The 72,089-nt window shown below is 42.0% G+C and overlaps 3 protein-coding genes across 3 annotated transcripts; all 3 read left to right on the forward strand.

Moving 5' to 3' along the window:
* The first annotated feature begins 14,880 nt into the window (after positions 1 to 14,880).
* On the forward strand, positions 14,881 to 24,347 carry LOC121832867. The gene is made up of 6 exons (XM_002403649.5): positions 14,881 to 15,149; positions 17,990 to 18,057; positions 20,002 to 20,124; positions 22,694 to 22,738; positions 23,308 to 23,358; positions 24,193 to 24,347. Exons 1-6 carry the CDS (start codon positions 15,068 to 15,070, stop codon positions 24,238 to 24,240), a joined length of 417 nt encoding a protein of 138 aa, XP_002403693.3. The 5' UTR covers positions 14,881 to 15,067; the 3' UTR covers positions 24,241 to 24,347.
* Positions 24,348 to 25,264: 917 nt separating this feature from the next.
* On the forward strand, positions 25,265 to 35,594 carry LOC8023955. Its single transcript, XM_002403650.5, has 6 exons — positions 25,265 to 25,575; positions 27,425 to 27,492; positions 31,983 to 32,096; positions 34,234 to 34,278; positions 35,102 to 35,152; positions 35,543 to 35,594. The coding sequence occupies exons 1-6, from the start codon at positions 25,503 to 25,505 to the stop codon at positions 35,576 to 35,578; spliced, it is 387 nt and encodes a 128-aa protein (XP_002403694.3). The 5' UTR covers positions 25,265 to 25,502; the 3' UTR covers positions 35,579 to 35,594.
* Positions 35,595 to 62,085: 26,491 nt separating this feature from the next.
* Positions 62,086 to 65,608, forward strand: LOC8023953. The gene is made up of 2 exons (XM_042288758.1): positions 62,086 to 62,711; positions 64,848 to 65,608. Exons 1-2 carry the CDS (start codon positions 62,624 to 62,626, stop codon positions 65,105 to 65,107), a joined length of 348 nt encoding a protein of 115 aa, XP_042144692.1. The 5' UTR covers positions 62,086 to 62,623; the 3' UTR covers positions 65,108 to 65,608.
* The last annotated feature ends 6,481 nt before the right edge of the window (positions 65,609 to 72,089 follow it).

The raw sequence follows: 72,089 nt of genomic DNA on the forward strand, positions 1-72,089 counted from the left end.
CGAAGACAGTGCTCACAACCAGGCACCTCGAATTGCGTTCACCGCCGCGCAGACGGGCAAAGTCTCTCGCGGATTGTTTCTCGGTACTGTACTTTTGTATTTTAGTTGCTTTGCTAAAACGAAGAGCGGTGATTGGCGCTAAGAAACTCATTGCTGATTGGATAGATTACGAGCCCTGAAAATGCTGCTAGTCTTAATAAAAAGGCGTGGACTGGCGGGAAAAAGTGTGGTTCGTCTTTGGAGTTAGGAGTGCCCGGAGTTGGCCGGGACTCCGCTCGTCATTGCCTTGTTTGTGAGTCGCGATTGTATTTTCTGTACGTGCTGTGACCCTAGTTTGCCTGCGGGCCTGAGCTTTATTTTAGCCTCCGGGCGTGTTTGCACTGCGGTGCGTGTGCGTGCGCGTGTAATGCGTCGGGTCGTCCCTGCAAGCAGCGTGAAGATTCCGGACTCCGTGACGACTCCTCTTCATCGACCAGGGACTCCAAGACAGGCTTCGGCAGCGTTTGAACTACAGATAAGACTTTTATTTTATGTTGTGATTGGCTAGGGCCAACGTGTTCGATCAATTTTAAGTTTGTCTTATCGAGGGTTGTTCGGGAATGTTTTTAGCGTTACTAACCGGGATGTTAGTGCATGTACTCCCGAGGGTTTTTGGATAGTTCGCTAAGTGATTTCTATGTTGTTCATACTTTGTCGAGCGCGCTGCCGACTGCTTGGTGTTAAGTCTTATTAAATTTGTGTTTTGTTTTTGACCACCTATGTGTCGTCGCCTCCTTACCTGACATTACACCGGGCGTGGACCTATCGCCTGCCATCGGTCCAGCCTAGCACTTCTATTCTTTTTTTTTAAAGTAATTTTTGTTGGCCTTGGAGTGGGCTATTATTTTCATTTATTGAAGATTTTCCCCACTTTCGTGACAACAACGCAGAAAATATATGCTCAATTTAGCTGTTCAAACAGATTCGAACCGGTCCTTTTGCTTTCCTGAACTGAACCGGAACTGAACCGAAAGCCGCGAACCCGAACCCGAACCGATACAAATTTTGGTTTGACACTCTGGGACTCAAAAGCACTCCAACATCGCAGTCAAAAAGGCAGAGCACGCTAGCATGGAGTCGAGCACAACGTGTTCGGGCATGCTGTTCCATGAATCAACAGCAATTGAAAAATCGAAAATTTGATTCAGTTATTTTTAGGCTAAAATTCTTCAAATAATTTCCAGCGGTTTGTTCTGATCGTTCACCTTTCGTCCGGGCGGGCGGGCGGGCAGGCGGGCGGGTTTGTCACATATTTAGCAAAGGCAAAAAAACAATCAAGTTTGACTACAGAAATTAATATTATATATGAAAAGAAATAAGACGTATTAATAATTACTTGATCGGTTAAAGGGTGGCGATTAATTTGGTTAAAAGTTTAATCGACGCCCAGCCCCAGTGACGACGCTGTAGATGACACCTATCCGGTACACGAACCAAAGGGTAAGGCAAAAACCCTGGCCAGTTTGCATAATCTACTTGAGAGCAAAGCCTTACTGGTTCGCAATATTAATCAGCGTGTCAGTACTTTAAACTTTATCAAATTCAAAAAGACAACTATCGTTTTCGTACAAAAAAGACAACCATTCCAAATCTCCATCTCACAGCACCCATTAATTATCTCCTCTTGCGACACGCACTACAATGTGTGGTGCATTGTGTTTTTCGTTTATTAAGCTTAGCAAGGCAAGAGGTATCACTTTCTGGGTTCCAACCAACATGCAGTCTCAGGAAGAAGAAAATGGTAGACGCATTCTTGCCACAAGAAAATTGAAATTTTCAGAAAATTACTTATAACTTCTGATTCAGGTATCGGATCGGGCTGAAACTTTGGCATCTCGTTGTGACCTCTAGCGCTACCTTTGGGTGGAAAATAAGCGTTCGGCGATGCCTAGTTTATTTTTGCGGTAAAAAAAAAACTGCAATTTTTGTGTGTGACACTTAGTACCTTGTTTCAGCATACATCCAGACGCAACCGACGCTACGAGCAAATGGAACCAATCGAGTGGCATTAAATGCGCAAGTCACTCAGCCTTTTCCGTTTATTCCTGGTTTAGCGACGGTAGAACACGCCTACAAAAACATGACGAACGCCATAACGGTGCGCACTCGACTCCGTCTGATTAGTTCCATCATCTCGTAACGTCGACCGCGCCTCGACTAAAGGCGCGTTCACACTCTTGCAACCGAGTACGACCGAGAAAGACTTCTTGGGACCGGATGCGCTGAGCGGAGCTGGTCCTAAGAGATCGCAAGAGGCTTAAAAACCGGTTTGGTCTCTCTCGGTCGTACTCGGTTGCAAGAGTGTGAACGGACCTTTAAGCTGAAGGGAAGTGTACAGTCATTGACATCTTAAGCAAAGCAGGGAGTGGCGTCATGTGTTCGCGCTTCTCGAGTCGTTCACTCTTTCTTCGACGTTTTCATCGCCCCAATCTTATCGCGTGCGCAGCGGTAATCAAACGCTCGGGACGCGCCAAGCCGTGCCATTTTTGAATAGGTCAGGAACCACACGTCACTCGCAGCTTAAAGACCGACCGAACAGTTCGCGTTTTCCACTTTTCACTCGCTTCCTCCTCTCCCCCTTCTACACTGCCCACCATTGTCTGTTTCCTCCTCCCCGTGGTTTTTAAGGATCTTCTGCCTTGCAGAATCTCCAGTCTGGTCGATGGCCTTTAAGAAGCGCAAGGAGCGGCTTATTACACTCTAAAAAGAGCCCGTGCCTCTGCTTTCACGCACAACACTCGGAGAGCTAATCACTGCAACTTACGGAGGCAGTTCAGAGAATGACAATGCCGAAACATATGTTTAGACCAAAAAACGCAGTCTGAGTTGTGACATTAAGCAGTGCAAGCGTGACATTTTGCATTGCTTAATGTCACAACTCGGACTGCGTTTTTTGGTCTAAACATATGTTTCGGCATCGTCATTCGCTGAGCTGCCTCCGTAAGTTGCGGTGATTGGCTCTCTGAGTGTTGTGAGGAAAAGCAGAGGCACGGGCTTTTCCTAGAGTGTATCTTTCCAATTCTTACCTCGTCATTCGAAAACTCCGGCGTTCTTCTCGGCTAAATGCCGCATCCTCAATGGTTCCGGGTCCATAATGAGATCCTTTGCAGACGCGACGTCCTACGTTCATATTTTAAGCTGTGGGGAAGTATGTATATACCGAAAGAAAATGAGGGATAGGAAGACCCAGCTGCAAGCGGAGACGTCAAAGTGCCCATCTCTGATTGGTAGGCTACCTGCCTTTGTCTTCGCTCACTGTTCGGACGCATTCGAACGCCGAAGGTCGGCGTCCGGCGTTCGATATCAAGACGCTGTACGAGGAGCAGACGACGCTCTCGCTCGTTCGCTCTGATTGGAGGGAGACAGCGGGTCTACGGACTTATCCTTCCAATCAGAGCTCGGCGCTCTGATGACGTCACCGCAGGCTCTCATCTCCTCCTCTCCCCGAACTTCTCTCCGTATAGTCATATTTATTTTTATTAACGTGAGGCGAAGTCAAATTTGCGTCGAGTCGTTTTCTTTTATTCCAGGCACTTTTGGGGCCCTCATTTTACCGCGGTGGGGACGCGTACGCTAACCAGGCTCACCGAAATAAGGGCACACACATGTCCACGCACTCAGCCTCGGTTGGGTAATGGTTGCCTGAACCGTGGCAATTCTGGGTCGTAAATTTCCTGCATTGTCTTCCGTCAAAGGACCAGGCGGTGTGCAGAGGATTGTAGCAGCCGATCAACGAAAATTTGGGCACACAATAATGGTTGTAATCTGAAAAGAAAAAAAATAATTCTAGGTGCGTTTTGATTGACCACAAACTGTGTACCAATTTAAGTGAAAGCTTCAGCTTGTACCAGCGCGTAGTAATGAATAAATCTCAAGTTTGTGTGTGTGTTTTTTTTTGTTTTTTTTTTTTAAACGTCGTTTTTATTGCAAAATCTGCTGCATGCTTTGTTTTTGTTATTTTCCTTTTTGCGACGATTTTAGATTCGGTTCTTGGATAGTTCTTGGAAAAAATACAAAAAAAAATAAAAGGAGGACTGAACTCCAGTTCTCGCGCAAAGTGCAGACGACGCTCCTGCTAGCTGTAGTTGGAGGATGGAAGCGAATAGAGAAAAAAGCAGCTAGCGTTTGCGTGAACCAACTATCCTTCCAATCAGAGCTCTGCATCTTGATGCCCTCACACGCTTTTATCTCCTCCTCTCTTTCAGTTTCTCCCCCTACTAAAGTATACTGGGTCATTATCGAGACAATCAAAAACCCTCTTTCTTGGGCCGTATGAATCGAAATCTACGCATCCAGAAAGCTGACACTCCGCGTCAATGTGATGCCAGCGGTGTTAATAAAGTGCGAAGGCATGACAACGGGACGTTGTATGCGCTCATCAATACAAAATAGAAGCCATTTTGTCTGAGCCGAGGCCTGATATTCGTCCAACCAACAGCTGGCAGTGCAAGCGTCTCTGACATTGGCTGCAGTGAAAACAACTTGACAAAAAGAAAGAAAAACAAGATTGTCTTTCTTGCTCAGACGTTCTGGTAATAGGTGAAGCAGCACACACTAACGCGGTATGAAGTGTTATCGAATGTACCAAAATGTATCGTACATTTGGAATAATGTTGACGTTGATGACAAAACTTTGGCACCATTGCTAAAGCCGATATTCCTGTCGCGTCAGGGTGCATGAATAGTAGGTAATCAATCTCATCTGCACATTCAAGATAACTAGGCGACTACATTTTTTTACAATGGTGTTAAGTGTTTGTTTGTTTGTTTGTTTGTTTTTTGTTGCTTTTTTTTTATGTAAATGTGTTAAATGCAATTTTGATAAATGTAGCCTTACATTTTTTAAGTCATACTTTCTGATCATATATTTTGGGTAAGCTTGTTGCCGGCTTATTTCCCGCTTTCAACGTTTACTCCTTAGGTTTAGTTTACTTGTTTGATTATTAACAGTCACATATTTACTCCAACCAAGGGTCCTCTGACAATAAACTGTAGTAACAAATCGCCAGTTAATACAGCATGCATACTACGACAGCCAGCACGCTACACAAGCACGCAGATTAAGAAAGGCAAGTCGTAGTTCATTGTGCTCAGATTTTTTTTTTATTATGTAACAGGATATTCAGCGTTCTCATTGGTCAATGCCACAGTCTCAGTAGATGCAGAGCGACGATAAGAAGTTCGCTACTCGGTAAGCCCCAATTTCTTAAAATGTCGGTGACGAAAGTGAACCCAAATATTCGTTATAGTGTAATCCATTATACTGTATCGAATGTAATTTCAATGTTTGCCTGGAAATCAAACAATTGCATTAAAGATCGCCTTACTTTCCAAAGTTTCTTACGAGCCTTCCCCAAATCTAGGATGTTGTGAAGATTTTTAATGACATAAGTCGCGTTGATTTTGAAAGATTTTTTCTTGTGTTTTTTAACAATAAGAATAGGTTTGTAGCTGCAATTTTTGAGATACGGATCTAGCGCTACACCGTAAGTCAGCAACTGTGCTTTTTAGGTTAAATATTTTCAAACACAAAAAGGCATTTAAGCTGTTGGTAAGCGTGAGAAAAAATAAACATTTAAATAAATTTAATTGAACTCAATTTACTCCACAATAAGTTCAATTTAGCGGAAATAACTCTACTAACGCGTCGTTTAGAAAACGTTTTGTTTTGAAGTCAGAGCTAGACTACACGTGAAGGGATACTCACCGTGTATGCGCCAACCAGACGCCATAGCAATCGCCATCAGAAGTAGGACAATGCAAGAGATTGCCTTCATAGTTGGCTTCCCTAGACTCAGACTTGTGATAACTGAAAGCATCCTCAGTTTCTGCACAGATCATAAAATTCCGGGGTCTGTTAATGGAGTACGCAAGTTATTGTACCTGGCCTCGTCAATTCCTCCGAGCCGCTATTCCAGAAGTACATTTTCAAAAGATTTCGTGCGGAAGTAGTAAAGTGTATATCTATTTCGGTATGGTTTTGGGAGAGCTAACGTAGCAGAACATAGATCGGCTTTCTTTTAAGCCAATTCTTGTGTGTATTTTAACTAGGTCTGTAAGTAGAATGGCGCGTTTGAAATATTATAAACTCAACTACATCACAGAGAGCCCCCCCCCCCCCCCCCCCCCCCCCCAGAACGAATCTGTCCTAAATAAAAAGGAAGATAGCGTGCGGCCGTGCTAGTGAAAGTTTACCATTAAATAATTATATACAATAGAATCCGACGAAAGTAGATCCTTGTTTTGTGCATTTCCAAGCAATCAGCACATGTGCACATATACACACAAAGTTTAATGTTCACAGTTTGCAGAAAGTCGTTGGTAAAAAAAGACAAAACCGGGTCAAAATAATATGAGACTGGTATAAAGTGATTGATGGTTGTGCTCCTTGACGGCTTTTTAAACGATTCAAAAGAAACCGTCATAACTACTATATGACAAGTATATCATGTTACAAATGTGTCGAAATAGCCTTTCTAAATCACTGATCTCAAGTGCAGTATAGCATAGCTATCATCCTTGTGTATGTAGCATGAAAAAGGTCGTTGAATTTCAATGTAGTTTCAATGTCGTTCGACGGAGCGTCTAGATATTTTTCGGCGAAAGTAGCGCCCCTCGCTTTGGCGCAGTCTCTCTGCGTGCAAGTGCCAGGTGCGCCATCTTTTGGCCAGGTTCAAATCACAAAACACGGAGTCTGCATTAAACGAGCCAAACCCTGCATTTCCTGAGCCGTCATCTACTTGAGGGGAACACACTGCACCCTATGAAAATTTGATGACCTCGGCACGGACGAGTTTTGCGTAGTTGAAACGGCTGGATGCGCCGCAGCGTCGCGATTTTTTTCCTTTGAATTCGGAAGGGTGGCTGCCGCCATCTATCGTCGTGTACACACAAAGGCCAGTCGAAACGGTCGTTTCTGCTGTGTCGGCAAACACAACATCTCGGTGCGCCGGCGGCAGCTTTCTGCCTTGGCGCCGCGCTTCATGAACAGAGCAACGTATATATGCTCTGTTCATGAAGCACGGGCCCAGACTTTCTTCGCCACTACGGGAGGACTTGGCACACTAGGTGCGCCGTGTCATGCAAATGAGCTGAATGGAGCTAATTTTTTGTCGGAATCTTTAATCTCGATACTGAAAAAGATACTTTAAAATAAATTACAAATAACAAGAAGCCGATAAACAAGCGTCTGAAACTCGGCAATAAAATTTTATTTTATACAATGCTTTTATACCTCTCTCCCCAGGTCGCCCACAGCGTTAAAAAACTGTTTTTATAGTGACAAGGAAAACGATTTTTTTTTTAATTGTGGTTATTTGGGGGGGGGGGGGGTATAAAAACGTTGTATGAAATAAATTTTGTTTGCTGAATTTGAGACGCTTGTCTCTCACCTTCTTCATGTCCCTTCTAATTCCAGCAGCCCGCGAGGCAAGTTTCCTCCCCATCTCAGGGTTTACACATCATGATTAATACGCAACAGCTTGCCTTCATGTTCACCATTTTTTGTCACGTATTCTCTCTATCATCACTATACACCATTCGAATATTTACAGATCCTCAGCCCAGCACGCGTATGTTCGTCAGTTCAGAAAGCCAGCAAATCACGCCCAATACGCACGAACACTGAAAGTGGAACCGGCCAGGAGCCCTCTTTTGGAAAGGTCTATGCTCCGTTTCACCTCATTTTTGTACCGCAGCGAAGGCTAGAAACGCGAGCTCATCACGTTGGCAGCTGCTTGTAAAGCCCGAGAGCTTGTGCCGCCGAGATGTGCCCAAGTGTGAGGAGCTCGCGCTTGTAGCCTTTCCTGCGGTACACCATAAGGTGAAATATAGTCAAGGTGAACAGGGCAAGGTCGAGATTCGGTTGCCCTGCTTTTGTCCGTGAGCTTTCTACTTCCCTACGAAGCTTCGACGTTTCGTGCACATCGTGCACGAGCGCAGCGAAAGCACAAGGAACGCATGTAGCGCGTGCGGGAGGACGGACGTTAGAAAGACCGTCATTGCCCTTCTCATTCTGTCAGTGACCATAGTCAAATACTTCGTTGATCTACCGATCTATTTCTTCCTTTGCCTCTCTCATTCTTTCTTGGTTACCAAAATACAGATGACCACTCTTGCCAAAACAACAGCTTCAAGATCGGGCACATGTCCCATCTTCTACTACAGCTGCTCTAGCAGCCCGCCCTTTGTATGACGCAAACCCAAAAGACTATGGAAAAAAAACGCTGGCTTTCGTTCGCTACGAACTTAAACGGGCCACCTGCAATAAGTCACGTTTGCTTAACGGTGTTGAAGCCACAGAGTGGCCGTGTTCAGATTTAAGTTGGGTCTTGAATGTTATAACTGATGTCTAAATCGTTTGAACTGCCGCGGCTGTTTCTGGCGTTGGCTGTCCTGGGTTTTGTATGTGCTAGTGAGTAGTCGATAATATTTTTTTCTGCGTTAATTTTGTCTTGTCACACTATCCCGTAGACCATTTCTTTCTTGATTTAAGCCCTGCGTTACTTATTTAATATAATGCACAACGTTTCACTTTTCACATTCGAGTTATTCTGCATCGCATGTCTTAGTTTATGAAGCCTTTAGTTATCTAATTTGAGAATGATATGGTCTATACAATAGGAGGCTACACTTGGTGTATCGGCACTGCAGTCTCCAATTATCTTATAGGAGCCGCCATTTTGACGCTTGGTGCAGAGTGCTCGCCATGGGCGATAGTTACAATACGAAAATACGGCATTTTGTGTTTTAGCAGCGGTGTCATGAAGCTTGGACGATTTTGGACTGCTTTGTTATGATGCAGCTTTCGCTGCCTTGTCAGCCTTTTGGGAACGGAGTTCACCTAGACTCTTTCTCTTAAATACAATATTTTATTTTTACAATGACTACTATAATGCGGGCATAGACAATTGAAAATTAGTGTTGCAGAACATTTTTGAAAACATCAAAATTGTTTCTGTTGTTTCCTTGATCAGTCTACAGAAAAGTCGTGTGAAGATAATTCGTAACGTAACGAGTGAAGTAATCAATTACTATTCAACAAAAGTAATTTCCAACGATAATTTATGACATTTGAGACTCCTTTATTCGTAATTGTAATCCATTCAACTTTTGAAGTAAAGGGCACAGGTCTCACGGCAATATATGGCCAACGTGTCTATGCCTAACCCCTCTCACCGAAGCACTTGTTCACGCATAGTTTATAAACTGAATTTATATTTTGCAGAAAAACAATGTCTTGAAACTCAGCCTCAAAGCCAGTGCGGGAAAAATAAACCCAGAAAGTTCTGGCATTACATGAGGCCTCTACAGGAGTGCGTGCCGGTCCAAGCGTGTGGCTTGATCAAAGACCGCTACAAGAGCAAAAAGGAGTGCGAGAATGACTGCGGACCACGTAAGTTCCCCCAATATTTGTGGGCTATCGATCGAATGAATCGGCTACTTTAACGAACCCAAGAAATCGGCATCAGTATGTCCTTGGAAGGCAAAAACGTGTTGGTCAACAACTTACACATAGAAAAAAAAAAACGAAATGCGCTATAGTCGGTTACAAATCAAGAAGGAAACAGAAGCTCCTCCCACAAGCGTGATGCGCCCGTTTCAAGTCCCTCCGCAGTCGAAAGAATAGTTCAGTGGAAACGCCCCTTCTTCCGCTTCAATGGATAGATATTGGCTTCAGAGTGATGCGAACTCGTCTCTGACCCTCACTTTTTAAGAAAGAGATTTGTATTCACCGGAGAGAGAACCGAGCCCCTGAAAGCAGCCTTTGTATCCATCTGAGGGAAAACCTAACCCCCGAAAGTTGTATTTGTTTCCATCAGAGGCGGAAAACTCTAATCTCCCTCTCGTGACTTCCACAACGCTAATTGAAAGTCGAAAGATAAGGGAAATATTTACAGGAAGGCAAGACCCTCCTCCCGCGCTGGCCGCGACGTCACGGAAACGATGAGACGCTATTGAATGCGGAGGTGGCGGAGGGATATATGAATCCCTTTGAGGGGCGTTGGCCGCTACCTCCTTGACCTGTCACTTATCATAGACAACTTTTTTTTCTCGCCAATGTGAAGGTATATTAGCACAGCCTTGTTTATACTGGAATCATGACGTCAGTAATTTGGCGTCTACAAGAGCCGGCGTAATCAGAACATCGCAGTGCATGAGAGGCATCCATGTAAAGTCGATTATTATTTTCTCTGCGAAAATTATATACAAACCTATATATATATATATATATATATATATATACACACAAGTGGTTTGTTCAGCTGCCATGCTTGGGAGTTTATGCAGAAGCAAATTGCAGGGCAAGTTGTCCCGCTGTTGTGTTGGTAGATGGATCGTTCTTGGTTTAGCGCTAGTAACCTCCAGGCATTTCTTCTCGACCTGTGCCTCCAGGTGTCTCCACTCCTCTCCTGATTCCACCCCTTTGACTTTCCCCGGCGGGTCGGCCTGTATCCACACGGTATGAGGAATGACGAGTTGAGGCCGATCACGTGTCAATTTTGCCGCTACTCTTTGAGGGTAAACTGAATCTATCTGTAGGCCCTATAACGTCAGCTTTCCCGCAAAATATAGCGGGGGAAACCGAATTTGAGACTTGGTCACATGACATCATGTCACGTGATGTTAATCTTCCGCTAAATTTAGCGGAGAAACTGATCTGGCGTTGAAGTCACGTGGCATCAATTTTCCCAATAAAAATCTAGCGGGGAAACTGAATTGCTGTAAAGGTCACGTGACAACAAGTCATGGGACGTAATTTTTCTCGCTAAATTTAGCGGGAAACCTCCTCGCTTCAATCCTCACCCGTGCCCGTTTCCATCTGGATGAGCATCGTAACCGCGTGAGGTCGCGTGCGTTTGGCGTCTTTAACATACGTGATGCACGTTAAAGACGCCAGGGCAGCAGACGTTCTGCAACGAATTTCTTTTTTGAAGCCGTGAAAGGTACTCTAATGGGTCGGCGCAAGTGAGCTATACGGGCAGGGGGACATATTTTAGAAGGCTAATCATCTAGAAATTTTATATAATTAAATACGCATTGGCTAGAAAAAAATAAACATATGATTTCACTAAGAAACTTGTTCAGCTAACTAAAAACAACTAAATAACTAAATTGTTCAGAGATTTCAAGCACGGTGAGAATCAGGATAGCGCGCTAAAGTTATCTCTGGTGCAACAGGCACAAGGCTAGGGGGGAGAAAACGGGGATGATAATAAGCTTGTCCTCCAAGCTGGCACCTCGCCAGCTTTACACCTGGTGCAAGGAACTATAGCGCAAAAATAATAATCCGGAGTTGTGCGGATATTTATACACCGTGTAGTTGGTCAGCCATTTCAAAGCTGCGACGAGTCTCCCAGCTGTAGATGAGAAATTTAGCCTGTGCAGTACAGCCGCTAGGCTGAAATCTTTAACGTGCACCACGCGGTAGTGATACATGACCGCACGCCGGTACGGTGCTCATCCAGATCGAAACAGGCAGGGGTGGGGATTGAGCTCAGGATCCCTGGGTTCTCCGGCCCGAGCTTCCGCTCCAGGTGCTCCGAGCTGGTGTGCGCTAGCCCACTCGGCCGCCGATCCCCCTTAACTTGAGCGCACCCACACATTTCTCACGTCTTTTAAATCTTTTTAAAAACTGACTCATTTTGTTATTCTTTATGACTCTCAGCAATTAAAGTGTGTTTATTTTCACTAATTAGAAAGTAAATTAACAAATGTTAGACAAACATTTAACTATTCAAAACTATTAACCCTCTATATAAGTGTCCCCCCTCCCATATATAACTGACCTGCGCAGAGGGCATTGGTTAGCCTTTCACGTTCTTATCTTTCTTTCTTTTTTTTCCATAAATACGTTTTAATTAAAATCAAACACCCTATATATTATTTTAAGAAATCCTGGTTAAGTAAGGTAACCCAGTGAAACATAAACCTCGAAAAGCGGACGAATTGCAACGATAGCTTTTCTTTCTTATTATTTCAGCGGCCTTCTGCTTCCACAAATTTTGGAATAAATACTGCAATAAAACTTCCAAGATATTCTGGTACTACGACGCTGTGCTAAGAACCTGCATCAAGACGAGAAATGGCATTTGTGAACCCACGAAAAACGACTTCAAAACTTGGACACAGTGCTGGACAACTTGCCGACTTCCCTAACTCCGAAGCGCCGTCGACGTAGCTTTGCCGCCTTTTGATCCTTGATCGGATGCGACGCATATATGACGCACCGGCGTCTCCTCAATAAATATTATTTACATGTATCTATCGCGAAGCTGAAACACTAAAACAAGATGAGAAGATTGTATTGTAATTTCTTTTTTATTAGTTAGTTTGTTTTTAGAGCGCAGCTCTTAGGCGCCCGTTTCCGGCTTGAGCGGCGTCGCCGTCGGCGTAACTGAGCGGTGCATTATTGGACGCGTGACGTCACTGGTGACGTCACTGATGACGTCATCAGTGACGATGACGACGCCGTCATCAGTGACGATGACGTCATAAGTCATTGTCACGTGACCCCTGAGGTCACGTGATCCTCGTGAGGTCACGAGGCCCTCGTCAGGCGACGGTGACGCCGCTCAGAGGGAGGAGTAGCAGACAGGATGAGGGGCTGAGGAGGAGGGAAGAGGGGTATACCCTCCCCTCAGTACCCTTCCCTCCTCCTCCTCAAGAGCTGCGCTCTAATTCGGCGTTACAGGGAGTTGTAAACGGCTTTCATTTTTTTTTGTACTAGAATAAAAAAAATATTTTTGGAAATGGTAGTGCGGTTAAAGGTACTAGCGACGTACGCGACTAAAAGCGCTTGCTGTGGTCGAAGTTCGCGAATGGCTAGACCATAGCTCCCTGTGTACTAATAATGCCTGCACAATCGCCGGTTCACGGCGAGGCACATCCTGCCAGTCGCGGCGAGACACATCCTGGTCGTCACGTCACGAACGGAACCCACAAGAGGGCGCCAACAAAACATCTCGGCGCTAATTTTGAACGCTGGGATGCTAGGCGGTTACCATTTAGTATAGACCCAATGGTAACGATGGTAAAACCACGATAAATTCTATCTGAGCCTCTGCTAAGGAAAGGGAAAACATCAAACAGTTGGAGGCAAAAAAAATGGACAAGGCGGAGTCTCAAGAATTTAACCACGATGATTTATGAAATGATTCTTGATGGTTAACTTTCACCAGCTCGACGCATGTTTATTATTTTTAACGATGGTAGGGTTAAGGACAACTTGAACAACGCGGAGTGTGGTTCATTATCACCACGCTCCATACATCATGATTTGTTCTCCGGAAAGTGATAATACGATGCTCGAGATTCGCCATGGGCTGGATTTCTTGAACTGTCACTGACTACGGTAAGATATTATTAAAGAAGGTTTGCAAAAAGTGGTTGTGGGTTGTGTTCTCTGCATTCTTGACCACGGTCCCTCAGTATCGTCAGTCGGACGCTCGCATCGCCTCCTGCCTGAAGGCAACGGTTCAGCCTTTCTCTGTCTGTCCACTAGTGGAGCTATTTCTGTTAGAGCCCCTTTGGGAAGGAGAAAAGAGGCGTCCGTCTGATATTTCGTACATCTCACTGAAGGCGAATTGTACCGTTCAAATGGAAATTTACATCTAAACGTAATTATTATTTTCATTCAAAGAATTTCAGTTTTTTCTCATTTTCACCAATCGCGGGAAGCACAGAATGTCTCGTGTCGTACGCGTATTATGTGCGCGGTATGATTTGCTACGTTTGGTAGCGGGGAGAAGCTTTGGGTGGCTTCGGATGAAATAAAAACACCACACCTTTGGTTTCTCGAGGTTTATCAAAAACATCGAGACAAATCTAAATTTATTCCCGTGTTAAGTGTGACACGAGCATGTTTAATGAGACACTTCTCGCATGTTCTGATCCTTTTGTTTGTGCGTTACGGCCTTCGTTTTGACAAGACTTGAGCCCGATCTAATGTTTTTGTATAAATGCGTTCATGCTCGCATTGATTGTTCAACCCACACATTAGCTATTAATATATATGTACCGCGAGCGCTTTTAAGGGTAAATCCAACTTTCTCAGTTTAAAAATGAACTTTTCCAGTCCTATGAACCGCATCCAACATGATTGAAATGCAAGTATGACTAAGTATTACTCAGTATGCTAAGTATGACTCAGTATGCTCGACTAGGTGCGACTTCCCGCCAACTGTCGCCCGCTGACTAATCTTTCTGGACTAAGTAGGACTCGCCGCCGACAGTCTCTTACGGACAAAGCACGTTTGACTAAGTATGACTCAACGCTGACAGTTGCGTGCTACCGCAAGCGCCCGTTTGGCGTTAAGTCACAAGACACGGCGCGTTCTGTCCCGTTTTGGTCTATGTCCTTATGTTTCTCTCGGCACTTTTTTTGGGGGGAAACGACGAATTACTTGGCCCGCACAACTTCTTTCTTGTCTACTAGCACGGCAGCTGTCGAAAAGATGTCTTTTTCGTAGATGGGAAAATTTTCTCTTTCAAGAAACTAAGTAACCTTTCGATTCGGCAGCTAACCTAAAGTGATTATGTTGCGAGGTCTTCCACAATCCAAAGTCACCTCCGAGAGGAATCAAAAATGTTTCTTCCACGTTGAAGACTCGCCTCTCGTAGATCAAGGTGTCCACCGCCTCCAGCCCCACTGCCCAGATTCGAAAAGACGCGGCGGTAGCGTCACCCTAAGAGACAGCACCCTACGACACGTTGTCCTTGACTCTCCGACGTCAGTGCACCGGCAAGGATTTCCTCTCTTTAGAAACCAGTTGTTGTCTGAGCGAACCGATGACGCCGTTCAGAGTCGGTCTAATGCGTTCACGCGTGCCAAGGAAAAATGTTCGTTTTTCGTAACGACGCCGGCCAATGGGACAGGGCGGCCTTGGTACGAGCGCTCGGCGGAACCCGCAAGGCAGGAGCATCCAGTTCGTCTTGAGCCGGGTCCAGTGCCGCATTGCCGAGAACAGCGCCTGTGGAAAGTGACCTCAGGTTCTCGTGGGAAGGATAGCCGTACTCTAGCGTCAACATGAGCCAATTCTGGGTTCTCCTGGCTCTGGCTTCTCTGGTGGCCATCGTCGGCGCGCAAGAGATCTTATGTCCACAGCACAGTAAGTTTGACAACCATGAGTTGTTTTTTCTTCTATTAATTTTATATGACAAATTACAAGAAGCGGGAGCACTTGCGGAGCTAAAGGACATGCAATTTGATCAAAATATTCTGTAAACATTAGACAAGTACAAAAAAAGATAGCAGCAAGCTGTCTAAGACCAACTGCACTGAACTTTGTCCTGTTTAAATGCTATTGTTCACAGTTACATCTCTGCAGTTCATTTATGCTGACTTGGAATAATCACAGGTTATGTAAGCTGCTGTAGGGTGCTGTTCGTTCAATAAAAAATCACTGGTAAACTCGATAAGTCAATTGCTACTTTGCATTCAACATAATATCAATACTAACTTATAAAAAAGATAAATTTTCAGATAAAAGTGGTTCAAAATGTATTATCGTTTATTCTTTAGACTAAGTCTGGAAAAAAACTTCTGACTGAATATATAATATTTGAATCATGACGGTGTCATCAAGGCGATCATTTGGATGATTTGTATGGTGATGACATGTTAAATTTTGAAGATTCTTACCTCATATATTTAAGACTTCTGTGTCGTATCAAAAAGTCAAAGTAAAACACGGGAGGTTTTTGTTTATGTTACTCCTTGTCAGAAATTTTGTCCCCGAGTTTAGTCCTCCTTTATTTCTGTGTTTTCTATACCAATATGCGGTATGAGTTCCATAAGTCTTTGTGCTTTTTCCAATATTATTTATAAAGGAATACTGTCTTCTTGCTACTTCCTAATCGTCAAAAGGATCAAAAACAGATAAAAGCTCCTCCGGTGTTAAGGGGAGCGCAAATAGAAACGTAAGGTACTGAGGAGCACTATCCCTTTGCGTCACTGTCACTGAAATAATGAAATTATTGTGAGCGTTCTCTCGTAACAATAATATATATATATATATATATATACATATATATATATATATATATATATATATATATATATATATATATATTAATAATTTTGTCAAAACAAGCGGAACATCGAGTATCAGAGTTTCGGTTGTTGAAATATACCGCCGAAGATGAGTGGCGGATTGTAAAGAAAATCGTATCAACTTAGACGGAAATGTAAAGCCACTGACATCCTCTCTATATTAATTAATTAAACTGGTGAGATATGTTTTCGACCGCAGCAGACTTTCTGCCTGCCTACAGATGTCACTGATATAAGTTGTGTTTCCACAAAAACCGACACTAAGCTCACAGCAACATGTTGTTAAAAATACGGTTCGTACAAACGAACAAACAAACAAAGAAGACCAAGGACGGTCACGTACGAAAATCCAAAAACCTGTGGCCATCAGCGCCGCCGAGATTAACTGCCTACCTTTTGCTAATTTCTTGCCTGTGTTGTATTTAATAAATTAAAAAACTTACACAGTCTTGTTCTATGCTACCAACAAAAAGGGTATTAACCTTTGACAACACAATTCCCAAGCGAAAATTAAGACCTAATCAGTAGATGTGTATGACAAAATTTATATAAGGTGGCCCACATTTGCCAAGCTCAAATCAAGTTGTGATATGCACTTAGAATATGATCATGTACGCTTTGTAGGCCTTGTCAGTATTTACTGGTTTGATCAAGTGCTTTCATCATTTATTTCCCCTATTTTATTCTTTCTTTCATTCTGAGAGTTCTAAAGCCAAACTGAGTATTGAGACAGCGATTGACACTATTACTCCGATTCTTAGTTTCCTGGCTATTGTACTAAAATCTTCTTTCGCTCAAACCGGAGTCCGGGCACCATATAATAGGCGCACTTTTGCTTTTCCCAGTTTGCTATAAAGGTGTCATGAGTAGCCCGTGTCGTCAAAGTTCACAAGTCTCGTTATTTTCATTGTTACCATCGCTATTGTTCGTCTAATAACGTGCATTCAAAAGCACCGAACAATCGGTCATTGTCGGGAATGGTGTTGTTGCTGTCGTAGCTTCAGTTGTTGGCATGCGACCAAATGGGCAGCTTGCCAAGTGAAGGAGCGATATAAACATGCACATCATTTAAATCATTGCGACAACGTCCCCTGTCTTGGGACATCACAAAATGAAGGAAACGGGTGCCAAATTACATGGTGTAAGCGTTGAAAGAAAGAATATTACCAGCGTCCCCACTTGGTACTCCTGGCTGAGCCAGGTTCTGCGTGTGGTAAGAAGTAAGAGGTGTGAGAATAGATGCATTCTCCCAACTTTGCCACATACTGATGGTAACACACTCTTAACATACTTTGTCAACTATTTCTAAGAATGCCTTTCTCGCTCAAGTTTTGGGCCGATTTTCTAAGTGCTAGATCAGTAAGATTTATGGTCAATTTGTTTCAATCTTAGGTGGGAAATTGCCTTCAAGCTATTCATTTCAGAAAAGTTTTGTTTTTGCGTGAGAAACTTATTTATGCTGCTTCTGGCTGTTCTGGTATGGCGCGTTGTAAATCGCAAGATCTACCATACTTCCACCTCTGGTGTGGTTGGACAGGCTTCAAACAAGTGTTAGACATTTTCTGGTTAGGATCGTTTGAAAACTTTAGGTCATTCAACTGTCAAAAAGAGAATGCACCCTGTCCAGTAGCTAAATGTTATACATTTTTAGTGTATACAAAAAATCGTGCTAGCCAGTCTAGCACCGCACATGAGTTTGTGCACTGGGTTTATCAAAAGATTGCATCATTGGTGTTTCCTTCCATGTTTTGCACCTTATAATGCACTCATTCTGACAACATTCCGTTGTATGTTGCACACTAACTTTGTGATAACACCTTTCCTGCAGTGAGCACGAAAATGTCGGCAGTGTTACTTTAAAATTATTACGGTTTGTACTTTTGTCTAACTTTTCAGGGCACCTTAATGGAGAAATCAACAAGTGCAAGGCACAGCTCCCAGACCTCAGCGGAAAGAAAGACAAGGTAATATATTAATAATCTTCATTACTAACACTTAATGTCATTGAAAGTATTTTTTGCGTATATACACATTTTAACTAACATCATTTCTTGAGACGGGTTTAAAGTGCAGCACTTCTAATCAGCGCCCGAAAATGTTTATCACGATTAAAAACTTCATGCTCCGTTGCTTCTCTTTTTTTTTTGCCTAAAATAATTGCAATTTTTTAAAGTCACTGAAGCATCTTTTGAAAGTAAAATTATGTCATCTTCAACAGTTTGTAAAGTATATCAAAGTCACTGTAGAAACTTTAAAATAACACCGGTGTATCATTCACACATTGAAGTGTAAGTTATAGATTCTTAAAGTGGGAGTATAAACTGTAGAAGGGTAAGCACTTCGGCTAGTTGGTGATACATGTTTCCGGGGGTAAAAGCACTAAAAACAACGGACAACCAAAACAAACGAACAACACAGAGCGCTTCTACCCTCGGAAATACGATAATCTGTTTGATAATAGTGAATGTATTACAGATAACGCGTATATAATATGTAGGGCCAGACTTGGTAAAAATTAAATAACAGACCATCCTAATGTTCACGATCCCTTTAGTATGTACTTATTTGGTTTGTGAAGTAACGTTTGAGTAATAAATTAGCCTTTCACGTGTGCGCCTGCATTTTAACTATTTCTTCAGATCACACATCTCAGAAAGTGTTCGTATATATTGTCTTTAGTCACCACAGCAATTTGTTAATGGTTTACTAGCCAACTTGGACTCGCAAAGAGTCAAAGGGGCCGCAATCTCCATTTCCTCTACGCAATGGTCTTCTAATGTGTTGTGATACTTACCTTCATCTCCTGGTTTCCTTATGGGTAGAGGGCGAGAGTGTTTGCAACCTTTCTACGTAACCTTCAGAGACTGAGCGGGGCTAACTTCCTCTACAAGTGGAAATGTCGTTAGACAGAACTGATAAAATTGCTCGGTAGTGAAACCCTTCCTCCAACAGTCAGCAGAATATTGTAACCTGAAGTTGTAGTCTTTTGCATTACAAAAATGCATTTATTTCTCTCTCCTTTTGTATTTGATTCTTATGCTTGGCTGAAACTAGTTGGTTGTGCACATATAAATAATTATTATATTGTAGATATTATTATTCTTGTGAAAGGCATAAAGCATGTACTTCAGAAATCGTGTAATGATGCGCTCGGAAATATACCAAACTTCAGCCAAATCAGCGCATTTTAGTGCCTCAATCGCAAGCCCTAAATTTTCTTTAGGTCATGCCATGCAAAACGTTTGAAAATATATCACCGATACAATAGGCAGCCAAGAAACAGAACTAATTTCCTCTCCGACTGTAGTACCTCGATCAAAACAGATATCATAGAAGGGTATAAACTTAACAGTTTAAAACACTTTTAGATAAATATTTTTACACGCTTTGTAATTTACCGTCCGTTTCGTATCTAAAAATGTTGTATCACTCCACTCATGGCGGGCTCAGTACAGTCATTTCATGTGTCTACTACAACATGCTCAGCGCTACTCTGGGCCAAGGAAGAATTGAGTGGTCTGATTCACACAAGCTACACGTATGCGCCTGCAAAATTGAATCAAAATATTGTGCTTACCACTGTGCATGTGCTGCACGCTGGTGTGCGTACGTGTCTTAAGTAAGTACATGATACGTACGCTATTTTTCTAGTCTACGAGTTTCATACGTGAACCCCTTCGATGCCGCTCCCGTTGCTCGGCAATAGTTGTTTGTAGTTTACGGACGTTTTCGCACCGTTTGCGTGTATGTGTTGTCTTCTACTGACACAAACTTCCGGATTTCGCAAGATGCTTGTAATGTGCGCCCACAAGGATGTCGACACTATTCTAAAACTCACTTTTCCGTCAACTTAAGTCGTAGTTTTCGTAAAACAAATGCCAATTCTTTTTTTTTTTCTTTTTTTGCAGGTGGCCGCATTGAGTTTGCGATATGGTCTCATCTGTGCCCGCGAAGTAGACCCTGATATTGCTATCCCAGACATTAAAGAGCGTCGCTGTCGAAACGACGACCCTCAAGACTTCCCCAGAAAGGTGAGTGGAACACGAGACACTCCCTGCATACATTAAAAAGATAAATACGACATCGATGGAATCATAAAGCGGAATACAATAATCTCAATTAGCCGAATGACCTGCATACAAGATTTGCATACCACCTTCAGTACAGCGGGTATTCTTTAGCTTTAATTCTTTAGAATTTAAGTTGCTTCTGCCCTTTTTGAAATTTCACTGAGCGTGCACTGTTACCAAGTCATCAGTTGTTAAGGCGCATAAAAAATAAACAAATGAGAAAAAATATCTATATATAAAAATATTTAAAAACGCTTAAATCTACTTGCTGCATTAAAAGTTAACACACCAATTTTTTTGTTGGGTGCGGGACACAATAGACAATGATTTCGAATATTTTTCACACTAAGATTGTCTCGAGTATTAAACGCTCTGCCAAATGATGTGCAGTAAAAATTTAAAAAAAAACGTAGCAAGTGCTACCTTGCACGTTTAAATAAAATAGGCTTGAAGAAAACTTTTTTTTTTTAAGTGTCGACCTTTAATCTTCAAGAAGCATAAAAAAAACATTGTATTTAATAAAGCTGTGTCCACGGGAAAGCAGGCACCCTTTTCTGTATGTTTTCACCCTGAGGTTTCTTCTTTTATTCGAAAACTTACCAGATTGCCCATGTTTTCGCTGTGACTTAATTTATAAATTCCTAGTTAAAATGGCTTGAGTGTTAAGATAGTTTCGGTATGTTTATGTTCATATTAAATGCTCAATAAATGTGCGCGAGCTTGAAGCCTCGTGTGCAATGCCTATATCGTGGCATGGTTAATTAAATGGAATGACATCAAATATGCAACAAAAAGAAACAGTCGTCAATTTACACTGTCAAATAAATTAAGTTCTGCTTACGATTGTTTCTTGCTATATAAAATTCCCACTAAGAGGACACCTGCTTACACCTTATCGATATCATTTTTAAAAATTATAATTGCCAGCACGAAATTGTTACAATAAACAATTGTACGCAGGATCAATTTAGGCTAACCGCAGATGTTCTTTCGACAATGAACAACATCACTTAGAGGCACGATGTGGTCGTTTTTCCTAGACCTGCAGCATACAGCAAAGATCGCAATGCCAGTCATAGGTATCGTGTGAATGCTATTCTTTCAAAAGATGTAAACATGAAACGCGTTTTGTTTTCTTTCACCTCTTGATTATTTGAACATTTGGGCCCGTCAGGTCGTAAATAAAATTAATGGCTATTCTTCCAAATTAACTAGACGTTGTATTAACATATGTTGAAACTATCTGTTGACAATATTACAACAATGTTGTAATATTCTCTATGTGATGTGTTTCTGGCACATTAGTGTGTTCTACATGACTTTTGAGTGTACCTCACGCAGAGGCTACAATGCTCGTTTGGACGCTCTTGCTCGTATTCCTAAATTTACCTGAACATTTGGTAATCCATCCATTTATTTTAACTTGAGGACCCTTTAAGCACATTAAATAAAAAGGAGAACCACTTATATTATGTAAATAACACACAAACTTTAACAAAATACACTCAAGACGACTCAATAAATATTTTTGCAATGAGAAACCGTGTCTGGCGGGGGCAATTTTAATATTGGTCCCACCAACTTACGGTACGATCTCGACATTTTTAGCAAGGGTAGATTATACGCTTTAAACCGGTATATTTACGTGTTTGCCTACCAATCGATATACTCATCAGACTTCATTACAAGGAAGTACGCATGGCACTAAAAAGCTAAAAACCGATTGCGATTCCATCAAAGTGTTTATAAAAAGTAGATTGCCTCGAGATCTTGCATTGCGTCATCTTTCATGCAGCCTGAGCTCAAACGACCTTTGCCAAAACTGTAAGAGCTTAAAATATATAAATACGCAAATGGTACATTTCTCATATCTCTCTCTGAATATATAAACTTACGCTGTACCGTTAGTTTTTATTATGTTAATGCTAGAAAGCTAATGAACTTCTTTGAAGTGGATCATTTTGACTAAAATTAAAATTCACAAAACAAAACTGATGTGTTTCAATAGTTCTTTGCAAAGCTAATTCATATTTGGAAAAATGGTGAAACTGAAACATTTTGTTTCCGACGATGTACATCCTTCCATATTTTTTGCAAACAAATTTCAAATCTGAATACTTTTTTACTGAAGTTTCTCATTTCGATTGATTGAATTCGAGATAAAGCTCTTATTTCAAGTTCAGGCTCCAAAAATAAGCTCTTCAGTCTCTATAGATCATTAGGTTCCCGGTAGCTGCATGTCATACTATCATGTCTCGTTACTATGGAAACATTGGTTCCACGAAACAATCGTTCATGTGTGCATTCTAAAAAGTTTGAAGAGTTTACTTTTCTACAAAGCACTTGAGAGGGAAGAATCGCTACAATATACGGAGGAATCTCGACAAATGACAAGGCTTGTCGTTTTTGCCCATATTAACGGGGTTCACAATAACCATACATACATGACTGTAATCTTGTCTTTACCCCTTTAAATTGAGCGTCGGGCCGCTGTTTACTTTTTTTTTATTTTATTGTTTTATCTGTTTAGTTCTACGCGTGCTGGAACAAGCTTCTTGAGACCGACGAACTCCTGGTAAGAGAGCTACAGAACATAATATTTTTTACGCTTTTTTTATATATTTAAGACCTTTCAAGTGAAGTATCTCGTCTCATTATTGAACAAAACTGTGTGGTGGCAAGCAGTATAGTCGGCCAAGTTGATTCTCAACAAATTACAAAAGGCTAAACGTGTCCACTTAAAAAAATACCGACACAAAAATGCCAAGCTACTAAATTCTGTCCAGTGATATCGGGGTCATGTTTCTAATCTGCAATATCACTTATGGCCGTTGATAAGAGGGTATATTTCTAATCAGGCATGACCGCAACCGTAAACTCAGATTGTTGTCTCGGTGTAAATCCAAGTCGCAGCAATTATTTCACAGTAGGCCTCGTTGAATTTACAAATGGCCAGCCGTTTTTTGACAATGCATTTATCTAAGCTGAGAGAAAAAAAAAGGCTGAAACATCTGTCAGGTCGTTTCAAATTCCAAAATATTTTATTTGTCTATATTGAAGGATAAAGCGTTTTGTATTTTTGATCAAACTCCATCAAAGATTGAGTCGCTAGCTTAACACCCATCCTTTTCCCGAACGTAACAGACAAAGGTTGGATTCAGCGGAGAGGACCTCGAGAAGTTCAAAGGAGCCATCGTAAGTAACAGTTATTTATTATTAATATTTATTTTTTTGTTACTTATTTATTTATCTATTTTTGCAACACTGGTTCTTTTTTTGAAGACAGCTGTAATGGTTACGGAAATAAATACACATATAAAAGAAGGGGGTGTCCTTTGTTCTCTCTGCCAGTTTAAAAGCTTGATTGGTTGCACGTGCTCGTTTTTTTTTTGTTTGTTTTTCTTTTTAAGTACATTTGTAGATAATTGGTATTCCTAATTTGCCTAAAGATTCGAAGCGTGCAGAGCTTCTGCGCCTGGTGGCTTTGTCAGCCTGCGGCAGCGACAACATTAAGATGACAGACATTCTTTCCAGAAATAGGACTAAAGGGGGCACAAAAGTGGATTTTAGGATGTTTGAGGTGGGAAAAGGGGGGGGGGGGCAGAATTATGAGTAAACTTTTTTTTTTTTGTTTATCATTGAACACGACCAAACGTTGTGACACACTTCCTTTATTTACTGTGGTATATCAGAAGAAAACGGCGTGTCGGAATGTTCGGTCCAGCTGTTAAGAAATGCATGATCGCTACTTTCGGATTTTAAGGTTACTTGGGACAAAAACCATGTTACAATTTTCGGTTCCGTTTTAATAACAAACGAGGCCATGCATGATTGTAATTTTTGGTTTTCGATAATACTTAGTTCTTGTGACTGAGTTGCTGACCTAAAACTCCGATCTCGAAATCCACTTCGGTGCCCCATAAGAAGACGGACGTGTTTGAAGCAATATGTATAAGCTCGATATTGTTCGAAATTTTGAAGACTGTATTAGTTTCTTTGAATATTGACTGTGGCTTTTTACGCTTCCAGAAATGTGCCAACGGAGTTCTGCAAAAGACCCTGGAGCCGTCTGAGTAAATGAAGGGGTGTATCACAAGAAAAAAAAAACTTTATGAAACTTACAAAGCTTATTTCACACCCCCCCCCCCTGTCAAGTTAATAAAGTTGTTAAGCATTTTTCTTTAGATTTGTACATATATTGTTAATTTCCTCCTTGTTATATCCGGCAAGCATGAGCAGAGGCCTTGTGTCAAAACAGATATTTATTGGTTATTTTACAGAATCAAACTGTAGGCACACTTAAACGTTACGCGCAAGGTAGTGTCCATTTACTAAAAAAAAAACGAGCCCGAAACCAATGACCTATTTTTAGAGTGCAGCATATCCTTGGTTTGTTTGTACCGAATCCTTCCGAGCAATTCCAGCCGAATTACGTTAACCTTCTATTCGCTTTTAAAAAAAATGAGACTCCAAAGAGTTACTCTTTTTGCGACGATTTCCAAACCAACACCGACCCTTATAACAGCTGGGTCTCTTCACTGCTGTCGAACACGCCTCCCTCGTCCGTACACAGAGGAATAAAAGTTCGAGGAGCCGGCGTGTCCACATCCCGGGAAACACGAGACGGCACTACGTCACTTCCGTTTCTCTCCGAAATGTCGCCAACCGGCACCACCAAGCTCCCGACAGACGTTATTTGAATCGCTCCTTCACATAGCACCCAGCAAGCGCATCGTGCCTGGAACTCCTTTACCTCTGGTGTGCTTACCACGTCCTCAAAAGTAGTCCCTCGGTGTCCGCTTGACGACGTCTTAAAAGAGCCACGCTAGCGCCTGTCGCGATCCTGGCGGTGTCACCGCAACGGAAGTGGCTGCGACAGACACCTCTTCCGCTGCGGGTCGCTCTCCAGCTTTGACAGCTCACGGACGCTCCCGCAGCCATGAGCTGGGAACGCCGCGACGACAGCGCCACTCGGGTTCCGTCGTACTCGTTACCCGAGACTTCTACCAACCGCCAGGATCGCGACATCCGAGAGCATGACACGTCGACTCCCCGTGACGTCACTCGTTCCCGCTTCTGAACTATTTTTGGTGCATAGGCAGTACAGGACGCTAAATTCACCAGTGGAAGACGGAATCCAGGCACCGTAGCTAGCCTAAAGGGTGTCCGCGATACTGGAGTTGTGTTGCCTTCGGGCGCTTCCGCCACAACTTCTGTCACGTGACAACATCTCCGTTTTCCTTTTTGCCTTCTTGTCAGAAAACGTTTATCCAGTAACACCGAGTAGTGCCGGTCGAATAGCAGAGGTCTCGGTGGTTTCCCCAGCGAAGAGCTTGAAGATGAGTCTCGTTCTGGTCAGCGTTTTCGCTTTGTTTTACGTCACTGCAGCATTGGACCTCTGTCCACACCAAAGTAAGTACACTTCTGCAGGGAGCCTTCCTTTGAAATATTATTTTAATTGAAAGCTAGAAACCCCAGTTGCCTGCTAACGGCCGTCTTATGCCTAGTATTTCTACCAAAACCACCCTTCTCATAATGAAAAGAAAATCGAGCATGACATTTTATATTTCGCGTACAAACAACTATACTTTTAGACTAGTTATAGTTTATTTTTCTTTTGCGCATAACGACATGTAGGAAGCGCACGGTGTTTTTTTTTTTTTCACAATAAACCGTCTTTTCTTATCGTTTCTTGTGCTCTCGTTGAAAGGAAGGATGCCAATTTACTTTCATCCTACTCAAGCATTACTAAAGATTTTCTCACAAACTATCTTATGGTCCAGTCCGTTTGTATCATACCTAATAAACTAGCGAAAAGTAAATTACAACGAAAGTCAGTTTAAGAATTAGGACATCATTTTCTTTGACATCTCCTGCGTTCATTTCCCCAATGAAATATTTATTTCCGCAGAACAAAATGACAGCACCCTCTAACGCAGGTGTGTGCAAATGCTTATTAATATAATACGTCGAGCGTGTCGTTCTCATCACGCTAAACTTTGAGGGCGAGAATACTACACCACCAGAGTAATTTAGTTTACCATAAGTTTCAAGTGAAATTTAACTGCGGTCGTTTATTCAGGAGATTTCTGGCTAAAGCCTAAATTTTAAATAGTGGCCTGCGTTACAATGGCTACATTATGAAATTTCAATTGCTCGCTACAGGATCAAGTATTATAACGAATTGAATTACACATAAATAATGCCATCAAAGGCGTATATTACATAAACTCTTAAAAACATTTTTTTTTTTCAAAATAAGGGTTTAATGATAACGCCTGGAAATATATGGCAAAAGGTATAATTACCGAATTTCCGACCGTTTCTGTACCTATTACTTCAAAACCAATAAAAATGGTCTCAAAGTAAATAATATGCCTTTTAATACTTCCAAACAAGACTCATTTGCACAACAGAAATGTTCGAAGCAGCAGTTTGTAATCTGATCTCATTCCAGTGAAAAGGTTATGCGTGTACAATTGCAACCTGTTTTTTTTTTATTTTAAGGAGGAGATTATCTAATCCAAGTGTCACAGATCCATGCACAGCATTGCTTTAGGTTGCTGTTCCCAATGCTCGTACCCCTCCAACTTCGCCCTTATAAGCTAGCGTTTATCATGCATTATCTTTTACATCGAGTTTCCTAAATTACGTAGATGTGTGCTTTGGTCATTACGAAAAACATACAGCACTAGATATCACTGCCATAAAACTTAAGGTTAGCTCACACATTCGCGTTCAAGTGTGATTCACTGTGTTGCCACAGCCTGCAAAAGCACTAGCGTCATCTATCGGTAGCCTTGAAACACTTTCAACCTGCTTTTTTATATGTGCATTTTTTCGGCTTTATAGTTAGTATGATGTTATAGACGATAATTTCTTATTAATAGCGCGTAGATTTGATATCGTAAATACTGCAAAACATTTAATGTAGTTATACCAGCATTGGAAGTGTTCCAGAGCCACGCGATAGATGGCACCAGTGCGTTCTTTCGTGTTAAGCGGCTACAAGCGGTAAGAGAGTAGTCAATCACACTCAAACGTAAATGTGCGAACCAACCTTTATTCACGACTCAATAGAATCCAAGTAGATCATGTTTAAGGGCGAGTTGCGAGAATGTACAATTTATCCCATGTGATGAAGATACATAGAAATGGGGGACAAACAACAATAACTTCCTCTTTCTCATGTTTAATTACTGTTACCTACACGCTCGTTTTGTACTTAATTACCTCATGTGTTCCTAATTTTTACCGCCAGAGCATCTCGAAGGGGTGATAGACAAGTGCCACGGAAAACTTTCCAAACTTGGAGAAATATCAAAACAAGTAAGGCATTTTTCTCACATTTTTACGTCAATAGTATACATGATTAGGACGTCTATCTTTTACGAAATATGTACACTGCGCGACACTCATAGCGCGAACAAGCATCAGCATGTTTTCGCAGTTTATATAAAAAAAATTTTGGTTGGCATGCAATGTTACCGCTTTGGTTAGCGTCGAAAATGAGCACTTTCTCCCACACTCTGTTAGTTTTGATGACATCTTTTCGATATTAAAGGAACCGTGAAAATATTTTTCAACTTCTCCCTCCTTAGCTTTCCTCCCCAACTCAAAGGCGAAATGAGAAATCACGTGGTCGTGACGTGCTTGGGCACCAGATGCCGTAACTCCAAGCTTCTATCCTGTTTCTAAAGTACATCATGGAACTTGTCATTCGCAAATAATAATAGGCGCCGCCATGGCACTCATTGGCCAACGAACACGAATCAAACTATTCGTCGACGGATCGATTGTTGAAAAGCGCATACGTCAGAATAACGCACTTTTTCCTTCTGTTCTCCTTGACGTCGAAGCGATGAGCTATTCGCCTTATAGTTTCGCACCTCTAACTCGTCACGTGACTTCCGTTCACTTTGACACGAATCTTCGCTAGCGCACGTTGCCTGGAACGCGTCTCCGACTCACGTGCTTGCGTGTCTTTATTTAGTTTCCATGATTATCTGCTAACGGCGTCAGAACTGGTAAATTCCGCCGCTTTCAGCATGGGACAATAAGATGTCTGGGCGTTATACACTCCCTCCCAGAAATCTGAAGCGTTTGGGTCTTTTTTTTTTTTTTTTTTTGCAAAGCATTTGGGTAACTCGGTTGCTGCAGTCTATACGAAGGGATGACAAGGCAGAAAATATCAGAAAAGTATAAGGGTGTGGAGATAGCTGTTTGGATATCAAATATTGCTCCGTCATTTATAGCCTTCACGAGGAAAAGCCACGACAATCGGTCACCGGTCACCTTAACAGTGCTGAATCTATACTTCGTTTCACCTTAATTCCAAACGAAGCTGACGGTTTGCCAACCGATGTGAACAAGTGGAAAACGCCAAAAGCGCACCATCTGGTGTTCTTCATGCTTATATGCGTGTTCTATTATCGCTGAACCATTCATAAACGGAAAGGACCTAGTGACTTGAGCTTTCGACGCTGCTTGATTGGTAACTTTAGCTCGCACCGTCGTCTGCGTAGATGCAGTTGGCTCTCAAAAGTGCTTTGCACGAAAGTAGTCGCACAGGATTTCTTGGGGTGTGCGACAACTTGCCAGTCGCTTCCAACGTCCGTTCAGCCCAACGGCGAATGGAGCAAACGCCATTTCAAATATCATGCTCTTCATGCTGCCATCTTTGGGTACCTGGCTATGAAACGAATCCTGTGCATGCGCACTGCAGCCTGCCCAAGATTCCGGGGAAAGTTAACGTATCGCGCTACGTTTTTTTCCACGGGGGTGCCCCGAGGTGGTAGAAAAGAAGTTTTTGGGTAGAAGCGTCGCATTGAAATTTGTTTGTTGCTCCAGTCATAGATGGCGTGGATAACAGACGAAAACCATAAATGTAAACATTTCGGCGGAACTCCGCCTGGTTAGGTAAGCAATAAGAAAAAGTACAACGTAGACTCTAACCAATTCCTTCAATGTGCCCGACGTTTCGAAGCCAGCTCGGCTCCTTGTTCGCGGGTGACTGTATATGGGCCCAAAGGTAGCAACCTGTCGTCGTTCTCTTCTCTCTTAGCTTTGTTTTCTTCTTCTGTTTCTGTGTGTAGCGCATTTTGGCCCGTGTATATAGCTGCTTGGAAGCGTTCCGGTGGATCGGTTCAGGTTGTTGCTTGTATTTTGTATGTGCCAAGATTCTATTAAGATCCGCTTTCTCCAGTTTCTTCCTGTGTCGAGGATGGAGCTATTGTCAAAGCCAATGGCGTGGCCGGTCTTCTGAACATGTTCCGCCAGCGCGCTGCCTTGGATGTCATTCTTCTTTACGTCATACTTATGTCTACGCAGACTTTCGGGAAAGTTCTTCGTTTCCCCCACATAAGAGGCGTCGCATTCGGCACAAGGAACTTGGTAAATCAGACCTTGAGCTTTTTCTTTTGGTGGACGATCCTTTGGAAAAGGAAGAAAATGGCCCAGAGTTGAGACAGGTTTATGCGTAACTGCAATGCCGTACGGTCTCAAAACGCGGGCTAGGACCTCGCTCGTGCCATGGAGGTACGGGACGCACATGCGGCTGGAGGTGTTTTTGTTCTTGGATGTAGGAGGGTGACGAAGTTGTTTGTATATTTTGTTGACAGATCTCGTGGGGTAGTTGTTTCTCGAAGGTCTCGCTTTATAATATCGACTTCCATCTTAAGTGACTTCTTTGTTGAGCAGACCGTGAGGGCGCGTCGAATGAGCGCCGACACTACAGAGGATTTGTGAGTTGTAGGGTGGTCTGACGAGAAGTTTAGGTAGCGACCGGTGTGCGTTGCTTTCCTGTATACTTGGAAGGATAAATGGTTCCGTGTTTTTTCCACTGCCACATCCAGAAATGGAAGGCACCCGTTAGACCCGTGTTCAACCGTGAATTGAATATCTGGATGGATGGAATTGAGATGTTTGTGAAGGCGACCGACTTCGCTGGACTTGGCAACACAGAAGCAATCATCCACGTAACGTAGAAACAGAATCGGTGTCGGAGAAAATGTGTTTAAGGCTTTTTGCTCGATGGCTTTCATTGTGAGGTTGGCGACAGTGACGGACACAGCGGCACTCATGGCTGTGCCACTCCTTCTCTTGTAGTAGCGACCAGCGAAAGAGAAGTAGGTATTTGTCAGGCACAGCTCTAGTAGCCGACATATCTCATTCACCGAGAGGTGTGTTCTTTCAGGTAGAGTCGTGTCGGCCTTGAGTGCCGTTCTGACAACAGACACCGCGAGTCGAATGGGAATACTCGTGAAGAGAGATACCACATCAAATGAAACAAGGCACTCGTCTTCGTTCAATTGCAGGTCCGAAACGAGTTCGATGAAGTGGGCAGTGTTCTCAACATTTGTGTTGGTCTTCCCCATGAGTGGAAGAAACAGACGATGGAGATCGTTTGACAACGCTCGTAATGGCGACGTTGTCAAGTCAACTATGGTACGAAGCGGAATGCCACACTAGTGTATTTTTGGTAAGCCGCAGAACGCAGGAGTGTATTCGTTTCGGCAGATAAGACTAAGGTAGAGAGCCCGAAACTCCGGATATTTGTTGAAGACGGCGTAAAGCGCTTTGTTTAAGATTCCTTGAATTTTTGATGTCGGGTCTTTCGGTAGCATCATGTACGCTTTGGCGTTCAGAAGTGCGTGCACCTTCTCCTCATAGTCTGTGCGGTTCATCACCACTGTCACATTCCCTTTGTCAGCAGGACACTTAAGATGGAAGTCGATATTACAAAGCGAGACCTTCGGAAAAACAACTACCCCACGAGAGTTGTCAACAAAATATACAAACAACTTCGTCACCCTCCTACATCCAAGAACAAAAACACCTCCAGCCGCATGTGCGTCTCGTACCTCCATGGCACGAGCGAGGTCCTAGCCCGCGTTTTGAGACCGTACGGCATTGCAGCTACGCATAAACCTGTCTCAACTCTGGGCCATTTTCTTCCTTTTCCAAAAAATCGTCCACCAAAAGAAAAAGCTCAAGGCCTGATTTACCAAATTCCTTGTGCCGAATGCGACGCCTCTTATGTGGGGGAAACGAAGAACTTTCCCGAACGTCTGCGTAGACATAAGTATGACGTAAAGAAGAATGACATCCGAGGCAGCGCGCTGGCGGAACATGCTCAGAAGACCGGCCACGCCATTGGCTTTGACAGCAGCTCCATCCTCGACACAGAAAGAAACTGGAGAAAGCGGATCTTAATAGAATCTTGGCACATACAAAATACAAGCAACAACCTGAACCGATCCACCGGAACGCTTCCAAGCAGCTATATACAGGGACTAAAATGCGCCACACACTGAAACAGAAGAAGAAAACAAAGCTAAGAGAGAAGAGAAGAAAACGACAACAGGTTGCTACCTTTGGGCCCATATGCAGTCACCCGTGAACAAGGAGCCGAGCTGGCTTCGAAACGTCAGGCACATTGAAGAAATTGGTTAGAGTCTACGTTGTACTTTTTCTTACGAAAACCATAAGCAGGATTTTTTTAATGTTTTTTCCGAAAGTTTTTTTTTTTTTTTTTAATTTTGATGTGATGTTTACATTGCCTTCGGGCTCCTTCGCGGTAAATCGGAGCGTGAAACGTTACCGAGCCGCTTTATGCGGTCACTTTAAAAGCTTCCCCTGGATTCGTGAGCATGCTGTAGCTCTTATCTGCAGGGTATAGTTATTAGGCGGCGGTCGCGCATGCGTCTACAGCCCAGTGAACCGGCATTGTTCGTCTGGGAGATAAGCCCCCAAAATGTGTATGGGTGCGAATAAAAACTATCCTTTTGTTCCTCTGTCGCGCGGTTACGCAAATACAGTTGGCTGACATCGCGTCCACGTACGAGAAGCAGTGCGCGGAAGAGCTGGCACCAGGCGCTAGCAGCGCTGAGATCCAAAGGATGCGCTGCGTCGACGAGCACTTCGAAAAACAGGTGATCACGACTTTGCGTACTCGCTTCGATCAACCCACGTTTTCCGGCTCCTTCGAAGAGTCGGAAACAGAGCGTTCAAAAGAATTTATTATTCTATTATAGTCACTGATAAGCTAAGAAACGCCGGGCGTGTCGAGTCTCGAGGATAACATTATGTCAACGAGATTGCGGCATTAGGCTCTAAGAACGACAGAGAACGAACCAGGAAGCTTGAATGCAATAGGCCACGCCTCCTCGCGTTTTTTAGCGTTTCTTAAGAACTGGAACGTGCGGCGACCGAGCCGGAATTCTTACGGCAAATTGTGAAACTGCTAGCGTCGAAAAAGCTTGCGGCGTTTGTGGTCGATTGTTGAGCAAGTTTCATTACGCCATTGCGCCGAATAACCGGCATCCAGAGCACTGCCCCCGCGATATAATCTGGAGCGCGTCTCATTGAGCGATTCCAAATAGATGATCAAAACAACAAAGGCGAAAGTCGAGTTGTACGACGCCAGAGGGCTGACTTCCGCAATGGCAGCCGGCAAAACACTACTCGCCTGCCAGGAGACACAGCGTAAGGAAACGTAGCGCCCGCGCTGTGTCGTAGGTTGGCGCATTTGTACAGGGTGTCACAAAACAAAATTGACGCGGTCTTTTGTACCGCAAAACTAAATTAGGCATCCCGAACGCTCATTCTCAGCCCAAAGGTAGCGCTAGAGGTCACAACCAGATGCCAAAGTTTCAGCCCGATCCGATAACTTAATCAAAAGTTATAGGTGATTTTCTCAAAATTTCAATGGGAAAATGGCGGCCGACGGAGTTTTCGAATACATGGGGCTTTATGGGCACCAGAAACCGAAAACGGGCCAAAATGGGCTCCATTTTTTCATTGAAATTTTCAGAAAGACACTCATAACTTTTGAATAAGGTATCGGATTGGGCTGAAACTTTGGCGTCTGGTTGTGACCTTGTAGGGTCACAACCAGATCCTTTGGGCGGAGAATGAGCTTTCGGCGATGCCTAGTTTATTTTTGCGGTAAAAAAGACCGTGTAAATTTTCTTTTGTGACACCCTGTATGTCGTGTGCCTCGGCGGACTGTTAGTGATCTTGGGACCTTGATGTTCAAGAGCACTCTGTCCAGTGGCCTCTTAAACGCTAGGTCAATGAAGCATGTGTAAATTTTCGTGCCTTTTAATTGCTCGCTTAAAATCGTTATTTACCTTAGCTCTAAAAACACTTTTGACGAGATAAATAACGGTTCAATTCATCGGAATATTGCGGAAACCAATTGAAACGGCAGTACAACCACTTCTAGAGCAAAAGCTCTACTCGCGCGTACGGTAAAATTAGTGCTCCTCTTAAAACAATACTAATAAGGGCTGAATATTATTCTGACGTCACTAACAAAGAGAAATGTGAAGAGGGTGCACTCTGTTTCGACTTGACTCGGCAGGCGACAGAAGTTACGACGCGCGTGAATCAATAGAAGTGTCAGAGTTACACACGTAAGTGTAGCGTAGCGATGCGTCATGACATTTATCACTCAGACTACTCATTCGTTTACCTAATCGGGACTTCCAACTTTTGCCGAGTTATACTGAAACTGATATAAAAACGCAGAGATGTTTTTTTTTTTCGCCTAAGTACAGCATGAGAGTTTATGTCATAGATCCAATCCCAGATGCTCATGTTACTTCCCGGGTTACGCGGCAAGATGGTGCCCTGCTAGGGGCTTCTATTTCCGCAAGGACTGGCCATAGTCGCTTAAATTATGCCTTGTCTACTTGGAATAACTTTTTCAGACTCTTCTTAAACCTTCCTTCATTCTGCGCCTCAGCTTAAATCAAATAAAATTGTTTATTTATTAAGAATCGTGCATCCACGCTTATTTTTAGTTTTCTTTTTTAACACCATCAGCCAATTGCTTTAGTTTACATTAAGGACAAGTTATGAGGCTCCATACTATTGTATTGAAAATAAAACGTATTCCAAACGATCATGCTATTTTTTTTTAAGTCAATAGTTTTGTTGGTTTTTCCTTTGAGTCGTTGGGTGTAGGAATTATATTTGATGTCTGAGTCAAAACCATATTCTAATCAAAAAACAATTTTCGCTACGATTTTGAATTACTAAAAACCATGTTTCATATACTTTCAGTTTTACCGCTGCTGGGCTGGCGTGTTGGACGATGACCGTCTATTGGTAAGAAGTCCTAAAGCACTTACCTGTTTATTGCGAGAGAAATTCACTCATGAGGCGAATATAACTCAACTGTCTGGAATGCATACAATTAGTCTTGCGAGTCAAAATGCGAAATTCGGTTTACTTCATCAAAGCAGCGTTCACTGGATCACTGAGCATAGCGACTCCTATTCCAATCTTCCAAATATCAAACTTATATCATAAATATTATGTCCGTTGCCAGAGGGTGGTTTTAAACGTGAAAAGTTTTAATGTTTTAACGTCAGTTAAGACCAAGGAAGGGACGACTACATCTAAGATTTGGTGACTGGAAAGAAGAACTGCAACCATTAAGAGGCATCAAGCGGCCTGATAGAACAAACGACAGCGCTTGGTGTGTCCGTTTGCTCAAGTGACCTGGCGTCTCTTGGAGATTTTTTTTTCTCTTATATTACATCACTTGCCCTAGTGCCTTCTCCTTTAAAAATGCAGCAACTTTAAACAAAGTAATCATAGTTTATATTGAGCCTAAGCACTGATTCCTTCCTGGGACATTTCTAGTTATTTCATTATCAGAATATAATGAGTGAGAGACGATGGGAAACATAGACCTGATGGGTTTTGGTCTGCTTGTGTCCAAATTTATATCATAGTAAATTCGAAACCCTATATCACTTTGACCAACGCGGCGACTGCTAGGTGTACGTTGATCTCATTTGAAGGCTAAAAGCACCGAGGGTGAAAGTTAGCGATTGTTTGCTTTCTGAGAATTTTGCGGTTTACCCCAAAATGACCTATATAGAATATATTGTAGCACTCAAGCTTTCGTTATTTCTACTTTCAGAGCGACGCCGGTTTTACAAATGAAGACGTACATATTTTTAAAGAATCCATCGTAAGTAAACATTTGTAGAAGCACATTCACTTCGTGGCTATGTAAAATTTAGCTTGATTGACAAATGTCACCAAGAAAAATGCCTGTTTAATCTCACCCTGGCTTTTATTCTTCCTAAGTAATTTCGCATGGTTCCATAAAAAAAAATAAGTACACGAGCTGGTTTTATTTGAAAGGGGCATATAGATTTATATAAACTTCTCAAAGCAAGCGTGGGTAGCATTACCGGTTTCGGCAATCTAAAGGCACACAAAGAAAGAGATGTCTGTTAAACCGTACATTCAGTAAATATTAATCTGATGGCTCACTGCAGCTAAGATTTGTTAGCGCAAACATTACATGGTACGAACAGGACACCTTCATGTCGCTACTTTGTCTATTTCTTTTCAGAAATGCAAATTTGGAGTGCTTGGAATTGAGGTTTGAAAGGAAACACTCCACCTAAGAAAGACAACGACAGCCTTCCGCTTGGATTTTCATGTTTCTGATCCACTTTGTAGGCTACGCGAACCAATATAGCTTAATTATTAATATACATTCTGCGTAAGTCTGAATGTATGCTCTATATTTGGTCGCATGTGGTAATGCAATAAAAAAACATGCAAGAACAAACATTTACCCCTTCTTAATGTGCATGAGTGTTTCCTGATGCAATGCGAAACGGTTTCAAAAATCATCTAGGTTAGCTGTTCGTGGAAACTTACGGCATTCACTTCCGCCTTTAGCAAACTTATATTAGCGAAGATATTTTAATTCGTACTTTCTTATTAACTCGGCACTGAGGAGTGTTTTCCAATTGTGAAAAGCAATAATTATTGTATAATGTATTTACGTGTGTATAGTAGAACAAGCTTTTCTATAGTCACGTCACAGTACCATTTAAGTAAGAGTACCATTTTTTACTTACTAGTGTGGATTTATTACAGGAAACTTTGGATATAGAAATACATTGTTGTAATATCAAATTTTACCCCAGAAACTCACAAAGTTTGTAAATTCGTTTCACTGTATATACCAACTAACCAACGCAGATAAAAGCGTTACCATAAACACCGCGTTCTTCAGCAGTTTATATAAGTATATCAGTTTGTGTCTCGCATCGCTTAATTTGTCACTCAATTTAAGAAAGGTTCCAGTCACACACACGTGAGGAGGTTCAGAATCCAACCTACGTACACACAACAGCAGACTCCCCATAGTTCGCAACTAACTTTCAATTCCTAATACAATACTTCAAGAACACTGACTGAACGATAAATAAATGCCCTATGCTCGGGGCTTGTGAACAAGAATTTCGAAGTTGCTTTCCTCAAGCAAGAAAAGCAAAAAAGCTCCAAAACGCAAAAAAAAAAAAAAAAAATTTGTTCTAATAACCTTGATGTTTCGAGGAGCCCTCAAGTATCCAAGACTCTAAAAGTCAATTGTTAAGCCGCGTTTTTTTTTTTTTTAGACATTTTTTTAGCCTATTGTTTAGCCTCCGACAAACCCTTGTCTTGCTTAAATGTAAAATACAATATCCAAGATATGAGCAGGGTCACGCCAGATAACAAGGTATATATATTTATATAGTCAGCTTACCACTGCCTTCGTATATGTACCATATCTAAAAGCTCTGCTTCGACTGCGCAGTCTTAGGAAACCGTTTCGAGAATTCCGTAACAGACACATGGAGGTCTCCGAACTTCATGTACGAACAATGGGATAGTGGCACGCCAATATGTCTTCGCAACTGAAGTGCTTAAATGTGAGCATGACTATAACTTTCTATGTTGGATTCTATTCTATTTAACAGTCAAAGTGTGCTTCGATTTTTGTTGTGGTTCTTGTTTTTAATCTATGGCGTCGTCAAACGATTCCCTATGCTTGAAACCATTCTTCCTTCCGTCTGCACACTTTATGAATTACACGCACTGTACGGCGTAAACAAGAAGCCGGTGACGCCATTACCGTCTCGACCTTGAACGTGTAAGAAGCACTAAACAGACGACGTGATCTCGCAAAACATATTCAAGGCATATTTCTTCAAGAAACTATATGTCAAAATTTCGCTAACAACATTATTTGAATAATTATATGACTTAAACTATGAGTAGTAATGTGCACTTAATGTTAAGATGATCATTACAGTACATTCGACTTCCCTTGACTTTAAAACCAACGTAGCATGTCATCAATTTATGAGTACACTGACACTCTCTACGTGGGACACTATATTCATTGCATAATTGTACTAAAAGAGGCTTCAAATAAGAGTGAAAGTTAGCAGACCAGGGCTTTCAGAGAGTGTACGAACTGTAGAATAGGTCAACCATTTCGACTCTTTTCTTGTAGAATAGGTGTCGGCGTTTTTGTGACGTAATTAATCGCACTTTGTTTAAACATTGGTATTTAGTAAATAAAAAACGGTTTACCAGATATATCTCGCTACACTTTAGTTGACACCGAAAAGCAGGTGTTACTCGCTCTGAGAGCTGGCACTAATAAAATGATCCCTTCGTTCTCAACTTCAGATTCTCTGCCTATCACATGCAACTGACTCGAAGCGCACAAACAGAACCCTGTGAATATTCGTCTCGCATACTTCAAACCGCGAAAAGTAAAAATGTAAAAAGCTCCCAAAGACAATTAGGAGGTTGAACAAGTGAGTCCTGTAGTCGCGGTATCCTTCTGTTTAGCTAGAAGGGTACATTCCGTCGGTGCTTCTTGAAGTCTGAAAAAAATAAAAAAGGAATACAAAAGTTAATCAACAGGCGCTAGTTCTATTACTGGTGTTTCACATATCCCTTCAAATTATTTATCATGCCTTGCTTTCAAAACACACCAGTCTACACAGTCAGACTTAACGATTCCATCCATGGGCGTACCAACCGGGAGGGCAAGGGGGCGCTTGCCCCCCCCCCTTCCCCAGTTCTCAGAGTATGTGTAGGGGGAGGGGGGGGGCAAGGTATGGGTTCCCCCCCCCCTGAAACAGCCGCCACTCGGCAGGGCAAACACTGGCCGGCGGTGTCCGAGGGATACCGAGTGCACCGCCCCCCGGATCTGAGGGGGGGGGGGGGACGGTTTGCCCCCCCACTCAAAAACAAGTTGGTACGCCACTGATTCCATCGTACACTGGCAAACATGGCATGATCACAAAATACTCCGCCTTAGAAACTCCATTCCGCAAACTCTCCATCGAAAGAATTTCAAAGGTCACATTTCCAGAAGACAAAACTACCCCAGTAAGGTCACTTGAGGAGATTCCCAGTGTACTGCATTTAAATAATTCTCGCTGCTAGCCGTCCAGTTATACCCTCTCAAAGAGACACTGCAATTAAAAACTTTTTTTTTCTAAAGGAACACGTATAATAAATATATATACAGGGTGTTTCAGAGAACGCAGGCCAAATCTGAAGCTTGTCCGGGAGTCTAGATGTTACATATCTGCTCCGTCAATACATAGGGCGAAGCTCACACAGCTTCCAAATCATGCCAGTGCGAAGTAAATAAATATTGTTTCTTCGCTGGCTTTTACGCTCAGATATTGAGGTAAGTACTAACATTAAATAAACAACCTTACATAGGTCAAAATTCTGCTCAGCTGAGCGTCCATGCGAAGTTCCGTTCAAAACTATCACAGCATGAGATTCGAGTCCTTATAGCGGCCATACAAACAATATATTACAATTTCTGTTGGTAGGTCCTGACAGATTACTATATTTCTTAACTGTAAATAAAAAATGAAAAAAATAAAAGGTGTTTTTTTTTAGAAATTCGACTTCAAACTTGCAAGTCTTTCTTTAGAAAAACTTGCAAGTTTGACTAACTGTGAATAAAAAATCAAAAAAAAAATTAAAAGTGTTTTTTTTTTTAGAAAATCGATTTTATCTTGCCAGTTTTTCGAAATTTCTGTTTATCAGGCACATGTAGCGCATCATATACTTATCGCAAAATATAGACATTATACTCAAAAGAAAGAGCTTAATTGGAGCTATACGTTGATATAAAGATCATAAAAATATCTTGATTAGGTCACACAACACAGCTTGCCGAACTTCGTCAAACATCGTCGCATAGAGGCGGTTTGACAAACAAAACAAAATCATTAAGAATGTTATGACCTATACGCTTAATTAGCATAAACAAGCCTATGTCTAGAATGTTCCCAAAAAGTTATATTGATGTCGCGTAAAAAGTAGGGAAAAGGGGTGGGGTGAAATTTGGCACCTCCGATAAGCTGGACAAACGTCAGTTTCCACCTTGGCCGCTTCAACGGTCCATAACTTGAGAACGAAAAGTCCGACGAAATTGCCGTTTGCGTCTTCCGTTATTATAGGAATTGCCCCAAAGCATATATTTTTTTCATCAAAATTAAGAATTCGACCTTAAATTCGTGCCTTAGTTGAGATGAAATCACCCATATATATATATATATATATATATATATATATATATTAACACGAAAAATAAATTTTTACCGTGCAACATTTACGCCGTTCGAAGCAATTTTGGGTGCAGAAGGTGGAGGTAGCAACCCGCTGATCCCCACCCCGTGCTTTCAAGGTGCTCACATCTCTGTTTGTTAGCTTTTGAGATAGGATTTTAGAAACGTACCGTCTAAACCAAAGGTACCACTGTGCGCGTGTCGCGGATCTAGAGCATTTATATTTTTGTGACCATAAAAACTCTAGAAGGTTTTGTTGTTTGTCTAAACCAAGAAGTGATTGTACCTTTTAGGCCGTTTTACTTATTAGGATGGCAATTCGGGCCAGTTGGTTCATGATCGAAGATAGGCACCGAAAAAACAAGGACAAGAAGAGACGCAAACACTGGCGCTTTAAGTTTTATTTAGTCACAGTACAAACTTAGTTTTACTTAGTTTGTTTCGTGATATAGGGGAGGGTTATGCACGCGACCTTGAAGAACAGGATTTTTGGTAGTTATGTGGAGGTTGAGGTTCTATATATAAGCAGGGTGGTTGAATAAAATTATTAGCTGAGTTAGAGACGTTGTCTTTCCCTGTTACTTTGTTTCCACTCCAAAAAAAGTCATCCGCCTTCTGCCCCAGTTTTGGGTTAAAATCATCATGGTACACTCTTTTATTCTCGGGTTTCAGCGTAATGATCGAAACGAATTCAAATGTTTTTTTGTTTTTTTTTGTTACGAGTGGGGCGTGACACAAGCATACTTGAATAAGAAAATTTCAGGGTGTTCTAATTTTGTTTGTTGTTGTTAGTACGTTAGGCCTTGAATGTTAGTGTCTTTGGATCTCCAGAAACTCCTGGTAAGTGAAGTAATCGCGAGAAGAGGAAGATTATCGCGCCCTTTACGCTGTCTATTACCCCGTAATTTTGTGAGTCCACGCGTGGGGAGCTAGACTTCGTCATTCGGGGACCAGCTGTGCGCGCTGACGGTTGCCTCCGGGCTCATTATGTTTGACTATGTCTCGCCGCCAACGATTGCCTGCTGACTAAGTATGCTGGACTCAGTGTGATTCGCCACCGACACTCACCTGAGGAACAAGAATGCTGGACTAAGTAGGACTCACCTCTGACAGCCTCTTGCGGACAAAGTGTGCTGAACTAAGCCACGCGCCAAAGAAAAAAGCGTTTGTTTGTTTGTTTGTTCGTTTGTTTTTTGTTTTTGTTTTTTTTGTAACGCCGTTAGCCAATGGAACAAGGCGGCCTTGGTACGAGCGCTCGGCGGATCCTGCAAGACCGGAGCAACCAGTTCGTCTTCTGCCGGGTCAAGTGTCGCCTTTTAGAGAACAGCGCTCGCAGAAAATGGCGTCAGGTTCTTGTGGGAAGGTTAGCCGCACTCTAGCGTTAATACGATCCAACTCCGGGTCCTCCCAGCTCTGGCGTGTCTGGTGGCTATCGTCGGTTCGCAAGAGAACCTATGTCCGCAGCACAGTAAGTTTGACAACCATGAGTTTGTTGCGTGTTTTTTTTATATATATCTTTAAATAAAAAATACAAAACCTAAGAACACGTGCGGAACTGAAGGACTTTCAATGCGGTGAAAACATCTTGTAAACCTAAGACAACTACGCAAAAGGAATAGCAGCAGGATGTCAAAGCGCGAGCGCACAAAATTTTCTTTCGTTTAAATCTTACTGATCACAACTATAGTCCTCCTGTTTTGTTAAGCTGACTTAGAATGATCACAGGTTATGGAAGCTGCCCTGAAAGTGTTCAATGTTCAGTTAAAATTGACGTCAACTCGGTAAACCCATTAATATCTTGCATTCACCACAATATCAGTACTAACGTATAAAACACAATATTATAAATTACGAAATAAAAGTGGTGCCAGACGTATGATCGTTTAATTTTCAGGCAAAATCTGAAGAAACTTCTAATTGAATCTATACTATACGAAGCACGGCGTCTTCTCCAAGGTGTTCCTTTCAATGATGTGTACGGTGATGACATGTTATATGCTAAAATATACGTACTCCTTATGTTTCAGACTTGTGTGTTGTGGCAAAGAAATCAAAGTAAAACATAATAGGTTTTAACATATGTTACTCAATAACATATCCTTTTCCTATTTTAAGTTTTCCTCTTTTTTATTTCTTTATTTCTTCTGTGTCAATATCCAGTATGAGTCTTCATGTCTTTCCCCCCTATTATTTATGAACGGAGAGTTTTCTTGCCACTTCCTAATCTTCAAAAGTATCAAAAACTAGATAAACGCTTCCCCCGGTGTACATTAAACCAATTCTAGAAACGTAAGGTACTTGAAAGCACTATTCCTTTTCGTCACTGTGACAGAAATAATAAAATTACTGAGCAATCTTTACAGCTATATTATAATATATTTTACCTAATACTTAAAGAAATGCAAAGTAATGCCGTCAAAACATACACAAGATCGAGTATCATAGTTTCCGTTGTTGAAATAAACCGCCAAAGATGAGTCACGCATTGTTAAGAAAGTTTTACCAAATTAAATGGAAATGTAAAACCACTTATATCCTTACCAGAGGAACTGATAAAACTGGTGAGACGTGCTTCGAGCGCAGCACTCTCTCCCGACCTACTGACGTCTTATTATACAAGTCTACCCGCGAAAACCGGTACTAAACTTACGAGCAACATGTTATTAAAGAATACGGTTCGGAAAAGCAAACAAGCAAACAAAGAAGACCAAGGGCGTTCACGTACGAAAAAAAAACGAAACCTGTCGCTACCAGCGCCGTCAAGATTGATTGTGTACTCTTGTTGCAATCGGCATGTCTGTGTAATGTTTAATAAATAGCAGAATTGGCACAGTCTTGTTTTCCATGACCAACAAATAGGGTATTAACCTTTGACGACACAATTTTCAAGCAAAACACCTTTGCTTAAGAATACCTTATAACAGTGAAGTGGAAACTGTAGATGGGTTTGACAAACTTGATGTAAGGTGGCTTACAATTACCAAGCTCATGTCAAGTTGGGATACAAACTTTGAATTCGATTATGCATTCTTTCTATGTCTTGTGAGTGTTTGCTGCTTTGTTCACGTACCTCCATTATTTGGTGCCACGCTTTTTTTTTTCTTTTTTTATCTGAAACTTGTGAAGCCAAAATTCGTATCAAAACTGCGATAAACACTATTACTACGATTGTTAGTTCCCTGGCTGTTGTACTAAAAGCTGATTTCGCTCAAACCGAAGGAGTCCCGTGACACCATATAATAGGCACACTTTTGCGTTTCCTGGTTTGTAATAAAGGCGTCATGATTAGCCCGTGTCATCAACACCCACAAGTCTCGTTATTTTTATTGTTACGATCATCATTGTTTGTCTAATGACGTACATTTGAAAGCACCGAACAATCGGTCATTGTCTTGAATGGTGTTGTTGCTGTCGCAGCTTCAGTCGTTGGCATGCGACAGATAAGGCAGCTCGCAAAGTGCAGGCGCGATATAAACACGCAGAATATTTATATCAAGCCCACAACGTCCCCGGTCTTGGGAAATCGCAACAAAAAAAATGAAAGCATCACTAAATTATATGGTGTAGGAGTTGAAAGAAATAACATCATCAGCGTCCCGACATGATCGTTTTAGAAGAACCAGGTTCTGCTTGTGTTAAAAACTAATAGGTGCGATATTAGATGTATTTACCCGACTTTATTTATATGTGCATGGTAATATACTCTTCTTTCCTATTCCGGCAGAAATATTTTTCGACATGTGCTTTGTCCGAAATTACCTTCATGCTATTCATTCCAGAAAAGTTTTATTTCTGCGTGAGCAAATTATTTATGGCGCTTTTGGCTGTTATGGTATGGTTCGTTGTAAATCGTTACATTTACGATACTTTTACCTCCCGTGTGGCTGGATGAGCTTCAAACACTGGTGAGACAATTTCTGCTTAGCTTTGTTTGAAAGCTTTAGATAATTCAGCTTTCAAAATTGGAATGCTTCTGTCCTATAGCTAAATGTCATAAAACTTTTACAGTGTACAAAAAAATGCTAGTTAGTCCAGCCAGAGCTTCCTCAATGCTCACAAAGGCTGGCAGTTCGACGACGGAGCCATAGAGTGCCCGGTCGCAGATTTGGAGCGCGAGGATCTGATAGCAGAAGGCATTTCTTGGGGAAGCTGGTATTCAGCGCACAGCTTTTGCAGTAACGAAGACCCGAAACATGGTTGTCAAACCCGACGAGAGAAGAAGCGGTAGCGCGAGGGACGCGAGGAGCCTGAATGGACATTCCATCGCTCGGGAGAAGCGCGTTTCGGCGTCTCGCCGCAGCGGGCCGCACGTTACATGACTCTCCTCTCGTCCGTTGTCTGCCGCTCTACCTTTGCACTTTCGGCGGCCGCTTCTCGTGGCTATCTTTCAGGCTTTGTCAGTATGGAGGAGGCTATGACCCGGCACAGCACAGAGTTTTCTGCATTGTGTTTGTCCGCATCACAAGATTCCATCAATGTAGTTGCCTTCTACAGTTTGCACCTCTTATATCACTCATTGTGGCAACATTACATTGTTCGTAGTACACTAGCTTTGTGATGATAGCGTTCCTGTAGCGGACACAAAAATGTCGGCTGCATTACTAGATATTCATTACGTTTGGTACTTATCTAACCTTTCAGGACACCTTAATGGAGCCTTTACAAAGTGCAGGGTCCAGCTCCCAGACCTCAGCGGAAAGAAAGACAGTGTAGCATTTTAATAATTTGTATTACTAATGCTGGATATAAATTAATGTGTTCTTTCCTCTCGTATATAGACATTTTAACTTATCACATTATTTTTCAAAAGCCAACCTACAGCATTGTCTTCTGCCGGGTAGAAAACCGGTTCTCAGTTTCCTTCTTTCCATTTCCACCTCGCTCTCTTCTCTCCTCTTCTCCCCACCGGAGCGGGTGTCAGAGCTACTTCCTGCAGAAATGAGGAAGGTCTTTTTCTTTCTCGAATGGAAAAAAGGAATTAAGGGAGAGTTTCCTCGTTTCTGCTTGTTCGTCGGCCTTTAAGACACGTTTGAACTGCCACACTTTTTATCAAGGCTAGGTATTTTTGCTCACGAATAAAATAGCTTACTGTTCCGTTGCTTCCCCTCTGTATTTGTTCAAAAAATATTTGAACACATTTTAAATCGCCGAAGGACCTTTTGAACGCAAAATTGTGTCATGTTTGACATTTTAAAAATGCTCTCAAAGACATTGTAGAAACTTAAGAATAACATGGGTTATCATTCACAGAAGGAAGTGTAAATTATATATTTTAAAAGCGTAGTGATGCACAGTCGTTTAATATCAAATGTCCGGCCGATAGCACGTATAAAAGATATTGAACCAGATATTGTAAAACTTATAAACACGACATCATAATGTTATCGATGCCTTTAGTTTGTATTTATTTGGTTAGATCGGGTGCAGCCATACATTTCAGTTAATATGTTCGCCTTTCACGAGTTTGCTTGCATTCCAACCATTTCTTCAAATCACACACCTACTAAAGTGTTTTTATTATTGTCCTTGGTAACCATACAGCAATCTGTTAATGGTTTGTTGGCCTACTCAGAACGCAGATATATAGTCATGGGTACCGAAATCTTCATTTTCTTTACACAATGGTGTTCTAATGAGGTATGATGCTCACCTTCGTCGCCTGGTTTCCTTACGGGTGGAGAGCGAGAGTGTTTGTAGCTTCTCCACAAAACCTTCAAAACGAGAGCGGGGCTAACTTCTTCTACAAGTAGGAATGTAGCTAAACAACACGAAACATTTGGTCGGTAGCACTACCCCTCCTCCAACAGTCAGCAGTCCCAATAACAAAACGTGAAGTTGAAGTCTTATTATATCATTGCAGAAATGATTACATTTATCCGTCTTTTGTTTTCAATTCTTATAATTGGCTAGATCTCTCAATCTAAATCGTTTTACACACGTAAATAATTATTATGTTGCGGATAATATTGATCTTGTGAAAAGCATAAATCACGTACTTCATTGGTTGTACACTAAAGTGCTCGGAAATTCACCAAACTTCGGTCAAATCATCGTATTTTAGTGCCTAAATCTCAAGCTTTAATTTTTTTGCAATCATGCCTTGCAAAACGCTCGCAAATATACTACATATACGATTGGCAGCTAACAAATAGAACAATTTGCCTCTCTGTTCGTGTTGTCTGAAGACAAACAGATGTCATACAAGGGTGTAAAGTTTACCGATTGATACACTTTCAGATAAATCTTTTCGTATACGTTTTGTATTTTACCCCCCACCCCCCGTCTTCTATAAATATATAACTGTAGTATCATTCCACTCATGGCGGGCCCACCAAAATTATTTGATGCTTCTACCACAAAACGAGTTCAGCGCTCATCCGGGCCGAGGCAGAATCGGGCGGTCTAATTTACACATGCTGCACACACACACATTCGCGAAATTGAATCAAAGCACCGTGCTTGCTACTGCGCTTGCGCTTCACACTAGTGCATGTACGCATCTTAAGGACGGACATGATATGTACGCCATTTTTGTATTCTAGAGCACGTACGTAAAACCAGCTATAGTGACCCAGTCGTTGCTCTGCAGAAGTAGTTTGCGGTTTACTGGAAGTTTTCGAACCGTTTGGCGTTTCTGGGCAGCTTCCTCGAGTCACAAGCAGTAGTATTCCGCAAGATGCTCCCATTGCGGAGCACACAAATGTATCCGCGCTGTACTAAAACACGTATTTGCATCCACTTATGTCGTCATCTTCGTAATTTTGGTAGCAATTCTTTTTTTTTTTTCGCAGGCATGGATGCATTGAATTTTTAGTATCGTCTCTTCTGCGACCGCGAGCTGGACCGTGATATTACTACTCCAGATATTTAAGAACGTCGTTGTAGAAACGACCATCCTCAAGACTTCCCCAGATAGGTGAATGGCACACAGAAATACTTCCTGTTTACATTTTTTTTACCGGCATCGATTAAATAATATAGCTGAATACAATCATCTCAGTTAGCTCCATGAAGGTGATATACAACACTTGTATAGCACCCTCGGTACAGCGAATATTTGCGCTTTTATCTCCATTTGTTAGCATTTTAATTTGTTTCGAACCTAATTCTAATCTCACTGGTCGTGCATTGTTTCCAAGGCGTCAGCTTTAAAACAGTTTTTGAAATTAAAAAAAAAAAAAACTACTTTGGCTAATACTTGCGCAAAGATAATCATACGGAACTTTTTGTTGGGGGAAGGACACAATAGTGTTTGATTTAGAATACTTCTCAAGGTAAAACGTTTCTTTTTTTTAACGTTTATTAAACGCATTGCCAAATGGTGTGCAGAAAACGGCAAAAACGCAGCACAGCACGCCCAAGGTTTTGATACAACATTTATTTGAAACGTCCGCCTTCAACTTCAAAGAAGCGGTACAAAATATCGTTTATAATAGAGCTGCGTTCATGGGAAAGCAGACTCTCGTTTGTGCATTTTTTACTCTGAGCTTTCTTCTGCTTTTATTTTAAATTTTACCAGATCGTCCACACTTTCATTATGACTTAATATACACTTCAAGTTAAAATACCTTGAGTGTTAAAAATCAACATATTTTTTTTGTATTTTTATGTTTTTTTAAAAAAGCTCAGTGATCGTGTGCGAGCTTGAATTTTCACGTACAACGAAATATATTGTATTTTATTAAATTAAATTATTTGACATCAAAAATTTCACATAAAAAAGTCGGAATTTACACCGCAATATAAATCAAGTTCCGAATACAATTGTTTTTTACTAGATAAAAATTCCGACTATCAGGGCCTCTGCTTACAGCATACCCACTTAGTTTTCACATTTCAAAGTTGTGAGCACAAACATTGTTTCAGTAAAATATTTTACACAGAATTAATTTAATCTAACCGCACATCTTTCCACGATGATCAACATCATTTACGGAAACGATGTGGTCATTCTTCCAGTAAAATAAAGCTAAGATGGCATTGTCACTCACAGATATTCTGTGATGCCTTTCAAAATACGTAAACACTTTCAAGAAACGCGTTTTGTTTTCTTTCATTTTTTGATTATTTGAATAAGTGGGCCCTGCAGTGGGTAAATGAAAATGAAAGGTATTCCTTCAAATTAACAAGACTTCGTTATGATATCTTCTGAAAGTGGCGGTTGACAATAATAATAAAATGTTACATTCAATACGTGATGCTTTCCTGTCTCATTAAATTGAGTCTTACATGCATTTTGAGTGTATCTCACGCAGAAACTACAATGCCCTTTTGACGCTGTTGATCGTTTCCTCTTTTTAACTAAACATTCGTTTACTCATCCGATTATTTTCTGTTCAGGGTCCTTTAAGTGCATTACATGAAAAAGATAACCAATTATATAAAGTAAATATACACACTCCAAAATAAAATACACTAAAGACGGCAACACAAATGTGTTTGCAATGAGGCACACGGGGCGGGCGGGGACAGTTAATCTTCATCTCAGCGACATGTAGTGCAATATCTACATTTTCAGGAAGAGTAGAGTTTTTAAACCGGTATAGCTACCTGTTGGCTTACCAATCGATATACTCCTCAGACTTCTTTAGAAAAGGGGTACGACTGACATTGTAAAAAGCTAAAGACCAATTCCCCTAAAGTGTTTCTAAAATCTGGACTGCTTGAAGATTTTCCTTTGTGTTAATTTATGTGCTCAAACACTGAAGGTATAAGGGTTTAAACTAGGGCTGGGTGTCGTATAAGAGTTTTAACCCTATTTATCACCACCTTTTAATCGATAAATTCTTTGATTAATCGGCCTCGTTCATTTGCATGCATATCATATAAAAACGTCAAATTTAATATTTATTTTTTTGCCTTTGCTGTATATCTAGTAAAGGGACAAATATACAATTTTGATTATGAATCACCCCTATGTGTAGTTAAGAACATGTTCAAAGACACTCACAAACACAAATTATTACCCAGGGTTGGGCAGTATCGCGATACAAATGTATCGCGATAGTATTTCAGGAATACATTTTGTATCTGTATTTCTGTATCGCGATGCATTTTTTTCACCAGTATCTGTATTTCTGTATCGAAATACATTTTGAATGTTTCTTTGTATCGCGATACAATCAGGGTGAAATGTATTTCGTTACATTTCTTGAAAAATACTACCCCCCCCCCCCCTTCAAAAAAAAAAAAATCCGAACGCTTTTTTTTTTTATTTCTGAGGGCACCAAAGTCAAGGAGATGCTGGGGCATTGTTACCACGCTGACCAAGGTTCCTTCCGATTCTCGAAACTATTTTTCTATGCGTCCTCTTCTCTCTTTTGAGAACTGTTCCACAGTCGGGGACTTGAACCGGGTGGCGTGCCAGGAGTGGGGTCGGAGCATCTTGTGCCGCAGGTCCTTAGGTAGGGGTTTCTTGAGTCATTGTTTGCGGGCATCCAAAGCCCGCTGCTAACCGTCTCTCTTGCCTTAGCGTGCACAGTACACCCATCCGGCAAAGCTGAGTCACAGTCCGTTGCAGCACGAGCCTGGCGGTGGTGGACTTGAAATAGTAGGATAACTCGCGCAGTGAAAATTCAACAGATATTTGAATGCGTCAGCGGCTGCGCCCCCAATATTGCACGGCTCAAGGGTACGTCATCAGCCGACGTGAAAGTGACCCGCTGCTGTGGTAATTCGAAACCCAGGAAGGAGGTCAGACGTGGTCTCGCTGTGCCGACCCAGACTTCGTACACCTGCGACTCGTCTCGAGCGCGCTGGTTCTCGGAGAGCTCGCATCTCTGTCGGCAATATCAGGTCGCAATCCACGAGGTCTCTATTTGGAGTATGCAAGGCGAAACTTGATGACTGCAATCCATGCTTCGGTGGCGGAGGGTCAGCAGGAAGCGACTTCACAACAGGGATGCCACCGTATCATTTTTTTCAACCGTAACAGAAGATAAGACGTGTTCCAGGATGCTTCAGGTGGTCCACCATTCTCGAAAATCCTGCACGATCTTCAACGAGTTAACTTACAACGAAAGTACGTATTGTCCTTTCATAGAGCAGCGTGTTAAAGTTTCATGTTCAAGGCCGCACCTACAGATAAAGAATACCAGTTCATTCCACCGTGACGTCATGTGATAAATGTTGACAGGGGCATCCTTATTGGACAGGGGCGTGGTGACGTTTTGATGGGATTTAGGATGACAGAGTTTATTTAGAGGTCGAAGTCTTTTCGCATCCCTCGTCAGATACACAGGATGTCAGGGAAGGAATCAAGGTTAGTCCTTGATGGAACGGTTCTCTGAGCCCATTGAAGACTCCTCGTCGTCCAAAATCACTACCTTCAAGGCAAAGTGCCAAGCCTACGGGAAAGTAATTTCAGGATCAAAAACCTCCACTTCCAACTCCAAGCTTCATCTAATTTGGTCTCAACTAAATTTGAAAAATGTGTTACAGTATCAGTATTTCTGTATTTGTATTTCTGCCCTCCCTAAAATGTATTCCTGTATTTGTATTTCCAAATACTTTTGGCCTCTATTTAAAATGTATTTCCGATACGTATCGCGATACACTTTTACAGATTTATTTCAGTATCAGTATTTTAGCTACTATTTTAAAGTATCCCAGTACTTGTATTTCCAAATACATTTTTGAGTATTTCTGCCCAACCCTGTTATTACCCCACTGCATGGGGCAAAGGTTCGCCTGATGTTCTCCGGCAAGAGCGACCACCTTTCATTGTTTAAAGTTGCGTCAGTTGCGCTAAACGGACACTCGAACGGCGTTAAAGTGGTCAGGACAAGTTTAACCTTGTGCATTTGTCAGAAGTAACAAACCTTGCCCCTACAGCTTACTTTAGTGAACTTTTGGCCCTACGTTTTCTCTTGATACAGGTATACCCGCCCAAGTCTGCCTGGTGAAGGCGTGTAATTCTTACTTTGTTTTGGTTCGTAAACATTTTACCGATTAACCGGTTAAAAAAGATTATTCGCGATTAAAGCATTAATCGATTACTCGGTATAGGTTAATGGATCGATTTCCCAGACCCAGAAACTAGTATATCAATACGTAAGTGGAACATTCCTCGTGTCACTATAATAAACATACGCCACACCATTAGCTTTTATCATGTTAATGCTATAAAGCTACGAAGTTATTTAAAATGCATGAGCTTACTAAAATTAATACTGATAAAACAAAACTAGTCTGTTTCAATGACTCTTCCAAAAGCAAATTCCTACTTGGAGGGGGATGAGATTGAAACATTCTTTTTCCGCCACTGTTCATCTGGCCACAATATTTGCAATCAAATTTCATATCTGAATACTTTTTTTCAAGAGTTTCTAATGACTTCAACCGACTAAACTCAAGATAAAACTCTTATTTTCAGTTCAGGCTTCGAAAATGAGCTCTTCAGTGTGTATATATAATTAGGTTTGCAGTAGCTGCATGTAATACAATCATGTCTCGTTAATATAGAGACCTTAGTTCCCCAGAACAATCGTGCATGATACGCATTCTAAACAATTTGAAGCTTGGCTGATAATTTCTGATCATTTTAGCGGGGTTTATATTGACGAGACATCACTGCAACTTTGTGTTTATGCCTTCGAAATAAACCTCGTTTCTCTGCTTATTTTGTTTTGGTTTTTATCTGTCTAGTTCTATACGAGCTGGAGCACTCTTCTGGCGACCAACTTTCTCATAGTAAGATAGCTAACCTAATATATAGTTACATGGTTATAGGTTTACATGTTTTTGCGTGTTTTTTGGCATTTCAATTGCAGTATATCGTTTCATTTTTGAACAAATATGAGCGGTACCCAACAGTATAGTCGGCAAAGTTGATTCCCAGCAAAGTATGACAGGCTAAATGTAATACATATAAAACCAGGAGACATAACAAGGCCATATTACGTTCGGCCAGGTAATCACGGGGTCATGTTTCGAATTTGGCAATAGCACTTGCTGCTGTTCGTAAAAGGGTAGATCGACAACGAGGCATGACTTCTTCAACAATCACCTGAAATTGCTGTCTTGATATAAATCCAATTCCGAGTAATTGTTTTAGTGCAACTATTTCTTTGACTTTACAAACGGCCTGAAGTATTTAGACGATACGATACGACGAGAGGCTGGAACATCTGTCAGGTGTTTTCAAATTTCAGAATTTTATATTTCTTTATACTGAAGGATACAGGTGTTTTGTTTTTATTTCAATTTTAATCAATCTCTATTTAGGATAGAGGTACACTGACTTTACACCAATCATTTTCCCGAACCTAAGAGATAAAGGTGGGATTCAGCGAAGAGGACCTCGAGAAGTTCAAAGGAGCCATCGTAAGTGGTTATCTATTGTCATTACTGATTTATTTATTCATAATACTGGTTCTTGTTTAGGACAGTTGCAGGAAAGGTTACGGAAAGAACAACATAAAAATACGTGCTGTCTTAATTTCTCTGAGAGTTATAGAGCTTCCTTCGTTGCACGTGCATGGTTTTAAGGTACAATTGTAAATAATTTGAAAAAATAACCTGCGAACTCCTAATTTGCCTAAAGAATAGAAGCATGCAGAACCTCTATGGCGGGTGGCTGTGTCAGCCGACAGCAGCGAGAAGAAAAAGATGACAGTCATTATTTTTAGAAATAGGCCTAAATGAAGTACACAAGTGGATTTTAAGATATTTTTAGGGCTCAAACTTAACCTACACTCTCAGAAAAGAGTGTGTAGTCTTACATCTTATATACCAAATCTCAAATATATGATTGTGCTACACTAAAAAAGAACGTGGTCAGGAAGGAATACACGACGTTTCGGGCGGACGCCATTCTTCAAGTGATAGACACGAAAAACAGCGAGGAACAAGGAAGGGTCGTACACGTCACAAAAATGGGGGTAGGTACATTGGTCTCTCGCGGAGGGCGCTCTAAGGCAAGTTCGAGATCCTGTGTCACTTGCGCGTCCCGACTTCTTCTTTTCCTCCTGGTTCTTTTTTTATTATTATTATTTACTGCGATAGATGACAAGCGAAAAAGTTGCACTCCGTGTTCTAACGGTCTCGCATTCCCCTCCCTCTCGACCAATATACCTACTCCCATTTCTGTGATGTGTACGATCCTTACTTGTTCCTGGCCGTTTTTCGTGTCTATCACTTGAAGAAGGACGTCCGCCCGAAACGTCGTGTTTTCCTTCCTGACCACGTTCTTTGCTAGTGTAGCACAACCATATATTTGCGATTTCATGTTTAAGCTTGTTGTGCTCGGCGGCGCCCCCATTCTCTTGGATACATCTTATAGGTCCCATATAAGGCACCTCAAAATTTCAGTTCTACGTACAGTGCACTGACGTTAAACTGACGGCCCTAACTCTTACGAGGGGCTTGATAACGGTGTGATATAACTTATTAAACAGTTAAAGCATGTATCAAAGACTACAGACAGAACACTGAGGTTTTGCAGTAGGGCCGAGGAAACCCCGATTATTTTGTTTTGTACTCAGTAGCCACGTACATTATATATTTTAATAAGTTGTGCTACTCGGTTATCAAGCCGCTCATGAAAGTTGGCTCCCTCGGTTTGACATCAGTGCACTCTATGTTGAAATGAAGTTTTGGGGTGTAATATGTCAAACAAGGCATGTAAAATTACTCCATTTTTTTTTTTTTTTTCTGAGAGTGCATGCGCCTAGTTTAGGCATTCCGGAAAACCAAACTTTGGAATAATGCTTTGTTGCTTTTTTACGTGACCGAACATTGCCACACGTTCTTTTTTTTTTAAGATATATCAGAATATTCGCAATGTTTGGTCGCGCTGAAGGCAACACGTATGATTGTTACTTTTTGTTTTCAATGATGCTCAGGGCAGAAAGTATGTCAAAATGTTCGGTAGCGTTTTAATAACAAAAAAGGTCATGCAAAACCGTAATTTCCGTCTCTTTCTCTGTGTGTGTGTGTGTGTGTGTGTGTGTGTGTGTGCGTGCGTGTGTGTGTGTGTGTGTGTGTGTGTGTGTGTGTGTGTGTGTGTGTGTGTGTGTGTGTGTGTGTGTGTGTGTGTGTGTGTGTGTGTGTGTGTGTGTGTGTGTGTTTATATATTACTTAAGACTTCTGGCTGAGTTGATGTCCTATTAGACTTTCTCAAAATACACTTTGGTGCCCCGTAAGAAGACATGAGTGTTTAAATTAGTCTATAGTCGCTTAATTTTCTCATAATTATTAAGACTGTACCAGTTGCCTCGAAATATGACTGTGGCTCTTTACAATTCCAAAAAAGCGCCAACGGGGTTCTGCAAATACCATGGAGCCGTCGGAGTAAATGAAGAGGTGTGTCACAGTGAAAACGAACATCTATACAGCTTACAAAGGTGAGATACTTCAACCCGCCTGTCGAGTCCAGTTCAGCCTTTCCTTAGATTCTTATACAATTTCTCAATCCCCTTGTTTCATACGGCGGGTTTCAGCGTGATCACTGTGCCAAAATAAATATGTATTAAGTGTCTTTATTTTACAGAGCCAAACTGGACGCGCATTTAAACAATACGCTCAAAATAGTCTCCATTTATTTAAAAAAACGGACACGAAAGCTCATTCCCTATTTTTAGGGTACAGCTTGTCCTTGGTCTTGTACCGAATCATTCCTAGCAATTCCAGCAGCATTATTCTAACTCAATATTTGCTTTGAAAAAAAAAACTGAGACTTTAAAGAGCGACTCGCTTTGCTACTATTTCCATACCACCACCGACCCTCGCAACAGCTGCGATGCCTCACTTCTGTCGTCGACGCCTCCCACCTGACCAGCCAAGCCTTTCCGGAAGGCCTCACCCTCTTTACTTACGGCTTTACTAAAGGTTTTCTCTCTCTCTCTCTCTCTCTCACTCTCTCTCTCTCTCTCTCTCTCTCTCTCTCTCTCTCTCTCTCCCGTTTAGACAGAGAGCAGCAAAAGTTAGAGGAGCTGGCGTGCCCATATCCCGGGAAACGCGAGATACGTGCTTTGGTCGCCCCGTAAAACATACACCACTAGATATCAGTGCCATAAAACTATGAACTATAGAGTTCCGTGTTTTCGGTAAATACAAATAAACCCCGCAAATGAACCCCCGATCTGAACTTATAAGAATCGGGGAAAGCTGAAATACCCCGAATTAGAGCTTTCCTTCAGTGAAAAAAGCAAACATTTCTTAGGCAAAAAAAAAAAAAAAAAAAAAAACATTTTCAATTACAATTTTAGTTTGTGTTGACCTCGAACACCAACTGAACTGTCCGCGAGTCTACTTCTTTCTTCGGAAACCAGACCTCTTATCTCGTTTCCTTCTATTATTGGTATCGGGACGTTTTCCAAGTATTCCGGGCTCGAGCTTCTTTGCAGTTTGGGAAATTCCATGCACCTGTCCTGTTTCTTCAACATAAGGACCGATAAACACCGATTTGTTGTCCGACGCCGAATAGACACAAAAAAGAAAATACAATCTCGAAATAGAAGGGAAATAGACCCCGAAAACTCGGAACCCTGCAGATAACTTTAGTGCTAGCTCACACATTCCTATTTAAGCGTGATCGACTGGGTTGCAGGAGCCTGCAGCCGCACTGGCGCCATCTATCGGTGTCCCTGGAAGACTTTCAACCTGAGAGTGATGCTTTCGGGTTTGTAGCGTCCCGCCTAGCGCTTCTGCGCTGTTTTCGGAAATCGAAATTTCGGTTCAGCACCCCTTTCAGCTGTCTGTGACGACAGAAGCCGAGTGCGCAAGAACTGAAAGGTGCGGCGACCGAGGCGGAATTCTTACGTCAAGTTGTGAAACTGCGAGAGTTGAAAAAGCTTGCGGCGTTCGTGGTCAATGGTTGGGTAAGTTTCATTACGCCTTCGCGCTGAATAGCCGGCGTCCAGAGCACTGCCCCCGCGATATAATCTGGACTGTGTCTCGTCGAGCGATTACAAATATATGATCAAAACAACAACGGCAAAAGTTGACTTGTGCACACGCCAAAGGGCTGACTTCCGCAATGTCAACCGGCAAAACACTACTCGCCTGCCAGCAGACATGGCGGAAGCAAACGTCGCGCCTGTGCTGTTTCCTAGGCCATGCTTTAGTGCATCGTGTGCCTCGGCGAACTGTTGGCGATCTTAGGACTTTGATGTTCTATTTCACTCTGTCCAGTGGCCTTTTAAACGCTGGGCAAATGAGGCATGTGTAAATATTCGTGCCTTGTAATTGCTCTCTTCGAATCGTTATTTGCCTTAGCCTTTACAGAACTTCCGACGAAATGGAGAAGAGTTAAATTAACCGGAAGATTGCGGACGAGGAGTGAAATGGCAGTACGGCGACTTCTTGGGCAAAAGCCCAAGAATGCTATTCTGACGTCACAAGCGAAGAAAAATATGAAGCAGGGTTGGCATACTCTGTTTCGACTTAACTCGACAAACGGTACAAGTTACGGCGCGCGTGAGCCAGTGAAGGCGTCAGAGTTACACACGTGATAGGGTTTCATAGAAGTGCACTATGACGGTTCGTCGTCACGTTCCTTTCTCACATGCCCTCATTCGCTCACTTACAACTTTTGCCAATCGAAACTGAAACAAAAATTTAAAAAACGCAGAAATGACACGGTTCTCATTAAAGAACACTATGTGAGTTTAGTCTGCCATAGAACCACTCCCGATGCTCATGTTACTCCCCGGGTCACGGGGCGAGATTGCACACTGCTAGAGGTTTCTATTTTTTTTTTTTTTTTCAGACTGGTTACAGTCGCTTAAATTATGCCATGTCTATGTGGAATATCTTTTTTTAGGCTTTTCTGAGACTGTTTTATTCTGTGTTCGTTCTTTTTACATTCCGTTCACCCTAGAGCTACTCAATGAGCTCGCTTAGAATATCGGCACTCCAGCTGTTTCTCGGTATTGTTGTGGTCGCCACCATCTTGGTGCTAAGTGCATAGTAGACGCAACTGTCGATCGCCACATTTCAAAAATGCAACTTCCCTCAGCTTTACATATAGTGTTAACAAGATTATGTGATGTCGTTTTGCTCTGTCGCGAACTGTTTTGAAATGTCTGGAAGACGAAAAATCGTTTCCCGCGACCTCAAATAAAGATTAACATAATTGACCACCATGATTTTAAGCCACAAGAGGGTAAATGTCATATCTTTGAAGCGTAGCTTATTTTGTGGCTTTAGTTCATTTAATCTGAGACTGCAGCCAATGCCACAAGCACGTGAGAGCTGCGAACGAGCGCTCGGGCAAGGAATGCGTGTCTCAAAGTCAGGGGAGCAGGCTTGCTCGCGCTTTTAGCTTTGGCTACAGTCTCAGGTTATGGGTGAAAGTAGCATAGCTTCAGCGCAAATATAATAAAGTTATGTATTTCTTAAGAGTCATGCGTTGATTTTAATTTTTTATTTTTTTTTTTTATTACCGTAAGCCGATTGCTTTCCGCCACCTTAGAAACTAGTAATGAGGCCTCCACAAAGTTTTATTCAAAAGTCAACGTATTCCGGGCGACCATATTATCTTATTTTCTGAATATTTTTATTTGGTTTAAATTCAATCCTCACAGTGTCTTAGTGTTCCCCATTGAGTCGTTGGGTGTAGGAATGCTATTTGATGTATGGGTCAAAACCAACTTCTCACCGAAAAAAAGATTATTCTAATTTTGAGTCACTAAAAACTATGTTTCGTGTTCTTTCCTTTTTACCGCAGCTGCTTTGCCGTGTTGGACGATGACCGTCTATTGGTAACATGTTTCGGCCTGAGCCAGGCCTGGCTCAGGCCGAAACGTCGACCAACTTTACCAATAATATGTTTTAAAAAGTTCAACAAACGTCTTGGGTGCGTGTTCTTCCGTAAATATATATATATATATATATATATATATATATATATATATATATATATATATATATATATATAGGGTGTTTTTTTTAATTCTTACACATTTGTTTAAAAAAACCGTGAAAGCTACACTAATGCGGTTTGTGCAAGTTGGTTATACGGCCAGGCAGACAATATGTGGGTGGCTAATCTTTACGATAAGTCGGCTAATTAATTAAAATTCGTCAATTAACTTTTTAATTACTGAAAATAAACATATGGTTTCAATTAGAAACTTGCTGAGTACCACCAAAAAAAACCTAAATCAACTAATTTTTGCAGGATATAACGTCGGGGCAGCGTTTTACGGCGTTCTGTAGAAACGCTCCATTTGGACGCGTTTCTAGATTTCGGTTTCTTATCGGAGCGCATCTACGCGCCCGCGATCCTGCTCCCCGGTGCTCGCGGCGCGAAGCCGCCTCCTCGCCTCCTTCGTAGAATGGAAGGAAGTAGGGCGCACGTGTGTTGCGCGACTCAGCCACTGGGGAGCAGGACCGCGGGCGCGGTGATGCGCTCCGATAAGAAACCGAAATCTAGAAACGCGTCCAAATGAAGCGTTTCTACAGAACGCTGTAAAATGCTGCCCCGGCGGTTATATCCTTCCAAAAATAGTTGATTTAGTGGTTTCCGATGATGCTCTACAAGTTTCTAATTGGAACCATATGTCTATTTCCATTAATTAAAAAGTTAATTAACGAATTTTAATTAATTAGCCAACTTATCGCAAAGATTAGCCACTCACATAATGTCCGCCTGGCCGTATAACCCACCTGCACAAACCGCATTAGTGTAGCTTTCACGGCTTTTTTTTAAACAAATGTGTAAGAATAAAAAAAACACCCTGTATATGTGTGTGTGTGTGTGTGTGTCTGTGTGTGTGTGCACTCTAAAAAACGCTCGTGCCTCTGCTTTCCCGTACAACACTCGGAGAGCCAATCACTGCAACTCACGGAGGCAGATCAGCGAATGACGATGCCGAAACATATGTTTAGACCAAAAAACGCAGTCTGAGTTGTGACATTAAGCAATGCAAAACGTCACGCTTGTATTGCTTAATGTCACAACTCAGACTGCGTGAGCCTAAGTACTGATTCCTTCGTGGGACGTCTTTAAAGGAGCCGTGCAACGATATTCAATTGGAATGTTTTTCACTTGACACGAGCTTACTGGCACTAGTGGGACTCAAGGATACTCGCACGCAACGCCACTGGCCAAGAAACTCCTTTGTTGCGGTGTAATTTCAAGGACAAAAGCGATCATTTTCATTCAATCTCTCCTTTGCAAAATTTGATGACGTAACGTGGGGATCGCAGTACACCCAAGTGACGATATCTGGATGCGGTTCATAGATTGGACCCGAGCATCGCGTGGGCACTCGACTTGGGCTCGTGATAATTGCTAGCTCGAGAAGCATTCGGGTAGTGACCCGTGTCCAATCGCTGCAACGACGACAACAGCCGAGCTATAACAATGTCTGGAACTCAGCGCGTGTCCTGTGCTTTGCCAACCCCAGCGCGTGGCTATGATCAACACTGGCGGCATATAATCGGCTCCAGATCGCGTGGCCGCTCGTTCTGGCTGCGAGTTGAGGGGGTGAACGCTGCTCGTTTTTCTTTAATTTTTTTTCTGGGACTTCTATTGCGTGGGGTGAAAAACGAACGCGTGTTTCATAGGTCATTAACGTTAGGGATCCGTTTTAAGCGGTATTTGCGAAAATTACAAAAATTGTTGCATCGCTCCTTTAATCATTTTGTTAATAAGAATATGATGAAAGTGAGAAACAATGCGAAACCAAGATTTGAATATTTAGGTTTGTTTGAATCCGAAGTTCACAGCAGCTTGACACTATATCATAGCAACTACAAAACGTGTATCACTTTGACCAACACAGCAACTGTCATATGTGCGTTCATCTCAAGAAACCTTGTGTTTTAATAAATGACTTGTCCGTTCTGTTTGGTAGGTTGTGTTTTTATTCCTTTTTAGCGCTTAAATTTTAAAAGAATTCGCTTTTTTTATTCCGTCAATTATTTCGTTCAAAGTTGCCATCCGGATTACTGATCTTGTTCGCTTCTGGGTTTGTGTAGACACACAAAACGCACCCAGACTTAATGATTACTTGCTTTCTGAGAATTTTGTGGTTTATCCCAAAATGGTTCACGTAGAATATATCACCATACCCACGCGTTCCTTACTTTTACTTTCAAAACGTCGCCGGCCTTACGAATTAATATATACATATTTTTAAGGAATTCATCGTGAGTAGGTCAAATTTCGTAGAAGCACCCTCATTCACTGACTATTTGAATTTAGTTTTACTTACAGATGTCCCCAAAAATCTACGTCCCTAAGCTTAACACAGCTTTTTTCTTTCTTTTTTTTTACCTTTCAAGATGATTTTACGTGTCCTCAAAAAGACATATTAGCACAAGCTGTTTTTAATAGCCGGTGTTATATGGGTTGTATAAAAACTGCTCAAAGCAAGCGTGGGTAGCATTACCGGTTTTCACAATCTCAACGCCCATAAATTAATAGAAATGTCTGCTAAACCGTATTTTCAGTAAATATTAACCCGAGAACTCCCTACAGCTTGAATTTGTTAGCGCATACATTACATGGTATGAACATGACACCTTTATGTCGCTACTTTGTCTATTTCTTTTTCAGAAATGCAAATTCGGAGTCCTGAGAATTGAGCTGACAAGAAAAACAGTTCGCCTAAAAAAACAAGCAATAACCCTTCGCTTGAATTTTAACGTGCCTGGTCCGCTGTGGTAGGCTATACAAAGCTATACAGTTTAAAAATAAATATCCATCCTGCACACCGTGTGCGCTAAATTTGATCGCATCTAGTAATACAATAAAAATATGCAAGATCAAACATCTACCCCCTTTTAAGTGCATTGCTGTTGCAAGGCGAAACGGTTTCGAAAATTATCCTCTGGGTTAGTTCTTTAAAGATACTTATAACATTCATTTCCGCCTTTAGCACACTTATATTAGCGCAGATATTTTAATTTGACCTTTCTTTTTAAATCGGCACTTGTAAGCATTTTCCATTTACGCACAAGGAATAATTATTCTGTAATTTGTTTAACGTATGCATAGTAGAACCCGCCTGTCTACACGGTCGCGTCGCAGTAACACTTTGGTCATAGTGCTATTATTAACGTACGAATGTGGGTTTATTACAAAAAACTTCGTATATAGTGATACGTTGTTGTAATATCAGATTTTATCCCAGAAACTCGTGAAGTTTGTAACCCGATTTCACTGTTACCAACTAACGAACGCAGATAAACTCCTTACCATACACACCACATTCCGCACCAGTCAATATGCGTATTTCAGTTTTTGTTTCGCCAAGCTGCAATTATCACTTAATTTAAATTATTTTCCAGTCACACACACACACAGACACACATAAAAAGATTTAGAAACACACCTACGGGCATACAGCAGTTGACTCGTCACAATTCGCATGTAACTTAAAAATCGTAATACAATACTCCAAGAACACTTGCTGATTTTGTAAATGAAGGCCTTATGCTCGGGGCTTGTGAACAAAAATTTCAAAATTACTTTCTCCTGGTAAGAGACGCGGAAAGTCTTCTAAAATCAATAAACATTGTCCTGAGAGCCTCAAGTTTTGAGATTCAGATAATCTTCTTTTAGCACATTGCTTCAGCCTCTGACAAACTCTTGTCTGGCTTGGATGTGAAATTGAATATTCAAAATATGAGCAGGGCCACGCCACATTACAAGCAGTTCTGCATACGACTGATTATACGCATACTATACGATATATGTGAAAGCTCTGTTTCGACTGCGTGGTCCTAGCAAACCGTTTCAAGAACTCCGTAAAAGAGATATTCAGGTATCTGTACTTCATGGACGGCGGATGGGATCGTCGCGCGCCAATATCACTTTGCAACTGGAGCACTTAAATTGGAGCATGACTATAACTTTGCATGTTGGTTTCTATTTTATTTAAGAGCCAAAGTGTTCTTATGTTCCTTTTGAAACTATGGCCTCGTCAGGCAAGCCTCTACGCCGGAAAACATTCCTCGTTCTCTTCGCACACCTGATTGATTACACGTGATGTATGGCGTAAACAAGAAACCAGTGACGCCACTGCCGTCTCGGCATTCAACATGCAAGAAGCTCCAAGCAGACGGCGAAGAAAAGAGACTGACGAAATCTTTCCTTGAAAACAAACCCGCCGGGATCTGCTCAGTAATTCAAGTAACGTCGCCTTTCCACGCATCCGCACGTACGGTCTCGCTGGCAAGCTGCGTTCTGTTTCGAGGATGACGCGCAGCGCAGTGAATGCTAGAGAACCTGCACGAGTATCCTTCCGTCTGAATGTAGTCCGGCACCTGCAGCACTCAAGGCGACGAGTCGTCTGCCGTCCACAGCGTGCCAGTGGTAGACGGTAAGATAACCAGTGAGTCATTTAATACCCATAAAATATACTAGGATAGCTTACGTCTTAGAAAAGGGTTGGGGATCTTGACAGAGGTATAAGTCACTGGTATTGTTAAGTATTTGAAACTTGGTTGACCGTGGAATCTGGGATTATGTTTTTACGGCGTAGGTCAGGAAGGAGAAAACAGGCTCGTAGCTTCGACTGCGCTGCAGGGATCGTATAAAAAGGGGTATAGCTGCCGGGTGCGGCAACGCTCGATGGCCTTGGCCCCTGGCCCCACTCAGCGGCTCGGGTCGCCAAGATTAACTGGAGGGCCCTTGCCTAGGACAATAAATAGGAAGGAAAGAATACGACTACCGTATCCCGAACTTTTTTTCCAAGATTCGCGATTCTACACATCGTGCAAGACGACGAAGGCGGATTACGGCTCTTCTTGTTCCGTGGGTCTGGTTTCGGTTTTCCTGACTGGTTGTTGGAAGTGGCAGGAGGAGTGTCTGAAGGAACATTTGAGTTCAACAGCCACCTTTTGTCAAGGTAGTGGCGTGAATCGTCTTACATTACTATTGATACTGATTTCAAGAGGCACCGTCAGCCAACTACAATCTGTGGGATTCGTCTGAAACGCAACGCATCGTAGGCAAGACAACAGAAGCCACTGGCACTCTGCAAAGCAACGATCGACTCCAGTATTGTGTGAAAGGACTGCAAGACTCTTAAAAGTCGGATATATCAAGAAACCGACGTGGCTTTTATCTGCAGTGTTAATTTGATATCCATATGACAGTTATGAATAAGTATAAGTGGTGTGTGGCCGCGTCGCTCGTCGTCATTGTGCTTCTGACCTGCTCTGCAGCCGCGGCTCCAAGTAAGTGAAACAAACACTTTTGGTTACTTTGTCATATTTTTCTTCCACTTTTATATCTACGCGCGCTAATTGAAGACTTCACATGACCCCCAACGCCCTCCAGTTCCATAAAAATAAAGACAAAGTACACCACTTTTGGATTTCGCAGCCCAAGCTATTCCTCTCGTCACACCGGCTTTGAACCAGGAATTGTAGGTCCAGTCCCAGTGCTTAAAGAAAAATTTCGAGATGACAAAGTGGCCGCTGAGAGGTTCTAAAAATCAGTGCCTAAATAATATTTACCGCATTCTAGTCTCGTTGATTGGTTGATGCTTAGTTTGGCGCATGACGTATATCCTTTTTCGTAACGTGGATGACTGACGTCCAATTTTGCCGGTACATATGCAAGTCATCTCCCGCTCGATTCACATAGAAACGAGATTTATCCAGGGAAGGATCTCTATAATTGTTATTTGCTATTTCTATTCAAATACTAACCCTCTCAAAGCTTCGAGCCAATTAACTCGCTATTTAACAAATATTAAAAATCTTATAGCCTCGCTATCATGAGGTCGCACACTCACAGCAGGGGAGAGGATAATTTCTAAGTCTGAAAAGTTTAACAATCTCAGTGATTCAATCTAACTGTTAAAAAATCTATTCGTATTCTGGAGATATGACACGCAGTGCACTGAGCGTTTTGTACGCCTTGAATCTTGCCTTGAGGAAAGCTCATGGCCATGAGGCGCACTTTCGATTTCCTCCGTGGAACTGGTCTTGTAAAACAGACACCTTGCTCCCGTCAAACGCATAGCGTATGACCCCTACACCTCTCGATTCAGATTGATAACTTGATTCTTTATTGTACTTTATATACTTATTTCTTCAACTTTCTCTCATTGACTTTTTTTTTGTTTTTTTGTTTTTTTTTGTTAATGCGAACAATAGAGTGGAACAAAACTGAAGTTTCCTGTCGTATTGTGAAAGACTTACCTTTACGCTTTGAGTTTGTCGAATATCTCTGATTCTTTCTACAAGGTTCGTACGAACGTGACACGCTGGTTGGGGTCGTTTCTGTGCTTCCTTCCGCATCCACCGCTGGGCGTGCCGGCATGATCAAACACGAGACAGATGCGTGTCAATAGCCGCAAGCATGCCCATGGCTCACAGGTTCCGTTGACCCATAACCATAGGGGCCGTTAAGCGATATAGAGCAACAAATTATTCACATTATTCGGTTAGCGCTAGTCTCGGCCTAATATTTTACGTCACTGCAACTCTAGGAGCCGTCGATGACGGAAGCGAATAATTATTCTTATTTTTGTTCTTCCATTGTGGAGATTTCGTTTGCTTTATTTACACGTGCTTAACTTGGCGGCCGTTCCTCTGCGAGATGCGCAACCAACTACAGGGTAATTTCCCCGTAGAGTCAGCTTTCCGCAACAGCAGCCAACGGTACACGATCCGATGGTGCCTCCAATCACGCTCTTTCTATCGCCAATAAAGCCAGTCACACGCAGGAAAAAAAACGAAAGCCGTTTACAACACCCAGTAACGCCGAACTGGAGCGCAGCTCTTGAGGAGGAGCAGGGAAGGGTACTGAGGGGAGGGTATACCCCTCCTCCCCCAGGTCACGTGACCTTACGGTTACGCCGACGGCGACGCCACTCAAGCCGGAAACGGGCGCCTAAGAGCTGCGCTTTAAAAAAAGCGGAAGATCACACAGCGCATTCAATGCGCGTTGTTGGTATGGCCGATTAATAGCAAACGTACAAAGACGACGAGGTCCATGACGATGCACTTTTGTCGCTGCTTGGTTGGCTTCATCTGATTATGCTGAGCACAAGTTCGTCTGCTTCTTTTGCCGGGGCTGTGGTGACGTCAGAACGCCGAGCTCTGATTGGCTCTGATTGGAAAAATAGTGGGTAGTCCTCAAAACAAGCTGCCTAGAGGTCTACCCACTAGCCTTCCGATCAGAACACGGCGTTCTGATTAGAAGGATAGTTGGCACACTCAAGCAACAACCCCTTCAAAAGAAGCAGACGAACATGCGCTCCGTATAGCGTTTACTGCGGTGGGACTGAATGCCAAACGGACTATGACGATTTCGTCCAAGTGCCGCGTTTTTGTAGTAATTCGATGTACGTTTTCGGGCAGGTGGCTGCAAGATCAACGATGAAGACGACGATTACGCCAAGCAGGTGAAGAGCGGCGACGGCTACAGTCAGCTGAGCGACTGTCGCATGGTGGCCGACGAAAATGGCTGCCTCCGCTGCCGCTGCCCGACGGCCTGCCCGTCGATTTACTGCGGCCTTCGCTGCCGCAGGGTCCTCAGAGCGGGGGCCTGCCCCTACTGCGACTGCAGACGCGGCAAGCAGGTCTACGTGTTGGGCAAAAAACCCAACGGTAGCCGTTAGGCCTCGTCTTTTGTTGGAACCATCGCGACCGTTAGCACTGTACTCATACTTGGAAATTGATTAAATTGCGGTAATTCAATTAAAGTTTTCTAAGTAGGTCCTGATTCAATTATATATCTTTGCAATTGCTGTTTACTAAGAAGTTCTTCGATTCTTTTGTTTTGTATTATTACAACTGCATTTCCAACAATTTTGCAACTCTGTAACTTAGCGTAACTGTAAAGAGAGCATGCCCAAGGCGCACGCGTCACCCCGTGCTCTTCTGTACTTCAAACTCGGGTTGCTATGTGCTTTTGGAGCAAGTGATCACAATACTAGTAATTGAGTCAATTTAACCAAGAGTGGTTCAAATTCATTGATATTTTAGGGGTTTGTTCATGTTTTGCAGATCGTCCTATATACTTAGCAAAGCGAACTCGTGCATTGATTGAATTATTGAATTTCTCGTAATAACGAGATGGCAATGCCCCAGATGTACAGGCTGTGACACGGTTATCCTGTTCTGAGCTTACTATGTTGTTTTTATGATTTGCCCCCTGGACCACAAAAGGGTAGAATAAAAAGTATAAAAAGCTTTTTGTCCCCATAATGTACGCAAATCTAAGTCTATAAACGCATGTACATGTGTACTAATGTATTTTACTTCGCTGTTTGTTATAGCTGTTTCTGTGTGTTTTGTCGAGATAATTTTGCCTATTATCTAAAAACTGCTAAACGTTATGGATGTTGTATTTAGTTCATGTTGGCTGTGGTTTGTGGTTACTTTACAGAAAAAAAGACGCACGCACAGTCATTTTATTCGTGTTTCTTCTGCCGCTGAGCTGCCAATCAGATGACTACACATGCAATAAAATCTTTGAGAATTTTGTTTTTATTACGATAAGTCGTTTATTCCCAAAATTGTTTTGTGGAACACAGAATTGTACATATCATCGTAATTGAAGTAGTTTTAAATTCTTGAGAGATGAATTCATGAGTTCATGTCTTTCCATATTTTGCAGCAGACTCCTCCCTAATCCTTAACACTTCAATTGAAAGATGAAAAAAAAAGTTCCATGCTTTATAAAACATATCCAAGGCATGTTTCTTCAAGAAACTATATGTCAAAGTGCCTGCTAAAAACATTATTTGAGTAATTAAATGACTTGAACTTTCAGTACTTATGTACACTTACTGCTAAAATGATCATTAAAGTACATTCGACTTCCCTATGCTTGAAACCAACGTAGAATGTTTTAATGTATGAGTACACTCACGCTCTCACAGTGGGACATAATTCATTGAATAATTAGAGTAAAACCTGGTTCAAACAATAGTGAAAGTTGGCAGACTAAGGATTCTAGAGAGTGCACGAACTGTAGGGTATAGGTGTCGGCGTTTTTGTGACGCAATTAATCGCACTTTATTTAAGCATTGGAATTCAGGCAATAAAAACCACATAAGGTTTAGAGGATACGTCTTGCTACACCGTGTTTTACACCACAGAAGCAGGTGTCTCTCGCTCTGGGAGTTGGCATGAATACCAGGACCCCTCCGTTCTCAACTTCAGATACCCTGCCTATCACATCCAGCTGACTCAAAGCGCACAAGCAGAACCTTGTGTATATTCATCTCGCGTACTTCGAAACGCGTAAAGTAATAACTTAAAAACCTCCCAAAGTCAAATGAGAAGTTGAACGAGTGAGTCCTGTAGTCGCCGGAATTCTTCTTCTTAGTTAGAAGGGTACATTCCGTCTGTGCTTCTTGAAATCTGCACAAAAAAAAGGCACGCAAAAGTTAATCAGCAGGCTCTAGTGGTATAACCGACATTTTCAACAGCCCTTCAAATAATTTATCAAACTTTGGTTTCAAACAGAAACTAATCTACGCGGTCAGACCTAACTATTCCATTGTACACTGCCAAACATGGCATGGTCATAAAATACTCGACCCGAGAAACTCTAATCCGTGAACTCTCCATCGAATGAAAGTCGAAGGTGACCTCTGTGGCAGACCCAACTACCTTAGTAGGGACCCTTGAAAAGATACCCAGTGTACAGTACTTGATTTCTTCTGCTGCTAGCCGTTTCATTGGCTCAACGTAATCACGCGAGAATTTTTTTTTTTGTTTTGTTTTCCGGGTGATTTAAAAGACTCCCCACCACCAGATAACTTTTTATGTACAAAATCTGAATCGCACAAGTCTGCTTTTTAGTCAGTCAGATTACCTCTACAAGCTTGGCTGGCTGCCACCGTTCCCTCGCGTAGCTCTACGAACGAGACCTTTTAAAACTGGTTAACGCAGCCACAACTTCCTTTTACTTTGTTTTGTTTTTTTTAGAAAGGAAAGGTGACAGCGCCAGACATGTACAGGTTACCCAAAAAAAGTAACTAAATGTCGTTACTCGCTACTCACTTAAAAAGTAACTAAATACGTTACTCCTCATTGATTCTCAAAAGGAACGCATTAATTTACCTTTAAAGTAGCGAATTCCTTCTCTCATTACTTTGACGACCAAAGACTTAACTGCTTTTGTTTCATAGTTTAATGCCTTCTTTTCAGTAGTCGTTGCATTTAAGCAGTAGCTGCCTCTCGAAATTTTCACCAGTTATGTTTCCCCGCTTCCTTGCGGATACATCTCCGTCGGCGCTGAAGAGTCGTTAAACTGACTTGCTCGAAGGAACGGCAGCGCTGTTCTTCAGAAAGAGCTGGAGAATATGGGATTCCCCTTTCTCTTTTGTTCTCTCATTTTCTAAAGTCCGCAGTTGACAATGGGTCCTGTGCCTTCCTGCGTTGGCAACCTCCGGGTTTGCCTTCGGTCTGTACACGATTCTACAATGTTCAACCAGCGAACCTTCTTGTGTTCTCTGGGTGAAGGACATCCCCAGCTGTAGAGTTCAACTCACGCGAACAGCAATAAACGTTGCTCTACCGTTATATTGTTTAGCTATTTTTCTGGTTGCCCATCTTCCTTTGTCGCAATAGACGGATACTCAGGTTATAATTAAAACGAGGCTGTTTAAACGTTGTTGTACACGTTACACCTCGAAGGTAACGAAATACCGTTAGTCGCTACTTGGCCTTAAAAGTGTTTAAGTACGTTACCCGTTATCGAAAAGTAACTGCGTGGAAGTAACTCGCTACTAGTAATGCGTTACGTGCATGGCCACCGCCCACACGGGAGCCGTAGGAAGACGCAACCTTCGTCGAATAAAAATGGAAACAATTCGATCACTGTTGCAAGAGTTTTTTTTATTATTAATATTATTACTGTGGTTTGATCAGATTTTTAAGTACCTGATCTATCATGAAGCTTAAAATGCAGTAACACTCCAAACTCAACAAACCCCCGTTTCTTTTCTTTCTTTTTTCTTTTTTTTTTTTTTATATAGTAGTGGAGTTTATTTTAGGAACTCAGGCAGGAATATCCCTAAGCAACACCAAACGCTAATGCGTGCGGCTAATTTGCTGCATTGAGGGCTCGTTCTGTACTTACAGCACTTGCAGAATGGGCACTTTCCGATCCTCTGTCTGATCTCGCAGCCGTACTCCTTCGGACAGCTCTTGATTGGTGGGCAAACGAACTCGTCCATGTGTGCTGCAAGAACGAAAGCGACATCCACTTAAATTATTTCCAGACACAAAGCGCGCCATAAAGTATAGATAAAAAATATATAGGTTATAAAGCACATTAAGCAAAAACGACTAAAAATTTTATAAAAAGTAACCCAGGGGTTGTTATCTATAACGAAAACTTTGGTACCTCGTATTTAGCTCATTAAAAAGCATATATACGCTGAAACGTTACTTCGACACTCGCTCAGCCGGATGCACCGTACAACCTCGCTAATTCGAAGAGTACGAAATTAATCTGCTTAGCTTTTAACCATTACTTCATGGCTACTCAGGAATGCCTTACCCGCAGAGTTTACGTTCACGGGGGTTTATACTTCAATTTTTGCCAACCGCCCTTTTGCTCTCTCTGTACCCCATCTCAGTGGACGGGTTGTGCGCAAACCCATGCGTTTAAAATGAAACCAAAGATGTTGTCTGTTTCTTTTTTTTTTCTTTTTACAAATCTAAAATTTCAGTTTGCTTGTTCTGCCCTTGGCGGGCGCAAGCACTACAGAAAGAACCATAAGGAGGATTTAGTAGATAGTTCTTGCACTCCGATAAAAAATACCGGATACACCACCGGCGCCTTCGCGCGTGGCGTTGTATCCTTATCGCGTATCGTTATTAGAGAGTTTTAGCAGATCGTTTTTTCGCCCCGATAACGACACCCGATAACGATACGATGCATGCTCAAGGCCGCCGGAGGGAAGAGGAGGTATCGTTATCGGGGCTAAAAAACGATCTGCTAAAACTCTCTATTAGAGAGTTTTAGGGAACCGTTGTTTGCGCATCGGATGCGGTACGATCGGCCCTCCGGCACAAACTGCGCATGCGCTACAGCAGAAGACTCGCACATGCGCAGTTCGTACCGGAGGGCCCTCGTGCCGTATCGGATGTGTAAAAGCGGTTTCCTAAAACTCTCTATTAAATAGAGAGCGAAAACGGTGTGCTACACGTGGTGAGCCCCGTGCATCTCATTACGTCTCCGCAGCCAATGAAAGCGCGCCATTCGCCGATGAGAACGCCGAAGAACCAATCACGAAGCGATAACATAATAAGCTACTCCCACTCTCGGTGACTTATAAGACTATAAATCTTTCTACTGTCGTTCCCCCTTTAAATCGCATCCTAGCTGGTTTAAGGGGTTAGCGAATACCGGTTCGGAATCGAATCGGTATTCGAATCGATTCGAATCGTAAGAATCGAATAGCGAAGTGTCATCTCTAGCTCTAACACTGTTGTAGAAAACCGGTTATCGTGACATTCCTTTCCACTGTAAAGGTTATGAATGACGCATTGCTATTCTACTCTCCAACGGGTATTTGTACACTCCTAATTTAGAGTTCGTATACTTTAGTTCGGGTACAGTGAAGCTGACCCTTACGACTCACCGGGTCGCCTGTAGTAGCCCAGGTCGCACTTGCACCGCGGACAGGACCGACCGTCGCTGACTAGCCGGCAGCCCTGGTCCCATGGACACGTGGGTCGAGGACACGATTGCGTTCTCGACTCTACAAAGACAACAAAATGCGTACAAGTATAAAGGGACCTCGTAGCAACGACGGCAGCATCAGCCCCACATAGCTAAAACCGGAGGCGATGGAAATAAAAGAAACAGAAGAACGACACGTCTCAAACGCTGCTCTAACTTCAACCAGCTCGCATGTTTATTAATGATTATCAACACTGTTCAGTAGATACTCCTGCATTCCCCCCCCCCCCCCCCCCCGAAGAAAAAAAATGGCTTCGTATTTTGGTAAGCAGTGTTCGAGACTACAGACCGGCACACGCTGCATATGCACGAGTCGGAATTTGTCTACACACGAAGGTATGAGCCCTACATGTCCGTAGAAACCAGATATGCGCCTTCTGCGCGTGCGCACCGCCGACAGTAGCGCCACTGGATTGCAGCGATATGACGTCAGAGCCGGTCGATGGGGTGTAAAAGGACTGTACTTCTTTCCTTACATCTTACTTTTTTCTACAGTGTTCAAAAATTAAGTTAATACAAAAAGGCCTAATACGATATTCTCTTATGGTTCAGCGATTACTATACACGGACGATCGACAGCAGTAGTATAACAATACGTTTAAACATCAATAGTTTACAACAAAAAAAAAGAAAGGAAGAAATTAAGAAAGCAGCAAAATAACCATTTGAAAGATGGGACGTAGAAAAAAGATGAAAGTCACTTACAAACCCCTGTAACACCGATTTGAGCGCAGCTCTTGAGGAGGAGGAGAGAAGGGTACTGAGGGGAAGGTATATCCTTCCTCCCTCCTCCTAACCTCCTCATCCTGCCTGCTACTCCTCCCTCCGAGTGGCGTCGGCGTAACCGTAAGGTCACGTGGCCCTCGTGACATCACGTGACCTCACGGGGGTCACATGACGTCACCGGGGTCACGTGACCCTCGTGAGGTCACATGACGTCGTCGGGATTACGTCATCGTCACTGATGACGTCATCAGTGATGACATCGCCAGTGACGTCACGCGTCCCATAATGCACCGCGCAGTTACGCCGACGGCGACGCCACTCAAGCCGGAAACGGGCGCCTAAGAGCTGCGCTCTAAAATACATGTAGCAAATACTACATAGAAGAGAAATGCCTCTCTTCCTAAGAAACAATCACGTCACTGCCTTCCAGGAATAATCTACATTATTTTTATTTACTTTCTAATGATTGGTTTAAACTCATATGGACTCCGTTTTGTTACTGAATTAGATATATGATAGTTAAAAAAAGTTCGTGTAATTTGTTTCCGTGTAAGGTGTCCTTTTTATCAGCGGAAATGCGCTGGACAAGACAGTTTAGCTTACCCATAACGTGATATAAAGTATTTATAGGTATATATATAAATGGTTTGGAAAAGATTGAGATATATGTTTGTTTGTTAGCTTGTTTGTCTTATTAGCCTTTAGCAAATTGTATTAGAAAAATAGTGGTTCGGAGGGTGGTCATCTTATGTCTTATTTCGTTCAGTAGACATTACAGATTATAAAACACTGTTTGTTAAATTCATCTATCACATAATATTACTGCACGAACAACTGAAACATTCTCTCACCAAGAAGCAAGACTAGAAAGTTGTATGACAGCAGTTCTGGAATCGAGATGTAGAAGGCGCAGCAGGAAGCACCTACAAAACAAACAAACAAAGCCGTCATTGGAGCGCGTATACTCATGAGCAAAAGATGAAACCTGACAACTGAAACGTATAGTCATTAAATATTTGAAAGACCCGTTCTACGGGGCATTTTAGGAAGCATTGCTGAATTCGCTTTGGCGAACCCCCCATTGATGGGGGTGAGAAAATATAGGAACCTTATTCTAATTCTCACTCTAAAAACAAAGCGCCTGCGACGAAGGTGTGCTTAGCACCTAC

This window comes from Ixodes scapularis, unplaced genomic scaffold, assembly GCF_016920785.2.
Source record: "Ixodes scapularis isolate PalLabHiFi unplaced genomic scaffold, ASM1692078v2 PGA_scaffold10__122_contigs__length_95168666, whole genome shotgun sequence".
Lineage (NCBI taxonomy): Eukaryota > Metazoa > Arthropoda > Arachnida > Ixodida > Ixodidae > Ixodes > Ixodes scapularis.

Bases quoted from the DNA above. Each gene is read 5' to 3' on its own strand.
- LOC8023955 (XM_002403650.5), top strand. From the start codon at position 25,503: ATGAGTCTCGTTCTGGTCAGCGTTTTCGCTTTGTTTTACGTCACTGCA. The intron at 25,576-27,424 runs GTAAGTACACTT...TTTTACCGCCAG, and splicing joins GGACCTCTGTCCACACCAAA to AGCATCTCGAAGGGGTGATA. The intron at 27,493-31,982 runs GTAAGGCATTTT...ACGCAAATACAG, and splicing joins TTGGAGAAATATCAAAACAA to TTGGCTGACATCGCGTCCAC.
- LOC121832867 (XM_002403649.5), top strand. From the start codon at position 15,068: ATGAGCCAATTCTGGGTTCTCCTGGCTCTGGCTTCTCTGGTGGCCATC. The intron at 15,150-17,989 runs GTAAGTTTGACA...CTAACTTTTCAG, and splicing joins GATCTTATGTCCACAGCACA to GGCACCTTAATGGAGAAATC. The intron at 22,739-23,307 runs GTAAGAGAGCTA...CGAACGTAACAG, and splicing joins TTGAGACCGACGAACTCCTG to ACAAAGGTTGGATTCAGCGG.
- LOC8023953 (XM_042288758.1), top strand. From the start codon at position 62,624: ATGACAGTTATGAATAAGTATAAGTGGTGTGTGGCCGCGTCGCTCGTC. The intron at 62,712-64,847 runs GTAAGTGAAACA...GTTTTCGGGCAG, and splicing joins CTCTGCAGCCGCGGCTCCAA to GTGGCTGCAAGATCAACGAT.